The 72089-nt window shown below is 32.4% G+C and overlaps 3 protein-coding genes across 22 annotated transcripts; all 3 read left to right on the forward strand.

Moving 5' to 3' along the window:
* The first annotated feature begins 161 nt into the window (after positions 1-161).
* On the forward strand, positions 162-5570 carry LOC107948462 (phosphatidylinositol 4-kinase alpha 2). 18 transcript variants are annotated; one of them, XR_005912207.1, is made up of 6 exons: positions 162-384; positions 714-913; positions 1469-1526; positions 2184-2345; positions 2785-2874; positions 2951-3659. XR_005912207.1 is itself a non-coding variant. In XM_016883016.2 (5 exons), exons 1-5 carry the CDS (start codon positions 344-346, stop codon positions 3331-3333), a joined length of 408 nt encoding a protein of 135 aa, XP_016738505.1. In that variant the 5' UTR covers positions 197-343; the 3' UTR covers positions 3334-3659. The 18 variants fall into 18 exon arrangements, 3 of the variants coding, with proteins under 3 accessions (XP_016738505.1, XP_016738504.1, XP_040947438.1); XR_005912200.1 differs by lacking the exons at positions 714-913; positions 1469-1526 and adding an exon at positions 5258-5570 and having other exon boundaries at positions 197-384; positions 2772-2874; positions 2951-3019; positions 3301-3439; XR_005912201.1 differs by adding an exon at positions 5258-5540 and having other exon boundaries at positions 197-384; positions 2785-3439.
* Positions 5571-33184: 27614 nt separating this feature from the next.
* On the forward strand, positions 33185-34070 carry LOC107947861 (60S acidic ribosomal protein P2A-like). 3 transcript variants are annotated; one of them, XM_041091505.1, is made up of 4 exons: positions 33185-33284; positions 33399-33517; positions 33699-33887; positions 33966-34070. In XM_041091505.1, exons 3-4 carry the CDS (start codon positions 33699-33701, stop codon positions 33990-33992), a joined length of 216 nt encoding a protein of 71 aa, XP_040947439.1. In that variant the 5' UTR covers positions 33185-33284; positions 33399-33517; the 3' UTR covers positions 33993-34070. The 3 variants fall into 3 exon arrangements, 2 of the variants coding, with proteins under 2 accessions (XP_040947439.1, XP_040947440.1); XM_041091506.1 differs by having other exon boundaries at positions 33195-33304; XR_005912211.1 differs by lacking the exon at positions 33966-34070 and having other exon boundaries at positions 33705-33846.
* A 19203-nt stretch (positions 34071-53273) lies between these two features.
* Positions 53274-53882, forward strand: LOC107947860 (uncharacterized). The gene is made up of 2 exons (XM_016882367.1): positions 53274-53397; positions 53506-53882. Exons 1-2 carry the CDS (start codon positions 53274-53276, stop codon positions 53880-53882), a joined length of 501 nt encoding a protein of 166 aa, XP_016737856.1.
* The last annotated feature ends 18207 nt before the right edge of the window (positions 53883-72089 follow it).

The following is a 72089-nucleotide window of genomic DNA, read 5'->3' on the forward strand; positions in this document are numbered from 1 at the left end:
ACGATACAATAATTTAATATAAAAATTGTAAAAAATACAGCGGTAGCGGTGTTTTTGAAAAAACACTGTAAAATGTAAGAAATAACAAAAACGCCACAAAAAAGAGCAATAGTGGCGTTTTTTTTCAAACCAAATATATTTTTTATCCCAAAATTTCAAATGAAATATATTTTTCCCCCTTCTTTTTCCCAAAACCAATTCCCCCCATCCTCAGAAATCTCTTCTTTTTTCCCCATTTTATTTTTCCCAAACCATTTCTACCCTACCCCGATTCCCTTTATTTTCCCCCCCCCAATTTCCCCAAATTGGTAGCCCTCTGCATCTCCTCAAAGGGTACAGATTCATGGATACCCCACGCCACCACAATCTGCATCTCCTCAAACGGTACAGATTCATTTTCGACTATCTTTGCAAATATTTTTTGTTTGAACGAATAATATTCAGAAAATGGATTTTAACACGGAGGAGAAAGAGAAATTTGGATTCTCAAGAAACTAGTTCTTAGCAAAAGAAATGGGCAGTTCTGGGAAGAAATCTGCTCGTAAACTCAGTGATCAAAACCGACACCATTTCAAGAAAAGCAAAACGGCGCCGTACCAAATCTAAGGCAAACAACCCCCCTTATAACTAAAAAGCTGTCATTTTTTCAACCAAATCCAAACCCTAAACTGCGTCTCTCCCAATTTCTTTTTCACTTTGAGTTTTTCTTGCAGGAGTTTATAGAGAGGTGAGACCAAGTAATTTTAGGTTACAACATAGAAACCAAAGTAACAAAAAAGGTGGATATAGATGGGATCTTGGGTAACCGAGATTCGAAGCTAGGCAAATCAAGCATACCCAGGAGACGACAATGGGTTAAAAGAAGAGAAACAGGGCTGGTTATACTTGGTGTCATCCTCCATACCGTTTACATGTTAGTTATTTACTTATTTTAGCTTTATACTAAAAGGCTAAGTTTTTTAATGATTACTCATTTTTTTATGTTTAGTGTAATTACTAATTGCTACGTCTTGGTAAAACCATATCATTGCAATGGATGGTTTACGTGCTGATAAATTTTTCGAGCCAGATTTGGAAGGGAATTTCAGAGCACCCTTTGCGTTAAACTCTTCGTTAACCGTCTTTACTTTCCAATTTGATATATTTTTATGATTTTTTTTTCCTTATTAGCATGTAGCCTTTCATATTAAAAAGTAAATTTATAAAATCTTGTCTACTTTTTTTATGTGTAGTTTTCCCTCAATTGTTAAATTTAATCATGTGTTTACTTATATATATATATATGATTTTAACTAATATCCAACTTTTGATTGTATTTTCTTTTTAATTGGAAATTTAAAAAATATATAAAAAATATTAAAATCTTTTACTAATATGGTACACACTAGTACGAGCTTTATTTCCTAGAAGCTTAAGCAAATGTAAAAAAATCACTTCTCTTAACATACGTGTATTATGTTCTTTGCAGAAATTCATATGTTGGCAATCTTTCTCTTTTCTATGAAATAGAGTAGAAGCTTAAGCAGGTGGCTATGCTCAGTTTTCTTTTTCCTTTTACTTGATTCCTCTTTTTGACAAGTATGACTCTGCTAGTTCCTTAACCAGTGATCGGTAGAATAGTTAAATTAAATCATTTATACTCCAAAACATGATTATAGATGATTGTAAAAACCGACTAGGTCTTAATCTTTTACGAATCATTATACTTATGTTAATAACAACTGTGAACAATTATTGCACTAATGTCATAAACACATAAACATATTGGAGTGAATTAGGAACAAACCAGCCATAGTACCAAACCCTGTGTTGTCAGTTGATTTGCTTTTAGAAAACCTGAACCTGCGAAGAGGTAATCACTTAGGAATAGTTAAAAAAGACGCAAGTATTGAACTAGTGACTGGAACACATAGCCATATATGAATGAATTAGATTTTAAATCGGTTTGATGCACATGATTTTTTAATTATATTTTTCATAATTCTAATTTGGCTTTTATTATTTTAAATCATACTAATTTTTAGATTATCTTAAGAGAACAATTAACATATTCTTCTAGATCTATTATTTATATAATCATATACATTTAAATTGTTAATTTTATGTGGCCATTTATTTTTTGGTAAACTTTATACCTTTATTTTTAATATAACTCAACCACTGTGATATGCATGTCAATGCAGTGTCGGGAGGCTTGTTCATATTGATTTTGGTTTCATCTTGGAAACATCACCTGGTGGAAATATGCGGTTCGAGAGTGCACATTTCAAGTTGAGCCATGAGATGACTCAATTACTAGACCCATTGGGAGTTATGAAAAGTGAAACCTGGGACAACTTTGTAAGGTGATTTCTTCTTTGCTCGATTTTATACTTCTATCATATCTGCATACCTTTCATTTTATCTTTATTGTCCAAGTCATTTGAGTTTTTTCTTTGTCAAATGCTTGCAGCTTGTGGTTTGAGTTTTTTCATTTTATCTGCATACCTTTCATCTCATCTTATTTATATATACAACGATGACATATTAAATGCTTATTAGTAAAAATCCACAAGATCATACATGCAGGCACTTGGATTTTGAAGCATAAACATTATTTTCTTATTAGATGCTTTCTCCTCATTCCCCTATCCCCTTTCCTTAAGAACTACCTGGTTTGTTTTATACATACATAGCAGTCAAACTCAGATTCTTTGAAACAAGTTGCTAGAAGAAAAAGATGTATAAACACAGGTTATATTGGTAGCGTATATAATTCAGACTTATTGTAGTGCTTGTGTTCAGTTGCTGAGGAAATTGCAAGGTCAGGAAGGGGATATAGTGGGAGAAGAAGCATCAATGACACCAAATAAAATTTTTCAGCTCTTCACTCAGGTTTCTTTTTTACTTGAACTTGTACACACGCACATATCACCTTATGCAAAAGACACTCTAATAGCCCTTCTTTCAGATCATTGAGTCCCTTTCAGCTGTTCCATCCCCTGAACTTGCATTAAGGTTGTACCTGCAATGTGCTGAGGTAATCTTGAGTCTTGACTTAAACCAACTCTGCATAACAGTCATTGGTTAAATAGTGAGTTGAACCCTGAAAATTATTTTAGATGATAACAAATTTTATTGAACTTCAAGAGATGCCATTTTTCTAATTGATAATTGGGAAAGGGCATACTGAGATAAATAATGTTGCTCACGAGAGTGCAAGGTTTCTGATGGAACAGGTGCTTACAAGAATAAATAGCTTTATTTGTGACATTCTTGGGCTGTTACCAATGTTCCATTAATTTATTATGTTGATTCCAGGCATTAGGGATCAATAATTTTATTTTAAGATGATGCGAAAGGGGTGCTATCATCATAAACCCTGATAGTGTGGCGGATGCTTTCCTTGCTAGCACCTTGCGTTACATTCAATTCCAAAAACAAAAAGGTGGTGTAGTGGGTGAGAATTTCAATTCCATTAAACTGTAAATTGTTGAGTCATGTAAAGAAGTAATGCATGGCAGTTAGAGATGTAAATAGGCATTTATTCTGGATTTGGGTTTCATATTTGCTTGATTATATCTTTTATTAAACTGCAAATTATTGAGTCATGTAAATTGTATTATACCTTTTATTACCAAGATTTACTTGATTAAGAAAATGCATTATATTTTTTATTACCTTGCAATGTGTATAATCATAGGCTTGTTCAACTAGTCATAACTTGAGTTTTAACTTTTGGATTTTAATTGTGTTATTAATTTATTATTTTAAATTATAAAACTAAATTCATTAATTTTTATATTTGATTTTAAAGTTAAAATTTTCATAGAAAATTTAATTTAAATAATATTTTTTATCCTTAAAAGTATATTTAAAGTTCAAATTTAAAAAATAAAATAAAATATTTATCATAAAAATAAATATTATTCGATTAAAATATATTTTTTCAAGGTTATGTTTTTAGCAGCGTTTTTGCAAGAAGCGTGATAAAATTGCGGCTAAAGATTATGGTCTTTAACGGCGTTTGTGGGAAAAGTGTCGTTAAAGGTCATGGTCTTTAGCGGCGTTAGTGGGAAAGCGCCGCTAAAGGTCATAGTTTTTAAAGGTCATAATCTTTAGCGGCGTTAAGGTCATGGTCTTTAGCAGCGAAAAGCACCGTTAAAGTTCATGTTCTTTAGCGGCGTTTGTGGGAAAAACGCCGCTAAAGGTCATGGCTTTAGCGGCGTTTGTGGTAAAAGCGCCACTAAAGGTTATGATCTTTAGCGGCGTTTTTTCCTGCGCTTTTCAAAGCGCCACAAATACTTTTAGCGGCATTAAAAAGCACCGATACAGGTCTAAAAAAGCGCCGCTAAAAGCCTATTTTGGTGTAGTGCTACTACGTGTATCGAATGATAATGTAACATGGGTAGTACTGTGTGAAAAACCCCAAATTTTGTTGTTATACCGGCATGTTCAATGAGATATGAGTATATGATTGGAACGTGATAAGTTGCGAAAGAGTGATTGAAGTGATGAAGTCTTGTATTGTGTTATAAAATAAATGGTTATAGTGCTATGTGAATGAGGAATGTTGGAATAGAATAGATTTGGACAGTGACAATGATGTTAGTTTGAAAAATCACCAAATATTTTAGAAATTGAGTTAGTGGTTGAATAATACATGAAATTAAAGTTTAATGAGTCTATTTTCACATAAAATAGAAAGAATTGCCAAAGGAGTTATATATTTTGAGATATTGGAATTTTAGTGAGACAAGGTCTGAAAAATTTCGAAATCCTCTAATCTGAATTTGGAAAATCACTAAAAATTGTAAAAAAATAATTATGTTTTGAAATTTACATTCTTAAATTTCTTATTGAATATATTTTCAAAAAAAATAAGTGGGAACATCATTTGAACTCTGTATTAAGAGATAACTGACTTTTAGTGAAGAGAGGTCAGAAGTGTCAAGCAGTGAAATAGGGGAATCTTTAGAGAATAAACTGTACTAATTGGCTGAACCAAAAATTATGAAAATTTTATGCTAAGAAGTTATATGAGTCTAGTTTTAGGGAAAATTTATGGATCTTAATTTGGAGTTTCGTAGCTCTGGATAAAAATAATTTAGTGACTGTGAAGCAGAGAAATAGTTTGCTGGAAATTGAATAGATAATAGATTTATGTGTGATAAAAATTATATTATATATAGTATCATGCTAGAAATTTATTTATCAATTACATACATACTTACTAAGCTATAAGCTTACTATTCTTTATTTTTCCCTTGTTTTATAGTGATATTAATCAGCTCGGGAATTGGACGGGGTCAGAACATAATCCACACTATCATCATCATCTTTTCGGTATTTTGCAACCAATACTTTAAAAAATGGCATGTATAGATGACTTAATGTAATGTGGTATAAATTTATATATATGTATAAAATATTTTGGTTTAAAATGCTGGTGTATATTAATTGATAAATTGTTTCCTTAAGCTATTAACAAAGTAATTAGAATGTTGTGGATAGATAAATTGTGTCTGAACATATAATTGTATTTGGTTGAAATATTGAAGTTTTTTGAAATTGTGTTTCGAGAATTTGCAGGAGGAATTGAATGTTTATGAAATGGAATTATGTCAAAATTTTTGTAAAAAAAAATATATTTTAGATCGTTTGATAACACTTCTTCCTTTGTTTCGATGATGAATACGGGTAAGAGTGTTACATTTTTGTGGTACTAGAGCTATAATTAGCCGGTTCTCGAATTAGTATAATGTGTGTAAAAGTCTATCTAGACATGTCATAAATATATTGTGATAGTGTGATAATTTCTGACAATTTAAAATTTTGTTTTATATAGTAAATAGATCCTAACCGAAGTGTAGCAGATGATGTTGAGAGTAACGCGCCGGTTCCCGCGGAAGGGACCGCGCTTGAAGAAAGTAGACATGAGACGCATAGTCAGGATGTGGCTCGGGAAGCCTTCCTTCATATGATGAATAATTGGTATACAGAATTTGTTCGTGCAAATCCGAATGTTCAACCTCCTCCACCCCTTCGTATTCCTCAATCGGTTCTCGTAGCTCCACAAAATGTTGACTTGGTAAGATCAAGTAAACCTCCCGTTGACAAAATCCGAAAGCATGGGCTGAAGATTTCAGGGCTAATATAGATGATGATCTGCAGAAGGCAGAGTTTTGGCTCGAAAATTCCATTTGGGTATTGATGAATTATCTTGCACTCCCGAAGAATGTTTAAAGTGTGCAATATCTTTGTTAAAAGACTCAGCGTATCGTTGGTGGAAAACATTAGTATCTGTGGTTCTGAAAGAAAGGGTTACATGGGACTTCTTTCAGGATGAATTCAGAAAAAAATACATAAGCCAACGATTCATCGATAAAAAATGCAAGGAATTTCTCGAGTTGAAGCAGGGTCGAATGTCTGTGGCAGAGTATGAAAGAGAGTTTGTTAGATTGAGTAAATATGTCCAAGAATGTGTACCCACAGAAGCTTCTATGTGTAAAAGTTTTGAAGATGGTTTAAATGAAGACATTAGGATATTTGTTGGAATGTTGGAACTGAAGGAATTTGTGGTATTGGTTGATCAAGCTTGTAAGGTTGATGAATTGAATAAAGAAAAGAGAAAAGCTGCGATGAAGGCTCAAGATACAAAAAAGCGGCCCATGAGTAAACCATTTCAAACTCAGTCAAAGAAGTCTAAAGAGATGAATCGTCGAGTGACTGTTTCAACTGGATATCCACGTCGAGACCGGGGAAAATTGTATTTGGGTCTTGAAGCTCAAGCTACGTCGGCATCAAGTGTGGGTAGTGTGAAGCCTAGTAAACCAGAGTGTCAGCATTGTGGTAGGCAACATCCTGGTGAATGCTGGTTAATTAGCCGAGCTTGTTTCAAGTGTGGTTCTCGAAAACATTATATTAAAGATTGCCCTGAGAAAATTGAAGAAGAAAAATTTTAGAATGTTAGATCGAGTGATATTGTTAGCAAAGGTAGACCACCGAGAAACACCGGAACTAGCGATAGTGGTAAAAGTGTAATGAAGGGTACAGTTGCTCCTGTATTATTTGTGAAGAAGAAAGATGGCTCTATGAGACTTTGTATTGAGTATCGTCAGCTCAACAAAGTGACTATAAAGAACAAGTATCTCTTGCCTAGAATTGATGATTTGTTTGACCAACTAAAAGGAGCAACAGTGTTTTCAAAGATTGATCTGAGATCCAGTTACTATCAGTTGAGATTTAGGGAGTCAGATGTGCCAAAGACTGCTTTCAGAACGAGATATGGACACTACGAATTTCTGGTAATGCCTTTTGGTTTAACTAATGCTCCGGCTATTTTTATGGATTTGATGAATCGAATTTTTCGACCGTATTTGGATAAGTTCGTGGTGGTGTTCATAAATGATATTTTAATTTATTCTCGGGATGAATCCGAGAATGTCGAACATTTGAGAATTGTGTTGCAGGTTCTGAGAGAGAAGAAATTTTATGCTAAATTCAGCAAAAGTGAGTTTTGGTTTTGTGAGGTCGGATTCTTTGGACATATAGTTTCAAGTGAGGGTATTCGAGTTGATCCAAGCAAAATCTCAGCAATTGTTGATTGGGAACCACCAAAGAGTGTGTCTGAAGTTAGAAGCTTTCTGGGCTTAGCCGGGTATTACAGACGTTTTGTCAAGGGATTCTCGATGATTGCTTCGCCTATGACTAAGTTACTGCAAAAGAATGTCAAGTTTGAATGGACCGATAAATGTCAACAAAGTTTTGAGAAACTAAAGGCATTATTGACTGAGGTGCCAGTGTTGGTACAACCTGAGTCAGGGAAAGAGTTTATAATTTACAGTGATACATCGTTGAATGGTTTGGGGTGTGTGTTAACGCAAGAGGGCAAAGTAATAGCTTATGCTTCGAGACAGCTGAAACCGCATGAGAAAAATTATTCGACGCATGATTTAGAATTGGCTGCCATTGTTTTTGCTTTACAAATTGGCGTCATTATTTGTATGGTGGAAATGCCAAATCTTCACTGATCATAAAAGCTAATGTGGTTGCTGATGCCTTGAGCATAAATTCTTTATTTGCTTTGAGAGCTATGAGTACGAGATTAACTTTATCTGATGATGGTTCAATTTTGGCTGAATTGAGGGCTAGACCGTTATTCCTTCAGCAAATTTGGAAAGTCCAAAAGAATGACAGTGTATTACAAGCCAGGAGAGATCAGTGTGAATCAGGTGTTAATCAGATTTTCGAATTAGATCAGATGATTGTCTGATGTTCCGAGATAGAATATGTGTACCAAAAAATGATGAGTTGTTTCAGACCATTTTATGTGAGGCAAACAGTGGTGATTTATCAGTTCATCCAGGTAGTGTGAAAATGCATAATGATTTGAAGAAATTGTATTAGTGGTCGGGCAGGAAAAAGGATATCTCAGAATTTGTATCAAAGTGTTTAATTTGCAAACAAGTGAAAGCTGAGAATCAAGTACCATCGGGTTTACTTCAACCAGTAATGATTCCAGAATGGAAATGGGACAGTATCACGATGGACTTTGTGACGGGATTGACTTTGACTCCAAGGAAGAAGGATGCTATTTGGGTAATCGTTGATAGATTGACAAAGTCGGCTCATTTTATACCGGTACACATTGATTACTCACTTGACAAGTTGGCGGAGTTATATGTTGCTGAAATTGTAGATTGCACGGGGTGCCTGAGTTCATTATATCGGATAGAGATCCGAGGTTCACTTCGAGGTTTTGGATAAAGTTGCAAGAGGCCCTGGGTACAAAATTGAACTTTAGTACTGCGTTCTATCCGCAAACTGACGGGCAATCTGAAAGAGTGATTCAAGTTCTTGAAGACATGCTCCGGTCTTGTATTTTAGAATTTGAAGGCAGTTGGGAGAAATATCTACTATTAGTTGAATTCGCTTACAACAATAGCTATCAGTCGAGTACACGAATGGCACCGTACGAAGCATTATATGGACGTAAGTGTAGAACACTTTTGTATTGGACTGAGCTCAGTGAGAACTAGATTCACGGAGTTAACTTGGTGAAAGAAACTGAAGAAAAGGTGAAAGCAATTCATGACTGTTTAAAGGCTGCTTCAGATCGACAAAAGTCTTATGCAGATTTAAAGAGAAAAGAAATTGAATTTCAAGTGGGTGATAAAGTGTTTTTAAAAGTATCTCCATGGAAGAAGATTTTGAGATTTGGCCGTAAAGGCAAATTGAGTCCACGTTTTATTGGACCGTGTGAAGTTATTGAAAGGATTGGACCCGTAGCTTATCTGTTAGCCTTGCCAGCAGAGTTGGAAAGAATACATAATGTATTTCATGTATCAATGTTGCGACACTATCATTCGGATCCTTCACATATAGTTTCTCCTACAGAGATTGAAATTCGACCAGATATGACTTATGAGGAGGAATCGGTAAAGATTTTGGCTCGAGAGGTCAAACAATTAAGGAATAAGAGTGTAGCCTTAGTAAAAGTGTTGTAGCAAAAACATGGAATGGAAGAAGCTACGTGGGAACAGGAGGAAGTTATGAGGAAACAATACCCAAACCTCTTTTCCGATAAGATTTTCGAGGACAAAAATCCCTAAGGGGAGAGAATTGTAACAGCCCGATTCTAGGCCTAGTCGGAACAGTGGTTTCGAGACCACAAATCTGACGAGGGAAAATATAATTATTATTATATTTTTATGGTCTACAATTTCACGGAAAAATTTCGTGAAAATTTTGTTCGAAAATTTCGACGTTTGGGCACTCAATTTAGTCAAAAGGACTAAATTGTAAAAAGTGCAAAAGTTGGATTCTATATGTTAGAGGTGTCCAATTGCTATGAAACATTAAATTGGAGGTCCTTATGTGTTAATTAGACCATTAGTTAATTGATGGACAAAAATGGGTATAGAATTAGTGAAATAGATTTTTTTTAAGTAAGGGCATTTTAGTCATTTGGTAATAAAAAGAAATAAAATGCTAAAAAGATGGAAAAATGGTGTCATCTTCTCCATAGTTTCTTCCGAATTTTAAGGGACACCATAGCTAGGGTTTCTTTGCTTTTTCAAGTTCATAGTAAGTGCATCCTAGCACCGTTTTTAATGTTCTTCGCATTTTTGAGATCCTCGTAGCTTGGTTTAGCTTATTCTACCATTAATTCATGTTAGGGTTCATATTTGGAAAAAAACCCATAGGTGAAATGTGTTTATTTTTTTGTTTTATGGTAGAATATGAAGCTAGGAATTATGTTAAACAACTTTTGCTAAGCGATTTTAAGTGAAAACGGGTAAATCGACATAATCGGTAAAAATATTTAATGTTCATAAGTACATGTTAGAGTGAGAATTTGATATTGTCATAGAAGGAAAAAGTGTTCAGCATGCTGTAAAACATAAGAATAAGGAGTGAAATTTAATTTTCGAGCTTGGGGACAATTAATGTAATTATGCAAAAGTTTAGGGACAAAATCGTAATTTTGACAAAATTTGAGTCGAAGCTTGTTTTAGTAAATGTGAATGTTAAACAAGCTCAATTTTTTTTGTTATAGATCAAGAAATACGAGAAGTCAACCTTAATTGGGGAAAAGAGAAGATTGGGGATTAAATTCCAAAATCTTTACATTTTGTATCGAGGTAAGTTATGTGTAATTAATACATTGTTATAATTATTTTTTTTTATATTTCGTGACAATATATGCGAAAGGGTTGGATATGAAATAGTTATATTAAAGTTAGAAATTTGAAATTGATAGTTGATTTGTTTAAAATCAGCTTGGTTTATGGATATACCAACTGCAAGTAATGGTTGAAGTGATTTAAATCGAATTATTAAATTGGTTACGGAGTTGAGTGTAAAGATTGATATTATAATGGGCTATGGAGAAATTGTAAATTATTGGAAAGTAAGAATCTTTGTGGAACTATCGGAATGGTAAAGATTTGAATAAGGTATCGATGAACACTTGTGTAGTACTGTGTGAAGGCTACAATGTGTACCGAGAAGCTTTGGTCACGTGTGTAGTACTGTGTGAAGGCTACTACGTGAATCGGTAAATGATGGTCACATGTGTAGTACTAAGTGAAGGCTACTATGTGTACCGAAAAGCTTTGGTCACGTATGTAGTACTATGTGAAGGCTACTACGTGAACCGTAAAACTTGATCACATATGTAGTATTATGTGAAGGCTACTACGTGAATCGTAAAACTTGATCATGTGTGTAGTGCTATATGAAGGCTACTACGTGTATCGAATGATAAAAGTAACATGGGTAGTACTGTGTGAAAAACCCCAAATATTTGTTGTTACACCGACATGTTCAATGAGATATGAGTATGTGATTAGAACGTGATAAGTTGCGAAAGAGTGACTGAAGTGATGAAGTCTTGTATTGTGTTATGAAATAAATGGTTATAGTGCTATGTGAATGAGGAATGTTGGAATAGAATAGATTTGGATAGTGAAAATGATGTTAGTTTGAAAAATCACCAAATATTTTAGAAATTGTGTTAGTGGTTGAATAAGACATGAAATTAAATCTTAATGAGTCTATTTTCACATAAAATAGAAAGAATGGCCAAAGGAGTTATATATTTTGAGATATTGGAATTTTAGTGAGACAATGTCTGAATTATTTCGAAATCGTCTATTCTGAATTTGGAAAATCACTAAAAATTGTACAAAAATAATTATGTTTTGCAATTTGCATTCTTAAATTTCTTATTGAATCTATTTTCAAAAGAAATAAGTGGTAACATCATTTGAACTCTGTATTAAGAGATAATTGACATTTAGTGAAGAGAGGTCAGAAGTGTCAAGCAGTGAAACAGGGGAATCTTTAGAGAATAAACTGTACTAATTAGCTAAATCAAAAATTATGAAAACTTTATGGCAAGAAGGTATATGAGTTTAGTTTCATAAAAAAATTTACAGATCTTAATTTGGAGTTTTGTAGCTCCGGATAAAAATAATTTAGTGACTGTGACACAGAGAAACAGTTTGTTGGAAATTGAATAGATAATAGATTTATGAGTGATAAAAATTATATTATATATGGTATCATGCTAGAAATTTATTTATCAATTACATACATACTTACTAAGCTATAAGCTTACTCTTCTTTATTTTTCCCTTGTTTTATAGTGATATTAATCAGCTCGGGAATTGGACGGGGTCAGAACATTATCCACACTATCATCATCATCTTTTCGGTATTTTGCAACCAATACTATGAAAAATGGCATGTATAGATGACTTAATGTAATGTGGTATAAATTTATATATATGTATAAAATATTTTGGTTTAAAATGCTGGTGTATATTAATTGATAAATTGTTTCCTTAAGCTATTAACAAAGTAATTAGAATATTGTGGATAGATAAATTGCGTCTGAACATATAATTGTATTTGGTTGAAATAATGAAGTTGTTTGAAATTGTGTTTCGAGAATTTGCAGCAGGAATTGAATGTTTATGAAAAGGAATTATGTCAAAATTTTTGTAAAAAAAATATTTCAGATCGTTTGATAACATTTCTTACTTTGTTTCGATGATGAATACGGGTAAGAGGTGTTACATTTAGGGTCTACGAAATTCATCATACAGTCTTTCCATACAATATGACACAAGGGTTTTTCGTAAGATTAGCCACAAAGGCTTTTCATAAGAATAGCCACAAAAGCTTTCTAGACAATACGCCACAAAGGCTTTCCATAAGATTAGTCACAAAGGCTTTCCAGAGAATACACTACAAAGACTTTCCAAACAATACGCCACAAAGTCTTTTCATAAGATTAGCCATAAAAGCTTTCTAGATAATTCGTTTTTATTGTCCTGACGAACCATCTTTGTGGATGCCATTGAGCTTTCTCCCACTTGGTCTTATACCTTCACACCCTCTTGGTGTATTATCATATGATGCCATAACCATAGACTTTTCACAAATTTATTCAGTCATCTGTCAGTCCGGTTAGTGTTATAGCTACCCTACCGAAGGCTACACAATAAATTTTTACTTTCACAATTATCTGCCTATCCGGTCAGCAATATACTTACCCTACTGGAGGCTACACAAACGAATCTCTTTCTCACCTTTTTACATAACCCAGATTTTTCTGGTACTAAAATCATATGACGAAAGTATTAGGCAATGACCACACACAGCCAGCAACAACATCTTATATCACACAACATCATATTATGTTGCACATTGTTCACCTCATTTACATATTTGTAGATACCTCTCATAAAATACACATACACATAATTACATGACATACAGGAGTTAGGTTTAGAGACTCACCTTTACCTCGGCTCAAAACACTTGTTTCAATCATCATTCTCGATCCAACAACAGAAATTGCTTAAAAGATCATAAAACTTCCATTAAAACCCTATTACTGATAGGTTACTAATATTTCATCTATACACGACCCTCATGTAGGGTCTTTTACTCAAAACATATCATTCTCACATCTTTACGCATCTCTACTCCTTACTGTCATAACATGCAGAGCTATCAAACTCACCAGAAGGTTGAATCATCCCTTTATTAAATGAGATCTTAGTTTGATCTTAAAGAAGAAGAATAGAATGTTGAAGTTAAAAGAAGAATCTGATCATTAAACAGAAAGAAAAACCATATGAAATGTTTCCCTTCCTATAAATATACTCATGATCCCCTTGATTTCCCTACCAAATCCAGGGTAGGTAAAAGAAAATTCGGTGAAGGTTTACCATACTTTTAACCAGTCATGGGAGGGTCAAATCAATCTAATTGGCTTTGTTGAGAAATGGTCAACCATTTTGCTTGTGGTGATTTGTTTAGTTGACTTGTTTTAGTGTACAAGCAATATTTCACACATCTTGCTACTCTGCTCTTTACTCTAATTTCAGCTTTTGTTGCCGCAGAATCCCAACAACTCTCAACTAAACCCAATACATAATCCAATTGGACAATATTCATGCAAATCGGGCATATCATATCTTGGCGGTGACTCACGTTTGGTGTGACTCACATCAGTATGCGCCAACACTTTAACTTGCCATCAGGCCAACAAAATGGTTATGTTACCACTGCGGGCCCAACATTTTACATACCTACCTTACTCATCTTTTCGGATCCACTGATTATTTTCAAGGTGTGACATGAAGATCAATGATTTATGCTAAACTTAATGAGAATATTGCCAATGCTCCTTTAGTTGCTAATTTGATGGGGAGATTGGTTGCTATTAGTCTAGTATGTTAGCAACTCGAAAATGTATATATTAAGAAAGCTTGCCTAGGTTTTGTACTAAGGTTTTATCACTTAATCAGTTCACGAGGGATTCATTATTGTGAGTATATATTGTAAATAAACAAGTGAGTCGCTTGGTTTACATACTAAGTTTTCAAGGGAAAACTTAGAGTAGTGTGATCTAGATCTTAGGTGCAAAAGTGTGGTTACTATACCAGGGTGCAATAGAACTTAAATCACTGTTTGTGAAGGTTAAGAGATAGTGAATTATCTCTTTTGGTAAGGTTTGTAGACGTAAGAAAATTCAATTACGTAAACAAATCCATTGTGTTCATTGTTGTTCTCTTGCAATACCACTACTCTTATACTACCAACTCTGTTCTTTCATAAATTAAAATGAATTTATATGTATCTATTTTTAAATTTTCTTTATAAATTAGAACTGTTCAATTTATTCATTGGCGGATCCTAGGACTAAATTTTTTTAGGTAATATAATTTTTTTTAAAAAATAGGAGTTTAATGAGAATTTTTAAAAATAAATTAGGTGTCTAATTAAAATTTGTGAAAGATTAATAAAAATTTTTAAAATTTTGAAGGGCTTAAATAATTTTTTTTTCCAAAACTTCAAGATAAAAACAAAATTTTCCAAAAACTTTAAGAAATAAAAGAAAAATCAAAATTTTTGAAATCCGCGTCCTTATTGATGATAAAAGAGTATAAAAGATTGAATGTAGAATTAAAATAGTGCCGAAATATACTGATGGATTGATAAAAAAAGAAATATAGAAACGGAATACTAGCATAGCATTTTCAAACTTTAACACGATGAAAATCTCATCCTTAGACGTCAAATAAAATGTTAGATTGTCACATTCACAGTTTACATCATAGAAACGGAATACTAGCACATTGCTCTTGTAGTTGAAAGTTGAAAAAAGTGGTAGAAAAAATATAATTTGTTAATATGTAGTGTTTTTTATTGTTGTCAAAAATTGTAATGAGGAATTAAAATGTTTATTTTAAACATAATTTTGAAAAAAATTAAATTAAATTACTTGTTAAATATAATAAATTTATATTCCAAGAATAATCCTATTTTTTTTATTGCAAAACTAAATTTCTCAACTAAATTTGGTGGGAATATTGTATCTTACAATTTTAAATATTTTGTACTTAAAGTAAATTAAAAAAAGAAAATACTTGAATATTGAATATAAACATTACAGTTTTGGTAACCTCCGTTTGGGCAAATAAGCACTTTTATACAATAATTTATTTACAAACACATCTTGTGGTGCAAGGGAAACGAAGGACGGGCCTTAAAGCGACCCCATTCACTTATTATGTGCATGAATAACATTTTGTTACCGTATTTGATTTCTTTCATTTTCTTGCTCTCTCGTCACTAATATATATAATCTGATGAGGGGTCAATATTTATTTTTAAGTCTGTAGCAGTTAATCTTGTAATTTTTAAATTGCATCGGGCTTAAGTAAAAAAGTTCATTTTTTAAGTCAAGCTGGACTCAAACTTGAAAAATTAATTTAGATACCTTATATAGACTCAACATGAACCTAACTCAGCTTATGAGTACCTCTAAATATAGTCCATCTATATTCTAAAGTATATTTCAATTAACTTGGGTCAAAAAGATAACTCCAAAAATATTGGAATAGATAGATTGGTCCATTTAGAAAGTAATAAAAAGTGTGTTTTTTTAAAACCACTAACATCATTATTGTTACAATACTATTTTACGTTACATGTTGCATACAAAAAATAATTATATTTATTTAATATAAAAGTTAATATATTTATTTCTTTAAATATGTAAAATTGAATTAAAATGAAAATACTATGTATACATTTGAATTACAATCGAAATTTCATGTGTATAATTACACCAAATCAAAATTAATATATCAAATTACACATTAAATTAAAATTCTTATTACTAGGTGGATAGAGAATATGAAAAAAATATATTTTAATCTTTTAAATTAAATAGTTTTAAACTCGTACAATGCTTGGATACATGAATACAATTAATAAATTTTATGTATATTATTTTTATTTAAAAAACACATTTAACGTAATTATACTCTATTTTTAAATTAATTATCTATCTTAAAAAGCTTTGGTTTCTAGCTGTTCCAACTTAGTATTTAAACTCACTATAGCAAAACAGGTTTTTAGCAGCCTTTTTCTGGCTTCTAGCTGTTCCAACTTAGTATTTAAACTCACTATAGCAAAACAGGTTTTTAGCAGCCTTTTTCTGGCCCTATAGCGGTGCTTATAAGCGTCGCAAAAGATCATATTCTTTAACGGCATTTGTAGTGAAAGCGCCGCTAAAGATCATGTTCTATAGCGGCATTTGTGGGAAAATGCCACTAACATTAACAAATTTTACCAAACTATTTAATTTCATATAGAACCCAAAATTTTCAACATATTTTCCCGTAACTTCAAATCCAACAATAAACTTCAAATCTAAATGATACTATCACGATGGAAATATGTATATGATCTAAATTAATAACTGAAATAACAAAATATATTCAAAAGTTATATTGTTAAGATATTCTCACAATAAGAAAACAAAATTTTAAGATGGTGGATTCTACGATTGATTCTGCTGAAACATCTTCATCATATTTTGAAGCTATAGTTGGAGTTTGTCATATTTTCTTGTTGTCTTTACTGCCCTTGCTGCTGCCTCTGTTTCCCTCGCTGTTGCCTCCACTTTAAGTTGTAGTTGGAGTTCATCATATTTTCTTTTAGCCTCTGCTTCTCTCGATGCTACCTCCTCTTTAAGTTGAGCAATTTGCTCAACTGTGCTCGCTTGCATCTGAGCCATCTGGTCTCTTAACCTCTGAACTTTAGATTGAGCCTGATTCACCGAAGGCATGTACTGTTGTAAGCTGGATCCAAAATATTGGGTTGGGCTAACGAAAGATCATTAAAATCAAACCCGACCATACTTTTCAAGACCCAAAACTTTAGTAATAACTCGATTATCAATGTCGTCCAGATTAACAGAACTATCACTTGAAGCTGTAGCTTCATACTCCACCCTTTTATCCTTTAGTTTCTCTTAATAAATCAATTAAAGAGTTAGAAACTAAATATATAATCAAGCAAATGCAACATAACTTGGCATTATTTGCATTACAAGTGACGAATTAAACCATTATAATTAAACATGATAAATATTTAAATAATTTAAATTTTATTAAGTAAATATACCATAATTTCTGCAGCTTCAGTAGTCATAGGAGATATATCTTTCTTTTTATGTGTAATGTCAAAAAGCTAAAGGCGTCTAACTTTTTGACCAGACGACAATTCCTACAATATAGTACGAAAAATATTATTCAGTAGAAAGTAATTAATATTTGACACAATTAATAAATTCAAAATACCTCGTCATCAGCTACACAAGCAAAACTTTTTGACCCAGTTGTGCGTGAATGTAACACCATTAACCCATATCCGTCACCAAAATAGGGTTACGAAGCATTACCAGAGTTTATAGATTTACAAATAGTTTACATATATCATTTACTATTCATAACCAAAATCAAACATATTCAATCATAATGTCCCTAGAATGGGTCATCGAGACCCAATTTATGCTTTAGAAATAAGTCGGGACTAAATTGAGAACTCAAAGAATTTTTCGCAAAATCTCAAATTTTTTCTTAAGTACAGGGGACACACCTCAGTGTCCCAGGCCATGTGGGCATTCGATGTGAGGCACACGACGTGTCTATGCTCGTGTAACTCTCAGACTTGGGTCACACGGCCAGCCACATGCCCGTGTGCTAGGCCGTGTGGACAATTTAATTTTTGAAAATTTGGTGCAGGGGTCACATGGCCAAGTCACACACCCATGTGCTAGGTCATGTGACACACACGGCTGAGACACAATCCCGTGTCTCTACCCGTATGAGCAATTTGAAGCATTCTGTTTCTCAAATTGTTAAGTTGCAGGGGACAGATGGTCAAACCACACACCTGTGCGCATGGCCATGTGTCACACACGGCTGAGACACATGCCCGTGTCTCTACCTATGTCTCTGCCCATGTGGACAATATAAGGCCATTTCCAAGCCTTATTTCTCACCCAAATTTGGTTTGCACCTAGATTAACTTTTTAACACATTCTCAAACCAATTCAAAACATTTAAATCAAGCCAAAAGCAATTCTTATGCATGACATATCATCACATGTTTTCAAGTGACCAACTTACCAAATTGGTCAATTATTCATTTAGGCATATTTATACCTAATATGTATATCAATTCAAGCACACAAAACATATCAACATAATATGGTCTCATACACATATACATCAAAACATACCATCACTAGTCATTCCAATGGCTAATTAAAACCAAATATTAATATACCATCATTTCATTAATTTAACCTATACATGCCATTATACCAAGGAAAATTTTACTAATTATACCAAAATAAGCTAAAGGATAATGTGATCTTTTTCTGACCCGCTTCTAACCTTTACGACCTTTTGAGCACTATAAAACAGAGTAAGCATATTATGCTTAGTAAGTTCGTATAACGGAAAATCTACTTACCATTCATTTATATTTAAGATAAGCATACAAAATTTATCCAAAGAAATTTGACAATTTGCCTAAACAAATATAATCTCAAGAAACTTGTTAGTCAGATATTACATATAAACATCAAGAATCAAGAATGAGCTTATCATGTAAATAACTTTCATAAACATATGCTTTTCATATAATATTTCCATATAACATGTGCATTTCTATAACAAATCATCTTAAGTTTAGTTTAACCATGTCAGAACTTTACCCGTTGAATTTATTTGAAATATCAATGAATACACATGTAGTACACTCAAAGTGTACAAAACTGTAATCCATTAACTCATATTCAGGGGTACCCATTAGGGCACAAAATCAGGAAGCACTCTCTCGAGCTATATAACAGAATGCTCATGTGAGCCATATAACATGAAGCTTATCCGAGCAATAATAGGAAACTCATAAGAGTTTAAAACAAGACGTTCATTGAGCTTAACAGGTAACTCCCAAAAGTTATTATCAGGGAGCTCTGGATAGCCATATAACATGAAGTTCAAGTGAGCCATATCAGGAAGCTCACAAAGAGCCTATATCAGGACACTCATAAAGAGCTGCAGTATGTCCGCATTATATGCAAGATCCATACTGATCATATAACAGGACGCTTATAAAGAGCAGCGGTATAACCACAACACATGTAAGGTCAATATCGATCGAGATGCTCGCAGGAACCATGTAACGGGAAGCTCGAGGGGGCTTATAACAGGATGCTCATAAGAGCTATGGTGTGTCCCAAACATATGCAGGACCACAACCAATACGGGAAATCCTGTATCCATCGAATTTCCTTTATTCAAACGGGATTTAACATTTATCGGGTATTATCGGATATGTGACTTATTTTCATACATAAGACATTTATACAATTCATATAAATACAACATTCAATTCAAATATATTAATATACATAATTTAGTTACACAAACTTACCTCGATAATTGTTCGTGTTCGTAGGCTACTAATCCGATACTTTTTGTTTTCCTCAATCCAATTTTGAACTAGGTTTATCCAGATCTATATGAGTAAATTTAACTCATTTTAATACAATTCACATTCAATTTCATCCAATTCACATCGTAGTCTTTTAATAAATGACGATTTCATCCCTAGACTCAAAAAATTAAATTCATGCAATTTAATCATTATTCCAAGCCTAATCGATTTTTCCATAAAATTTACATCTTTTCAATTTATTCCCTAAATTACAATTTCATGAAAATTTCCTTTATAAAAGTTGTTTATCTATCAACAACCTTTCATTTTCTACCATAAATTTCAAAATTTCAGCATACTCATCCATGGAAAAAAATTTATACTTTGATAACTTTGCAAATTGATCCCCAAAATATATAGATTAGGTTATTACGATCTCGAAAATATAAAAATTACTAAAAACGGGACAAGAATTCATACCCAATTGAGCCAAAACAACTTTCTTGAACTCACTTTCTCTTAGCTAGGGTTTCCATGTATTTTAATTTGGGGAAGATGATGAAATAAGATGATATTAGCTTATTTTCATCTTTAATTAATTCAATTTCCAATTTAGTCCTTTTTTTCTAATTTCTCATGGATGAATCATCATAAATATCTACTAACTCCATTTAACGGTCTAATTACCATATAAAGACCTCAAATTTTGAATTCCATAGCTATTTGATCCTTCTAGCTACTAGAATTCAACTTTTGCATTTCATGCAATTTGGTCCTTTCTATAATTAAACATGAAATCAATAAAGTTTTCTTATTGAAATTTTCATACATCATTCCTATCATAATGCAGACCATACAATAATATTAAAATAAATTTTCTTTCTAACTCAGATTTGTGGTTCCGAAACCACTATTTCGATTTCACTGAAAACGGGCTGTTACAATAAATTTTTGTTTTTACCTACTTGTAGTTCCAACTCACTCAAGATCCTACATTATGAAATTATTATTACGTATATAGTAAATACTATAAATCAAAATAATTATAAGAGTTTGGAAGTACGTAATACCTCTCCTTTTTTTGAATTCTAAAATCTAACTGCATCTTCCCATTAGTACCTTAGCATTCCCAGCGGGACATTTCACAATTTCTCTTTGAGACTTATATTTTTCTTAAAATATTCTTTTTTAAAATACTTTTGTTTTCTCTCAATTTCTTTGCTAATACTTTCTTCACATAATTATCCGAGTCCTCTAAAGCAAATCTCTCCTGCAAATAACACAAGTTTAGAAAGTAAATATAAATGAAAATTAAACCAAAGTATTATAAATTACATTCACGTTATCATCTTAATATTATCCAGAGCATGATTTTTATTACTATCAGGCATATGATGCCATGACTCGTAGTTGATTGGCAACAGATTGACATTTTGTGCTATAATGCACAAGTATCCTGCTAAAACTCGAGCTACGGATCCAATAAGCTGACCATGACTTTTTCGAGATACTTTGACATGCTCCACAGAATTTAAATTGTATAAATCCTTTAATAGCGTACGTCTTTAAGTTGTGCGCCTCCCACCATTTTCAGCTAAAAAAATTGAATATGATAATATAAGAATTTGAAATAAAAATCAATTATAAAAGTCAACATGCATGTAAAATAAAGTTAACATTACTTTGAATTTCTACAGGTTCGTCAACTATATTCGGAACATTCAAAGATCCAATAGTAGTTTGTTGATCACTATTTGTTTCTTCTGAATTGGGAGGAATTTGAATCATATTTAGATTTTGCAATCTTCTTCTAGGCATATTATTTGCAATACGCATAAAATAGTTGAAATATTAGTAACTAATTACAACAATAATAGTAATGGATATATTTAACAAGATTAAGATTTAAATTATAATATTACATATAATTACAAAAACGTAAAATCTTACTACTTCATGATTCGTAAATATCTTCATCCACATCCTGGCAAATCCATTGAAATTGTTTACTGGTACTAGGGATAGTTTCATTTAAGTTTTGTTCTGGAAAAGGAAAAGTTTCTGATCTTTCGTTGATGTCATCTCTACTTCCATTGCCCATGTCAAACAAGTCTCTAGGGGTGTTACGGAGTACAACGTACCAACCCTCATCAGTTGGATCTTTCGAGTAAAATTTTTTTTTGACTTGAAAAGAAAATACATATGGCTCGTCTATCAATTGTTGACCAGTGTGAATTAATTGAGAGAAGTTCACCATTGTAAAACCAAATTGATCTTTTTTAATTTCGCGAGCAGTATTAACATCAGCCCAATCACATCAAAATAAGACAACCTTCCGTTTGTCATAGTAATCCAACTCTATAATTTCCGTAAGAAGTCTGTAATACTCTACATTTCCCTCAACAGGATTACTATCCCTAGCACTAGCATAACTTGTAATTGAAGAATTAACAATAATTCCACAATTTTGAGTCCTCCTCAATCTTTCACGAGATTTTGTATGAAACATGAATCCATTAATGAGGAAGGCATTATATATTTTTACTACTCTATTCGAACCTTGGGAAAGCCATTTAACTTCTTCCAAACCTATTAAATTGAAAGTAAATTCATTAATTATAATGTTATATGAAAACATTATTATTTGTCATTGAAAGCTTCAATTGCATACCGTCTGCCCTAACCATTCATGAAAAGATTCTGTGAATAACTTATGAATCTCTCAATGTTGTAATCTTCGGGAGCGTGAACGAGATCTCAAGACTTGTTTAAACTCACTACGTTAAAAAGTGGATTACTTGGTTAAAAAATAAAAAATTTAAAAAATGAATATTTATCAAATTCTAAAACCTACTTGCGTAACGATTCAATTGAATTATGGTGAAAAAGAACATATCGATGTGCTTGTACCCAAGATCTATCATCTAAGTGTGCAATTTCAACTTTGCCGATTGGTTCTCCATAACTTAGAAATAGATAAGTTTCAGCTAAGTTATGATTAATGGGCCCGACATTTCTACTTGGTCTATTCAATCTTGTTTCAACATCTTCTAAATATCTAGAGCAGAAAGTCATACACTACTCTGCTAAGTAACCTTCAGCAATTGATCCTTCTAGATAACGTTTATTATGACAATAAGACTTTAATTTGCATAATAACATAAACATGATATACAACATTATCAAAAGTTGTAATTAAAGTTATATTCATGAATGAATGAAAACTTTACAAATAAATTAGCACCTCTCTATAAGATACATCCACGGATGGAAAACTAGTCCACCAAGTTTTGCTTCATAAGGGAGATAGATTAGTACACCATAATTGTGAAGAACGAAGGTGGAAAGATCTTCTCCAAGTTGCATAAAGTCAAGGCGACTCGACCTTGTACGTTATCAAGTTCTTCAACAATCAAAACTTTGCCACAAATAGCTTTCATTATATTGGATAGTTCAATTATACAAGACGTCACCTTTTTGACATACAATAGCGTAAAGCAACTGGCAATAAATCTTGCATCAAGATGTGATAATCATGTGATTTTAGGGAATATAGTCTTCGATCTTTAAAACTTACACATCGAAATATATTTGATGCATACGCATTTGGGACCTTTATATAATTTAACACCGTATAGAATACTTCTTTTTTTTTCTTTGACATTGCAAAAATAAAAGGTGCAACCAAGATTTTCCATTCAGAAGTAATTGGGGATGAAGATCACTCTGAATTCCCATGTCAACTAGATCAAGTCGACTCTTAAGATTGCCTTTCGATTTTCTATCGAAATTGAGAATTGTTCCAATGCTATTCTCGCAAACATTTTTTTTCAATATGCATGACATCAAGATTGTGTCGCAAAATGTGATGTTCCTAATAAGGCAACTAAAAAAAATACTTCTTTTTTTTCACAAGTCCGCCTCAATAGGATCATCCTCTTTATCAGATTCATCGTCACTTTGCCGATCAACATCGCCAACATACGCCTCCATGGGTCTTTTCTTTGTTTGCATGTTGGATGGTTAATTCGTCTTCCCATAACTAAAATTGATATATTTTAACATGAACAAGATTTCAGATCCAATAGTCTGCTCATAAGCTTCTCTGAACTCTTTAGTCCATCAAATAGAGTTCTCTGAAATCTAAATCTATTATTTCCATCTAACCACCGACGATGCCCCATATAAGAGAACTTCTTCCCATTATATAACCACTTTGAACATGTTTCCACAGCACAACAAGGACAAGCTTAACGTCCTTTGGTACTCCAACTAGATAAATTGGCATAAGCTATGAAATCATTAATAGTCTACAACAAAGCTGCACGTAAATAAAAGTTCTCCTTTCTCAACACATCATATGTTTTAACACCCGCCCATAATTGTTTCAACTCTTTAATAAGTGGCTGCATATAAATGTCAATATCATTCCTGGGACTTTTCTCTCCAGGGATAATCATAGATAAGATAAAAGAAGATTGTTTAATGCAAATCCATGGAGGTAAATTGTAAGGAACAAGCACTACAGACCAAGTACTGTACGAAGTACGCATGATTTAAAAGGATTAACTCCATCATATGTTAGCCCAAGCTTCACATTTCGAGGATCACTTGCAAAGCTTGGAAATTTCCTGTCAAATGATTTCCAAGCTAAAGAATCCGTAGGATGCCTTAATAATCCGTCACCGGTTCGTTCATCATAATGTCACCTCATAGACTCGGATGTCTTTGACGACTTGAAAAGTCTTTAAAGCCTTGGTATTACTGGAAAATATTGTAAAATCTTTACTGGCTTCTTTCTTGACTATGCCTCACTTTCATCCTCATTCATATCTTCTGCATTCCTATTCATCCAATGAGATTTACCGCAAACATGATAAGATTGTTGGTTTTTTCGATCATCCCAATACAATATGTAATCATTTAGGCAACTATGAATTTTTTCGTACCCAATGTATAAATCTTTTATCAATTTCTTCATATCTTTGCATGAATGAATGATTTTTGCAAATGAAAACTTATCTCTCAAAAACTCTAATAGTAGCATAAAAGAGTTTCCGGTCTACCCTCTCAAACATTTTAAGTGAAAAACATGAATATAGAATGACAGTTTTGAAAATTTTGATCCCTCATAAAGTTCTTCATTCATTTCATTAAGTAACTTGTAGAACTTCATCGCTTCTCCATTTGACTCTTGATCAGCACACTTCTTCCTGTTTTGGTAAAAGCATTTCCACCAATATCACAATCATCGGATACAATAATTTCAGGTGAAAACAATTGCAAACCATGACTGTGCATCCCGCAACATACCTTCCATGTCATCTTCTCTAACAGACTGATGGTGAGCATTATGAGGATAAGCCAGATTAATCGTTGAAGAGGTTCTACGAGGTGTACACTCTCCACAAAAAATCCATTTTCTATACCATCGAATAAAGCCATCAACAATTAGATGTTCGTAGACAACTTCACGAATATGCTAATTGATGTTGCCACACTTCTTACACAGGTAAAGAATCATATTCTCTTGGCTTGCATTTTGAAATGCAAAATTTAGAAAAATTTGTACTCCATTTCGATAGTTGTTGCTTACCCTTGACAAATTCATCCAACTCTTATCCATTTCGTAGTTCTTGAAGTCTAAAGTTGACAATAAATTACGGTTACTTAAGTATTCTAAATAGATTTAAATCATGTCTTTGTACTAAAATAGATCATATATATCAAGTATCTAATTCGGTTATTTTCTAATTGTCTATTTCTAATTAAAACATATAAGTAATAAATTTACCACAACTAAATCAAATAAACAAGCAATTTAAAATTTTAATTCAATTAAATTAAAACATGTAAGTAATAAGAGGTACTTACAAATGCAGCTAAGGAGAAATTAAAATGGAGTTGTTTGATTAGGCAATTCAAATGAGCCTATCGAAAACTTCTTTTGTAGGGATCCAATTCACTGTTTCAATAAAAAACATAATAAATAAATGGAGTTATTTTTAAGTCTTTGCCTCTGCGTCTCTTTCCCAAATACATACATAATCTTTATATGAAACTAAGACAGACTAAAAACACTAATAAAGATCCTTATTATAGGTTGAAAATGCATGTTTAATTGAGGGGAATCTCATCCGAAATTCATGGAAGCTTTGCTAATCAAATAAAAACTCTCACAAAGGAAATGCTAATTATGATTAAATAACAAATAAAATAAAATCAGCAAATCACAGTCCAAATCTCAAACATAAATTATAAAGTAAATCACCACATAAAATGCCAACTAACCAGGTTATGTTTGCGCCTAAAAGATCTAACATAAACAGTCATACAACAAAACAACAGTATACACTAACGCCAAAATAACAAAGAAAACAACTACTAACAAATGCTAAAGCAGCAGCACAACCGACTCCAAACAACACTAAAACAATGACCCAAAAACATGAAAAATAGCTGCTAAACCGACGTCCAGCATAGTAGAACACCAAAGATACATGGAGATTGCAATATTTTTCAATTAAATTATAGAGTTAAAATTCAAAGGTGTTAAAAGAACTGACCTAATTTGTTGAAACTCGAACGGATCGAGCAGCGATGGACAGAGTAGAAGATTGTCAAGCTTCGAAACAAGAGTCAGATGAGCAGAGGATTGTCAAGCAACGATGGACGGAGCAGCGTTGACGAAAGAGACGGAGATCGATGGAAAATGCACTGTCGACGGTGATGCAGCATATGGATCATCGGGTAGACGACTAGCAGCAGACGGATGGGAAGGAAAAAACTAAGTTAGGGATTTGGGGAAAAAACTAAGTTAAGGATTTAGGGAAAACGATTTTAAGGAATAAGGGTTGCGGGGTCTGCTACCAAAACAGCGCCGCGTCAATAAAATTTAAAAAATATTCGCGGTGTTTATAGGCGAAACGCCGCTATTGCTTTACCTTTAGTGGCATTTGTGAGAAAAACGCCGCTATCGTTTTTAACCTTTTTCAGCGTTTATGCAAAAATGCTGCTATTGCTTTACCTTTTGTGGCATTTATGGGAAAAACACCGCTATTGTTGTTATACCTTTAGCGACGTTTTCTTTACCTTTCGCGGCGTTTATTGGAAAACGCTACCAACGTTGCTCCCATTCAGTGCACCTTTGCGGCGCGTAGCATAAAACATTGTTAAATATGTACTATTTACTGTGTTATTTCCACAAGCACCACTATAGAACGACTTCTTGCGGCGTTTTTCGATTAGCGCCACTAATGATATATATTTATGGCATTTTTCAATACAATCGCCGTTAAAAGTTCAACCTTTACAGCATTTTCAATCCAAACACCACTAAAAATGTCACTAAAAACTTAATTTGCTGTAGTGATTGCTATTGGAATAGATGTTGGAACTTCGAGTTGCAACAAAAAGTATAAAATAATATAAGAAAAAGATTAAGGTGAAGAGAGAATAAAAAAAACAATATTTGTTAATGTAATTCAAATTTATGACAAATGCCTTGAAAGAATGCTTCAGCAATTTGATCTTCTCAAGATGCCTCCAAAACTAGTTTTTTCTTCTGTTGCATAAAACTGCTAAAAATTGGCAAAATTTTGTAAGTTAAGCATAAAAATAATTATATAAATTTGTCTCTAATTTGTCCAATTTAGATATTTTTTAGTAAAATTACAAAAATATACTAAAAAGAGCTCGAAATTTGCAAAAACTGTTAGTTAGAAAGTGCTAAAAAAGTCTATAAATTTTTAAGTTTCCACACCCAAGCTTAATTCATTGCTCATCCTAAGTAATGCTAACTTACAAAAGAATTTAATTTTTAAGAGATTCATTTCGAAAAATTAATTTATTCCATAGTTATGCATTTAATGAATTTATGCCCAAAAATAGAAGTTTTGCTACTATGCACCTTAAGTATATATATCATTCAATTATTTTCAGTTATTAACAAGCTAATAGAAATATGAACTAATGGTTTGTTTGATTGACGGAATTAATTTTTCGGAAAATCATTTCCAACTTTTTCAGCGTTTGATTGGAGGAAAACATTTTCCATTTGGAAAATGAACTCCAAAACAAGGGAAAATGGGTTACATTTTAGGGAAAATGTCTTACCCTTTCAATTTCCGTAAGACATTTTTCGTGCTCTCCTCTCTATCGCCTCCTTCATTCCTTCCTTCATTTCTGGTAGAAAACTGCTTCTGTTTATCGATTTTCCAGTAACTTGTTTTTTTAATTATTCAATACTTGTTTTTTTAACACAATTACAAATAATTTATTTGATATTAGTTTTTTTTCAATTTATAACAATTAATATTGTAACTTAATAATTGAGTATTATTATAAATAAATCATTGCAATATATGTAAAAATAATTTAACATATAAAAATTTATTAATATATATTAATATATGTAAAAACAACTTTTCCGAAAAATATTTTCAAAAAATCTGCCAAGCAGCAGAAAATATTTTACACAGATTCAATCAAACACCAGAAAATATTTTCCAGTAAATCATTTTACAGAAAAGTAAAACATTTTCCAGAAATCATTTTACGGAAAATATTTTACTGGCAATCAAACAGACCCTAAATGTCTTCTCCTAATTTAATGTGCATTTTATATTTTTCAATCAATTTATCTCCCTTAAATAAGCTAAGTAATAATCTCTAAGTCTAAATGATGCCTTACTATGTTGAATTCAACAATTTCTCTTCACTAATGTAGCAAACATAGCAATTCAAATCAATAGGCCTTTTGAAAAGTTGTAATGGGGCTAGGTTTTAAGGTAGGTAAAAGAGATAACAATTTAAAGCTAAATACCCTTAAACTCAGCTTACCCTAGGCCTTCAAAACTACACAATCATCTCTTTCATTACCCAATTCCTTGCTTCTCAGTTTTATGAACCATATGCTTATTTTGCCTATTTTCACAACAACATAGAGTTTTTTTTTAACACACAATAAGGGCACTTTTTTTAGCATAACATCTCCTTTTGCATTTTAGATTCCCAATACTCCTTTTAAACTTCCCCAAACTTAAAGACAGAAAATATCCTAAAATAAGCTAATCCTAAAGTTCGATGAGAAAAATCAAAATGAGTAATTTCAAATAAAGGATGGTCTGTTTTAATGTAAGGACTAAAAGGAAAAGGTCATTCGGCTCAAAAGTGAATTTTAAGGGATAAACTGTAATAGGGTAGGCTCGAAAGGCTTAAATGATCTAAACAAAAATTTGCCTAAATCATTTTTAAACTGTTATGTCTCCAAGAATTTTGCCTCAAGAAAGTTATTGAATCAATTCTAAAGGCTTGAACCTTCATGCATATCTAATTTTTATTAATGGAATAAAATTTCATGGTTTGATTTATACACATTTATTAAGATAAACATCTTTGTCAAAATTAAACTAACACAAAATTAATTGAAATAATGAAAATTTTTTATATACAAAAGCTAACATAATTAGATAAAAGATTAAATATTTGAGCAAAGTTTACTTAATCATAACTTGATGGAAAAAAATTAATTTTTGTAAAAATCTTAGAAAAATTTTGCAATTTTAGCGATCCCATAAAAATAAGAAAATTTAATTTCTAGTCCCCTTACTTAGGAAAAACAATGTCCCCATTGTTAAAAATGAAATATAGAAGGAACGAAAATAAATAAGTGAATGGATACTATACACTAGGTAGGATCCCAGGAAAGGGAGGTGAGTTAAATTTGATAACTTAAATATCAAGTCTTTCTTAAACAGATTCAATCCTAAACATATATATATATCCATTACCACACTTCTTATTTTTCAAGAATTTTAACAAATAAAGTGTAGTTTGCTCAATTTTATTAATGATTCCAACTTAATGTTTATTATGCGAGAAATAAAAATAAAATTAAAAATAACCTATAAAGAAATTAAAACTTAAAATATCTTAAAATAAAAAGTAAAGTAAAGATCCCCCATTTTATTTATTTGCAGACCCTTCAGTAACCGACCCATCTTTTGCTTCATCATTCTTGTCCTTGCTCAAGCCATTTTGTTCCTTCCTCAACAGTGGAGTCCATGGCTCAAATATAAAGTCCTCTCTCGGTCAAGAATCGATTTAGTAGGCTCCGCCAAGTCGGGAATTTCAACCAGTTGTACTGGTTCTGGTTTTGCAAGAGTTTCCCCCTTTTTTAACTTCATCAGTTGGTTCAAGCTGCTTTTGAAAGATAGCTCCTGCTACTCTGACAAGGTCTCAATTAGTAATTGTTCCTAGGGGTGTGCATAATTCGGGTAAAACTGAAAAAATTCAGTTAACCGACCGAATTCGGTTAATCGGTCGGTTAACCGAATTTTTTCGGTCGGGGGTCGGTTAATTTTTTATGATTTTTCGGTTAACGGTTAATTCGGTTCGAAACCGGTCGGTTAACCGAAAATTTTCGGTTAACCGAAAAAATTAATAAATAAAATTATCCAACCCAACCCAAACTCAATTACCCAACCCAATAAAACTAAAACTAAAGTTTACCCAATTACCCAATCCAATAAAACTAAAACTAAAAGACAACCCAATTTACTAAAGTCTAAAACCCAATTTACTTTAATAATTTATAAATTTTTTAAATTTTAAAAATAAAAAATAAAAAAAATTCGGGTATTTTTCGGTAATTCGGTTAATTCGGTTAATTCGGGTAATTTGGGTAATTTTTAACCAAAAATAAAAAATACATAATTTTCAGTTAATTCGGTTAACCGACCTTATTAACCGAAAAAATTTCGGTTCGGTTAAATTTTTTTTAAAAAAAATCGGTTCGGTTAACGTTAAAATTTTTGGAAGGTCGGTTAATTCGATTATAGTAATTTCGGGTCGGTTAACCGGTCGGTTAACCGAATGAACACCCCTAATTGTTCCTTGATTAGACCTTGCCACCTATGCAACTAGACGAATACGAGCTTTCAAACATAGTATTGTTCTCATAGAAGCGAAATAAGCTGTACCAGAACGTCTCGTAGCACAATCTCAAATTTCTTTCAGAATGATTTTTCCCACGTTAATAGTCTTTTTTTGTCATAATTGAGTAAAACAAAACCATCCGTTCCAAATAAATTGTGGTACTATGTGAGACAGGCATTAAACTTCTGTTGCATTAGTTGAGGTTAGGTTTGCCTAAAATTCTCGAACTAACTCAAGATTTGGGGTCAATCTTTCATTACAAAACACTTCCAATTTAATACTTTAGCTATTTTCCGAACGTTTGCCATGAAGTCAGTGTGATTACTTTCTCTCAAATTAAATCCTTTTTCCAGAAGCATTTGTTGTTTCTTGAAAATAGATTCATATCTCGCCTTTGATTCTTCGGAATGAAACTTGTTTTGTGATTCTTCAAGTCAAACAGTGGATCGTGTTCTTTCCAAGACATGTTGACAACCTAAAACTTGACATAATATGACAAGAAGTAATAATTTCCCAAAATCTAGTCGTAAATAATCCAGCATTAACAATTCATGCATAAAAGAGATAAGCAAATTAAATCTAATTAATTTTTTTGGGAAAACAAAATTCTTACCACCTTTGTTAGTAATAGACGAAAACACAAAAGAGCAACTTTGGGATGCGGCAAGGTGGTGGTGTCGGGTTGGGGTTGTCGGGTGATCTACAGCAACTTGGGTGATGGGATGGTTGATGCGACGGTTGGCCTTAGGTGATGGCGTATGTGCAACGGCTGGTGGCTTTGGGGAGTTGAGGGTTGCGGCTTTAGGTGCGTTGGGGGTGCAACAATTTTGGGGTTCAAGGTGCGATAGCTTGTATTGGTGGATAAGGGGTAGCATGCTTCCTTTAGGGGTTAAGGGTGTTGTGCGATGATTTTTGGGGGTTAAAGAAGAGTGGCTGGTGGTTTTGGGCTTTAGGAGAATGGTGCAAATTGTGGTGGTGGAGGGGTGGTGATGTGGGGTGCAACGATGTAGGAAGTTTGCTAAGGTGGCCGATGGCTTTAGTAGGTGAAGGGAGTGTGATGTGCGATAATGGAGGGTTGAGATAGGGCCAACGGTGGAAAAAGAAGAGGGATGAAAAACTGCTAGGGTTTAGGGTGTTGTAATTAAATGTTTATTTGCAAAAAAAATTATAGTACTTAGTACAAAAAAATGAATATTATTAAACCTAAATCTACCGAAATTTTAATAATAAACAATATATATAATTACATATAAAATATTTTTTTATATATTTTTTATTTTTGTTGGCTGCTGAAAAATATTTTCAAGAACACAACCTTTATTTAAAACAAATAAGTAATGTAACTACATGTGAAAATTAAATAACAGAGAAATTGGGTCAGAACTAACCCCTTATTCAGCAAAATCAATGTTTTATTAAAACACTTAGAAACTATTTTCTCAAAAATTTATATAAAAATCAATTTTCAAGAAAGATTGGAGGGGTCATAAGTGGTCTTGCTTAAAATCTAACTTTCTAGACAGAATTTCTTTGAATATAATAGTCAAGAAAACAGTGTCTAGGTCGGTTATTTGAAATCAAAGTAAAAAGTTTAGGGATCCAACAAAGTGAGCGATTTTTATTTCGCTCAGCTTTATCACCCCAATAATATTTAAGGCGTTGACCATTGACTTTAAACTTACCTCTCTTTTCATCATGTAGTTTAATGACCCTATATGGAAAGACTTGACAAATGGTGAATGGACTGGACCAACGAGATTTTAACTTACCGAGAAAGAACTTTAATCTGGAATTGAATAACAAGACCTGTTGAGCTGCTTCAAACTCGTGGATTCAAATTTATTTGTCATGCTATCTTTTCAGTCTCTCTTTACATAACTTGACATTTTCATAGGAAAACATTTGAAGTTCATCTAATTCATTGAGTTGAAGCATTCGTTTCTCTCTAGTAAGCTTGAGATCCATATTAAGCTGCTTGAGAGCCCAGTAAGCTCTATGTTCTAACTCCAAAGGCAAGTGACAGACTTCCCCAAAAGCTAACCGATAGGAAGACATCCCTAAGGGTGTTATGTAAGCTGTTCGATAGGCCTGCAAAGCATCATCCAATCTCTTGGCCTAATCTTGTCGATTTGGACGGACTACTTTCTCGAATATACATTTTTTCTCCTGCATTGGCAACAATGTCTACACCAATCAAACTAAGATTCAATTGGCATTATATTGATTAATTTTAATTATTGTTGGTAATTGCAAATTGTAATTTTACCTTGAAAAGAAGCAGCCAACTTCAGATTCTGGCTAAAGTGTGACCGAGTCATAACCTAATGCTAGGTGGAGGTTGTTCCTTAAACGTAGGAAAATTTGGTGGGCTTGACGCAAGTGCTATTTTTCTTTAACCATTTATAGAAAATAAAATTTACATACAGTTATACAGAAATTGCATGAAAAATAAGTAAAAATCCTAGTTTTGCATACCAAAAAAAGCTGCCATTCACCTGTTGTCATTTTTCTATTTGCATTCAATGCTCCTTCCATCAACGCCGGTGATTGATTCTATACACTCGTTGGCGTCTCCTCTTTCCCACTCTTTCTTCCCTTTCTCAACTTGAAGTTGTCTTCTCTTTTGGGTGTTTTGGTTAAACTTTTGTTTGTCTCAGTTTGCAGTGAAGAAGAAAAGAGAAGAGGATAATGAAGGTTGTTGCTGCATATTTGTTAGCTGTACCGGGAAGCAAAACCAACCCTTCAGCTGCTGATATTAAAAAAATCCTTGCTTCCGGTACCTTTAACCCAAACCTTTACCTTTTTTCTTGCTTTTATTTCCTTTTATCTGTTTTCAGTATCTGCACTTGGTAATGCATTAGTTTGTAAGTTGTAAATCTTGTTCACATATATATATATATATGTAAAGAGTTGGAGCTAAAGCTGATGATGACAAGATTCAACTTCTATTGTATGAGATGAAGGGAAAAGATGTGACGGAACTTATTGCATCTGGGAGGGAAAAGCTTGCCTCAGTTCCCTGTGGTGGAGGTGGTGGCGTAGTAGCCGCCGCACCTGGGGCAGGTGCTGCTGCTGCCGCCACTCCAGCTGCAGCTGAGGCTAAGAAAGAAGAGAAAGTGGAGGAGAAAGCGGAATCCTCGGACGATGTAGTAACTCCAACCCATATTGTTTTCCCTTATTTGTTGCAATATATTCGCATCTAACTTATCTCAATTTTGATGCAGGATATGGGCTTCAGTCTCTTCGATTGAAATTGGTTTTTGCGTAAATTTTCTCGGCTGCCTTAGATTCTAAGATTTTTTTAATCTATTGTCCGGGATTCATACAAACCTGATGCTGCAATCGAATTTTTAGAGTCGATTCATGCCAATTAATGCTGAAGAATTGAACAAATGACAATTCAATATTTCTGCCAATATTCCGTGGAATAATTGGTAGATACGATAATGTAACACAAATACATGGATATATGACCGAGTAACATGTAAAAATTTTAATTAATTAATTAATTACACTTTAGACATATACATATAAAAACGAATTCAGAGTGTATACACAAACACAAATATATGCAAAATAAAATGCACAATTTCTTTACTTTATCTCACCGTAATCGTCACCCTTAGAATCTTTAACTACCTAATTCTTTTATTAAGTTTAAAAAAAAGATTTTCCGTATGGGGTGGCATAACTGGCACTCAAAGGCGTTTCCCAAGTCCAACCCATAACCATATTGAAATACGAAAAACGCTGTTGTTTTTTGAATCAGCACTAGGCCTGTACTCAATTTTCTTTTTTATCAAATTGGAAAAGAATTCCATTACATTTAATGATATCGTTAGAAATTTTAGTAGATATTTATGTGATAGTTTGAATCACAGTTTATATATATTATTTTATTTTATACACGATGTGAGTAAATAATTTAAAAAAATTAAAAAAGTAGGTAAATTTTTTAAAATATTATAAAAGTTCAAAATAATTAGCGGGTTTCAGGGTTTTTTACTAAATTATTATAAAAAATTAAAAAATTTCAAAATATTATATTTTTTATTTATCAAAATATACCAAAAAATAAAAAAAAATAGAGAAAAAAGCTGCGTCGATTTGACAGGACCCTGGTGGAGGGTTTCTGATTGGCTGCACTAAAGGTGTCATACTGATTGGCGGCACCGATGGTGCCAATGAGGTTGGTGGCACAGCCCTTATATTAGGGCCCATCGGTGGGGGGGAGAGAAGAGAGGGAAAGAAGAAGAAAGAAAGAAAAGGAAAGGAGAGGAAAGAAAAAGAAGAAAAGGAAAGGAAAGGAAAGGAGAAGAAGAAGAAGAAGAAAAATGAAAGAAAAAGAAGGAAAGAAAAGGAAAGGAGAAGAAAAAGAAGAAAAAAGAAAGAAAAAGAAGGAAAGAAAAAGAAAGGAGAAGAGAAAAAAAAAGGAAAGGAGAAGAGAAAAAAAAAAGGGAAGGAAGGAAAAAAAAGAAAAAAATAATTTTAATTAATAAATTAAATTTTTTGTAATATTTGTGTGTTAAAAGTTTATGTTATGTACATTATACGTGCTTTATTATTTTATTTAGCATATATATTTTATGAAATATATTTAGCATGAAAAAATTCATGGTATGTACATTGTATGTTGATTAGGAAATTTTTTTTATGAAATTTACTTAGGATGTTGAAATTAGTTTTTTTAGGAAAAATAGCATTAAAAGTAAAATGATAAAAAAATATATTTAAGAAAGCATAAAATACGAAAAGAAGAAACAAAAATTGTACATTCACCGAAAGTAATAAAATGCGAAAAAAAATTGTATATTTAATAAATTTCAAACATAATGCACTGAAGTAATGTAAAATGATAAAATTAAAAATTACGATATTTTTTAAAATAATAAAATGCGGATAAAAAAATACGAACAAATGGCCGAAGTAAGAGTGTATTACTAACTTTTTTAAAAATTCAGAAATAATTAATACAAATATTTCAAACAAAATGCACTGAAATAATATAAAATAAGAAAATAAAATATTTTTATTGAAAGAAATAAAAATCGGGAAAATAATACGAGCAAAGGGCAGGGATAAGGGTTTTTTTCTTACACCAAATTAATTTAAAAAACACACTAAATTAATAAATTTCAAACATTATGCACTGAAATAATGTAAAATTATAAAATTAAAAATTATAATATTTTATAAAATAATAAAATGCGGAGAAAAAATACGAACAAATGGCTGAAGTAAGAGTGTATTACAAACTTTTTTAAAAATTCAGAAATAATAAATACAAATATTTCAAACAAAATGCACTGGAATAATATAAAATAATAAAATACGAAAATAAAATATTTTTATTGAAAGTAATAAAAATCGAGAAAATAATACGAGCAAAGGGCAGGGATAAGGGTTTTTTTCTTACACCAAATTAATTTAAAAAACACACTAAATTAATAAATTTCAAACATTATGCACTAAAATAATGTAAAATTATAAAATTAAAAATTATAATATTTTCTAAAATAATAAAATGCGGAGAAAAAAATACGAACAAATGGCCGAAGTAAGAGTGTATTACAAACTTTTTTTCAACTTGCAGGCATCGCAATGACTTCATTGATCTGATGCGGCTAATAACACGGTATGATTTATTATTTGTTAATCACGGGTTCTATTTATTTAAAAAGGATATACGTAGTATATACAAAAAATTCATGTTATCGTAATATTTTTCTGTAATTTAACACTATCAGGACTCGTACTGATTATTAAGGGGTCGTACTAGTGTTTTAAAGAAAGCTCCGGATGTACGATTGATGCCGTACTTGGAGCAAGCCAGATTTGGGTCAGCAGCACTGATCCGGTCCTCCGACTTGCGCTATGATTTGTTATCTGCGCTAGTGGAGCGGTGGCGCCCGGAGACCCACACTTTTTCATTTTCCGTGCGGGGAGTGCACGGTGACCTTGGAGGATGTTGCAATGCAGCTTGGGCTCCCAATTGACGGGAGTCCCATAACGGGAGTATCTTCATTTACCGATCCGGCTGCACTTTGTTATGAGCTCCTAGGGGACTCGCCAGGGGACGGTGAGACAAATTTTACGGGCTTACAAATTACATGGCTGAAAGCCAAATTTGGACAATTATCAGCGACTGCCACTGAAGGTGAGTTGATGTGCGCTGCTTGAGCGTACATCATGCATATCGTAAGGGGAGTACTCATGCCTGATGCAAACAACGACAAGGTGCATTTGATGTACTTGGCCTTGTTAGCTGATTTGTCCACTGTTAGCTCGTATAGCTAGGGCCCCCCGTTCTAGCAGTGTTGTACCAGGAGCTTTGTCAGGTGACAAACCCGGATGTTGTAGACATGGGCGGATGCCTCCCACTGCTGTAGTCTTGGGCGCTCTATCGGATGCCTCCCACTGCTATTCTAATATTCATGACATCTTACTTTCTATATCTTACTCACACGTTATGGCTCTAACTCGTTACAATGTTATTAATCATGCAATTTATATGGATGACATACCGTAGGCCGAAAATTACAGATGTGGTACCCTCGTCCGCATACGTTGATTCCCACATATGGTGCACTAACGCACCAATTATCAATTTCAACATGGTCGAGTGGTATCATGGAGATCGGGTGCTACGACAGTTTGGCTGCATCCAACCTATCCCGCATCTACCGTGCGATGTGGGGGAAGTTCACGGCATGAATAAGAGAGGAAATCGATGTTGGATTGGGGAATTAAGCACCGAAAATTTATGGCGCTGTGGAACGATCGATTGCGTTGAAGACCTCAGATGGTTATGGCTACCGACCTGCAACCATCATTAGAGTATATACAATGGTACTATAGTTACGAGAAGCCATATATACTTGGAGGCCAGTCGACTGTAGTCCCCCCGCACGTGCAGCAACTTGGGGGATTGGAAGCAACGGGCCCGACGAATCTGGATCCTGTGGCATATTATTCTCCGCAACCACCAGAGCCCGAGCAAGAGCCCCAGCCAGATCCGAAACAATCACAGTCACATGGCTATCGTCCAAATTTGGCGGGCAGTGATTATTTTTCGAGCTTCGCAGCGGGCGAATACGCCTACGAGTTTGAACTCTTTGGATCTTACCCACCGCAGTACGGTATGCTCGGCCCGTCCGACCCGTATCCTCAGCATCATGGGACTCATCCTGGTTCAAGTTTGTCGGTGCAGAACGAGCCACAGGATTTTTCCTCTATGTTTGCCACACCCCCACCTGCGCTGAATGATGATGTTGGTCGTCGCCCAGAACATGATCGTCGACCTCCGAATAGGTATACCCCTAGACAACACCATCGAACCATTAATTTTATGGGTTTAATGCACTTTTTGTATAAATTTAATATTTCTAATTTAATCTTTGCTTACTTCTGAACTTTTTTGTATAAATTTAATTATTCTATTTTTTCATTATATTAAAGCTGAATCCAATTATAAATGCCTCCATTTTTGATATAATTTTAATAATTCCAAATGCGCACATGGCATTTTATAACTTAGTTTGGATACAATTTAAGCATAAGCATAAGCTGAATAATAAAAATTATTTCAAATGAATTATACTTTTTATAATACTATACATAAAAATTTTACAGCATCAGGTCAATTCCGACCCGATCCGGACGACTGTCCAACATGAAAGTTTCGGTTAGGGCATTTATTCCGACTATGACCACTTAACCTGCATATTCCACAACGCTTTCCGTCAAATTTCTCCCTAATGTCCATCTCATTACGGATTCTGCTTGACTGCGGACGACCCCTTGGATTCCTCCGTAGCCCTCTGTCTGGGAGAAGCTCGAAAGTCACCGGCGACACCTCCCACGTAGATAGGTCAGGCAGGATGGGGAACTCATTCTCCCAGACACGCAATGTGCGCTCCAGCGTGTACATATCATCGACATATTGTTCAACATCAAGGTTGACTTTAGCACAAGCTGCCACGACATGCGCACAGGGATAATGAACTGTTTCGAACCTCTTGCACCCGCACCGTCTGTTCCGGAGATCAACTCCGTAGGACCTAGTTGGTATACCAGGTCGAGGACTGATGGTCTCAGTAACTCGAAACGTTTCCAGTCGTCGTGAATATATTTCTACATTCATTGACCTCGCCAACCGAAGATTTGCGACCATTGCATCCCTGACATGTTCGACAAACACATGTCTCGCCTGAATCTGGTCGACTTGCTGCTGACCCATTCTTGGCATGAAAGTAGTCAGCCTGTAGAAAGTAGCAGAAAATACATATGCAATCAGAAGATAACATGTTTTCAACAAGCCAGCGTTGATCCCCTCGACTAAGTTTGAGGTCATTTGGCCATAACGAAAGTCCTCGTCAAAACTTTGAGCCCACTGCCACGGCTCCATTGTGCCCAACTATTGTCGAAAAGATGTGTTTGTCTGCCCCTCCATGTCACTCTCAAGTCGGATCATTCTTTGCCGGAAAATATGTGGCTCTAACTCGTACGCTGCATACGTATTAAGAAAAAATAAGTTCTAGTAAGTCGATAACATAAAACATTACAACTTATATTAAAAATATAAGGTTATCATTTACTCATTGCCACGACTTGTCTCTTCCAATCTGCATTCTTATAATCTTTTTGGAAGTTAGCCGCAATGTGACGGATGTAGTAAACGGATCTCCACGGCACACCGAAATGCCCAATAGCTGTAATTAAACCCTTCTCTCTATCGGAGATGATGCAAATGTTATCGTTGCTAATAACATACCTCCGCAGATTTGTGAGGAAGAATTCCCAAGACTCTATGCTCTCTTTATCTACGATAGCAAATGCTATCGAGAGCACGTTTCTATTACCGTCTTGAGCAACTGCAAGAAGTAGGATCTGTGTATATTTTCCATACAGCCAGGTCTTATCAACTTGCACAAGTGGCTTGCAGTGGGGAAATGCCCGTACACATGGATCAAACGTCCAGAACATCCGATGGAAAATTTTTTTTGCCGACTGTAACTGGTCGTCTGGGCCGTAATATGGCTTTGTCTGTAACTCAATCACAGTCTCCGGTACGTACTCCCGCATAGCAGCTATCCAACCTTGAAGCTCGTTATACGACGAATCGTAATCCCCATATAGTTGCTTCATCGCCATCTGTTTAGCTATCCATGCCTTTTGATATGAGACTCGATACTGGAATCGTGCTTGCATTTCAGAAATCAGTACCGAAACTTTAATGGTCGGCATGTCCTTCACCATTGGCATGATACACGTACAGATAGTTTTCAAATCAAGTTTTCCATGATCTTCTGTCATACGTGTTGATGTGCATGTATGAGGACCAACAAATTTTCGTATCTCCCACATCTGAGAACTTCTAATGAATGCAGCTCGTACCCGCCAATTACAGCCTTCAGCTGCCTTCCAACACTCCCCAACATATATTGTCGGAGTAGACACTGCGACTTTATAATCCACCGATATGTTCATGCTGTACCGTTTAATGGCATATACGCAGTCTTCTTTACAGTTAAATTTCTGGCCTATGAATAACTCCTCATCATCAGATGTTACGGCCAGCCCGTGAGGATGAACTATTTCAGGGTACTCCGAGAACTCAGCTACATACGCTGCATCGGGATCTATGAGCGACATGTGTGGCCCAGGATTATTGTGTATCAAAATACGCTGCATCTGCTCCCCGACCGAAGAAGCGTTAATGCCTTCATCGTTGCTGACATCTTCATCGTCAATATCATCAAGTACATCGTCCACATCGGGATCACCGTCACTATCGACCTCTTCATCCCAATGATCGCCACCACCTTCTTCTTCACCACCAACCATATCAAAATTGGGTGTAATATTCAGGTCGATTCACTATCAACGTATGATATTGGAGCCACCATCCACGGTTCTTGAGCTCCGTGTTCTTCATCAGATGCATTGACATCTTCATTTTGCTCCATACCGGCTAACTCAGCAAATAAGTGAATCGGTGCATTCTTGTCACTCCCATTCCCACAGTAGAGATCGGCCATTGTCTCCACGTCTTCGTCGTCTACAAGTTCCATTTCGACGAATTTGACCGGATTTGTCGAAATTGGAAACTTGTAGAAAATTTTTGATATCCTTCTCCCACAACGTCTAAGAATTTTTGCATTAATCCTTGCCTTCATTTCATCGAACAAGACATTTCTATTAAACCTCATTGCTATTTGTTGCCGACATTCAAATACACATCCCAACACTTGTTGTCAAGATGACTCCATCGAAATAAATGCATACAAAAAACTTAGCATCCATCTTCAATATTTAATCTGTCAAAAAATAAATAAAATCTCATAAAAAATCTTGAACGGTAAATAAATTACTTAAAAAAAATTAATGTTTCAATATGCAATTTTGTACATGAAAACCGTTTAACCACTAATCCTAATAACTAACACAATAATAATATTAATAATTTTATACTCAAAATAATACTAACTAAAATTATTAATTAGGGTTTTACTAAAAATAATAACTAACTAACTATAATAATAATACTAGTTTTTTACTAACTAGTTTATTTTGGTAAATAAAAATAATAACTAACCATAATAATAATACTAGTTTTTTACTAACAATAATACTAAGTAACATCTTAATACCTTAATAACATCTTAATACTAAGAACAACAACAACAACAACAACAACAACAACAACAACAACAACAACAACAACAACAACAATAATAATAATAATAATAATAATACTAGCTAAAACTATCAATTTGAGTTTTATTAATCTTAATAACTAAACTAAAACAAAAAATAATACAAATTATACAAAACAATAACAACAAGATAATCAATTATTTTTAAAAAAATACCTTTTTTTTCTCTTCTCTTTCTCTCTTTTTCTCTTTTTTTCCGCAGCACCTCTTCTTCCTCTTCTTTTTCTTCTTATTTTTCTCTCTTCAGCTGGACAGAGCTCGTGTTTATAACACGAGTAGTCCTGCCAATCAGTATGGAACCATTGGTGCTGCCAACCTCATTGGCACCATCGGTGCCGCCAATCAGTATGGCACCTTTGGTGCCGCCAATCAGAAACCCTCCACCAGGGTCCTGTCAAATCGACGCAACTTTTTTTTCTGTTTTTTGTTTTTTTTGTACATTTTGGTAAATAAAAAATATATATAATATTTTGGAATTTTTTAATTTTTTTATAATAATTTAGTAAAAAAAACCCTGGGTTTCAATTATCTTCAATATCACTTCTTTTGCTTTATAATTGTTTCTCATAAAAATCCTCTATATCAAGTAACCCTTTAGTCCGCGAATTTTAAGCACATCTTCCTCCAAACGTATACAATATCATTAACATGCTATGGGAATATTTTTGATAAACTATTACCAAAATTTACATTTTGGTCATTTAACTTTAAAAAATTACAAAATCATCATTAAATTATTCAAAAATTTTCAAGTAAGTCTTTGGGATATTGTAACACCCCAATGCCATCAATAATAATGTTTAAATAATAATAGAATTTATGAGAAAGTAAGAGTTATTGATAAATTAATAAAAGTATAGCTAAAGTAGATATTGAGAAAAGAAAGACTGAGTAGTGAAATTTTAGTAAGGATTAAATTAAGACTTTGTGAAAGTTTGAGGACTAAAAATGTAAAATTCCCATATGAAGAAACGTGTGATTGAATAGCTATCTTTTTATGAATGCGACAAAGAAATATATTGTTACGTGGAACTAGAAAATCGAGCTGTGGACTAAATTGTAATTTTACCAATTTATGGGGAGAGATTTAATTTTCAATTTTATCATGATTAGATATTATCAAGGGACATAATGCTAAGTTTTTACACCTAAAGATGCTATAGGTCTTAGGTTTCCATGGTGAAAATGAGTAGTGATTAGAATGGAATTTGTTGAATTTTGATTTGTTGATAAAATAAATGAATGAAATTGAAAGAAAAAGAAAATTGTAGATTATTCTGCAAGGGGGAAAGGTTGAACGACAGCAAGTGAATGAACAAAATATTTTTCCTTATGTTTAAAATTTAAAAATAGTTAAAAGTGCATTTTGGTCTTTTTGCCATCAAAGATTGTTTTGAATATTTAATTAAAATAAAATAGGTACTTTGATGGGAGAAATATGAGTCATTAGATTAAAGTTTAAATATTAATTCATAACCATTAGGTTAATTAATTAAATGAAAAATGAAAAATAAATAATTAAGTAGATTAAAAAAATAAAAGAAAATCTAGAAGATAGAAGAAAAATGGTTCTCTTCCATATAGGTATATAGAAAGGAGAGAAAAGTTTCATTTTGTTCAATTTGGTCATTTATTATTCAAAAATATTTTCTAACCCATTTATCATTGGAAATCAACTAAGGAAGCTTGGAAGTGGGAAAAAGACATTAGTATCCGAAGAAATTAAAGGAGAAATGAAGGTGAGTTGTTTAAATTATTATCATGTAACAAGTCAAGTGTATAATTTGATGTATATTTATAAACATTAAATACGTGGATTTAATTTGTATGTTATTATTGATGAGTGTGGAAAAATGATAGATGGTTTTATTATTGATTTGATGTTAGAAATTCAAAATAAGCATGGTTGATAAATTTATTTGAGTTGTAAATTAATTTATATCGGTGAATGATTATATTATTTATGTGTTAAAATGATAGATAAATTATTATTGTATGAAAAAAATATATGATGATTATTTGAAATAAAGAAAATTTAAGTTTAAAAGAAAGCGAGAAATATTGAGTGATGAATTTAAATTGGATATTTAGTAAATCAAGTAAAGGGTGATTTGAAGCTTGATTAATTATATTAAATAGATTAGAAATTATTGATGTGTGTATAGAATTAAAAATTTTATGAATAAAGTGTTCAATTTTGCAAAAACTGAAATAGAAACAAAATCGTAAAGATTTCAAAACTTGAGTTTGAGGATTGAATCGTAAAATAAGAAAATTTGATTTTTAGGGACTGAATTATAAAATCGTGTAAATTTAGGATTTTAGGGACTAAATTATAAAAATTGAAAATTTGAATTTCAAGGACTATGTTTTCAAAAAAATGTAAAATCTTAAGTATGGAGATTTTTTTTTGTCAATTTTGAAACATTTAAGTATAAATATGGGCATAATAATTCATGAAATATTTAATAAATAATTATGCATGAAATTAAATAATAGAAATTTGAAATTGATAAGTAATGGTTATGATTTATATATGATTTGGAATATATGTTTGAGTTGTGTATATGAATTTGTGATGAATTAGGAAGAATAATTCAAATTAAATCTTAATACTATGAAATAAGCTTGAATGGTGGATATATGTATATATTTTGATATCAAAGACAAACTTGAATTTCAAAGGTTGAAATTGAGTTCAATAATAGTAAATCAAGTGTCTAAATGTTATGAAAATTTTTGAAAATTTTTAATGTGACATTTTTTGTAACATCCCTTACCCATATTCAATACTGGAATAGGGTACGAGGCATTACCAAAACACATGCACTTGTAAACGTATTTAATCGAGTTATAAAATTTCAACTAAATTAAAACTTTCAAAATAATTAACATGCTTCTATAACTTTTCACATTATATCCTCAAAATGTTATAATCATAATAATTAGGGCTTACGAGACCCGATACATACTCATGCAATTCAATGCTTCATTTCCATTTCCTTCAATTTGCAATTTCTCATGCTCATGATTTAGATCATATCACTAGCAATTTCCATTTAATTCACGTACAATTCAATGACATCAAGTTCAACACTAATACGTATTTACCATTTAACTCAATGTTTATTGATTATACCATTCAATAACACATTTATGAAATTCTCAATTTTGCAATGAAAATATCATTTTAGCTTGAATAACAACATCGTCCTGATATAAATATACTACCACTTAACCATTTACTTTAATTCTTTTGGGCCCATTTGTCACTTACCATCCTTAATCAAATTAGGGAACGGTTACGGAAAATTGAGTACTTCACTTTCACCTTGCCATAGTATAACTATGGTCTTACATATGATCACTTATCACTTGTCCCTGATCAGATAAGTGTAGCTAGGCTACCACTTATCACTTTCTCACTTGATCAGATAAGTGTAGCTAAGGCTAACACTTATCACTTTGTCACTTGATCAGATAAGTATAGCACTTATCACTTTTTCACTTGATCAGATAAGTGTAGCTAAAGCTACCACTTATCACTTTGTCTCTTGATCAGATAAGTATAGCCGAAGCTATCACTTATCACTTTTCACTTGTCACTTGATCAGATAAGTGTAGCCGAAGCTATCACTTATCACTTTCCACTTGTCACTTGATCAGATAAGTGTAGCTGAAGCTATCACTTATCACTTTGTCACTTGATCAGATAAGTATAGCCGAAGCTATTACTTATCACTTTCCACTTGTCACTTGATCAGATAAGTGTAGCTAAAGCTACCACTTATCGCTTTGTCACTTGATCAGAAGTACTCAAATCCGGCGTTCCGCTCAATTTGATCATTTATTCATATATCAGGCTTAGCAACATGTGTTAATTCATAAACCATTCATGATATTATTTCATGCCAAATCATATACTGAATATACCATACACACATACTATGAAACTTTATTTTCACACATGCCATGACCAATAATGCACAAATATAAGTATAATTCATATTTCATCTTTTATCAATTAAAATCAAGCATATGACCAATTATACACAAATCATTCATATATTTCCCAATTTTCCTCCTCCTCCTCTCCATTCCACATCCTTAATGTGTATAACACACTTAAACAACATTAGCTATAATTTCACTATTCACTCACATGTATATTCAAAACTGTTTATCCGAGTCAGAGTCACTAAATTATTTTTATCCGGAGCTACATAGCTCCAAATTAAGATCCGTTAATTTTCCCTGAAACTAGACTCACATATATTCATACCATAAAATTTTCAGAATTTTTGGTTCAGCCAAATAGTACATTTTATTCTTTAAAGTTTCCCCTGTTTCGCTGTCTGACAGTTCCGACCACTCTTCACTAAAAATTAATTATCTCATTGTACAAAATTCGAATGATGTTTTCGTTTGTTTATTCTAAAAATAGACTCATTAAGGATTCTAACCATATAAATTATAACTCATAATAATTTTTTTACGATTTTTAATGATTTTACAAAGTCAGAACAGGGGAACCCGAATTCATTCTGACCTTGTCTCACAAAATCTATTATATCTCATGATTTACAATTCCATTGCTCACACCATTTCTTTCATAAGAAACTAGACTCAATAAGCTTTAGTTTAATATTTTATTCATCCTCTAATTCAATCTCTAAAATTTTTGGTGATTTTTCAAAGTTACACTACTACTGCTGTCTAAAACTGCTTTAGTGCAAAATGTTGATTTCCATTTTGCCCCAAATTTCAGAGTTTATACAATTCGGTCCTTTCTCAATTAACCCCTCAATTAATCTAATTTTCTCAATTAATACTTTACCTAGACATTATAAGTTGTTACTCAACTATTGAAATTCAGAATTTCCACATATAACTCTAACTTCAAACTCTTTTACTATTAGGTCCCAAACATTCACTTTCTATTCAATTCTTTCAATAAAATCAGCATATGAACAATTTAAAGCTCTAATTTCATGATAAATCATCATATAATTCCAGCACATTTTCATATCAACTTTTAACTTCTTTCATAAAATCAAAAACTAATGAATTTAACAAGTGGGCCTAGTTGTAAAAGTCATAAAAATACAAAAATTTTAAGAAATAGTCAAGAATTGAACTTGTAATAAAAATATGAAGAACCAGCTTGAAGAAGCCCTTCCATGGTGTTTTAGCTGATGAGAATTCAGAAAAATGAAGAGAAATCTAGATAATTCCACTTGGGTCCTAACTTTATTAAGCAAATTTTGCAATATTCCAATTTTGCCCTTAATTATTCTCACTTTCTTGCTGATTTCATGCCTTTGCCGTCCAGCCCAAATAGACCTTGGGTCTATTTGCCTTTTAAGCCCTCTTCCTTTTATCATTTAAGCTATTTAATCATTTCTCAAAATTTTGCATTTGTTACAATTTAGTCCTTTTTGTTCAATTAATTATCGGAACTTTAAAATTTCTTAACGAAACTTTAATACTAACTTTTTAACACTCCATAAATATTTATAAAAATATTTATGGCTCGGTTTAAAGTCCCCGAGGTCTTGATACCTCATTTCGATTCTAATTATTTTAATATTTATTTCTAGTGCACTATTCACTATTTCAAAAAGTTACCTAACTTCACATTTAACTCTTACTTACTAAATTAATAATATTTTCTACCCATTTGTCGAATTTAGTTATCTCGAATCACCGTTCCGACACCTCTGAAAATTCAGGCCATTACATTTTTTTTCTCGTCGGATTTGTGGTCCCGAAACCACTGTTCCGACTAGGCCTAAAATCGAGCTATTACATTTTTTATCCAGATATATTATTGGATCGGGTAAGGGGTGTTACAAATATTAAGTGTTTTTTTTAAGTTCGACTAACGAGTTCTAAATGACGATTCGACAATTGGTATAGTGGACCAGTACCCATTGACGAGTAGAAGAACTTATCTTAGATCCAAATCAATCTGACGTCAATGTTGGAGATCGGAGAAGAAAGCTGTTTGGATTTTGGTTCACGGATTTGTGACAGTCAAAGTTGTTTCCTAAAAAAAACTGACCTATAAAAAAGAAGGGGAATGAGAGCTTTTGATTGGTGCATGCGGTGTGAAAGAGGAGGTCATACAACAACGATTTTAACAACCTAATAATTTAAATGAAAACTTTTGAATAGTTCAGTGACCATTTTGTTACCTTTTGAAGTTGATTGACCAAAACATAAACTTACTAATACTTTAGTCGTAATGACCCAGTTTCCAGTGGTGTCAAAAAATGCGATTTTGGGACATTGTTTCCGTAAATATTAAATAGGGATATTTACGGAGTTACTACATTAATGAATTAAAATTTGGTTAAGAAATTTAGTCGAAAATGAGGTTAATTAAGGCTCAAGACTAAATTGTAAAAGTTTAATCTCTATAGATTTTTAATTAGGAAAAGGATTAGAGACTTAAATAAAAATTATCCAAAGGAACAAAATAGAATATGGACCAGTTTGAGATAGATGTTAGTGGGATGTGATGTTAATTATCATTAGATTAAGTTAATTAAAGATTTAAGCCTAATTATCATAATTAAGTTAATTAAAATTAACCCTAGTATATAAGTGAAATAAGTGGGAAAAGATGAAAAAAAGTCATCATCTTCACCAAAGTCACCATCCACCATGGAAGAAAAGCTTGGAAACCTAGTTTGAACTTTCAACCATCTTCACAAGTCTTTAGCCCTTTTTTTTATAGATTTTTTTATTTTGGGAGCTTGATTAAGCTAATCCATGGATCAATTTGATTAATTGGTGAGATTCTGGTAAGTTGTCATTGTTGAGAATTGAATATTTAGATGTGAATTTGTTAGAAATTAAACTTAGATTAAGAAAATGACTAAATTATAAAGGTTAAATGTTAGTTTTGTACATTATGGACCAAATTGATTAAAATGTAATTTTTTTATGAAATTTTGGTAGGAATAGAAAGTAGAGTGTCCCTGATGAATATGCGTGAAATCGGAATTTAATCTAAAGCTTTAAATTGAAAGTTATATTTGTCCTAGTTTTAAGGACTAAATTGAATAAATTAAAAAAGATATAAAAATTGATATTTGGTTATGAATAATGTTTTAAATGTTAACTTTGTAACCACAGTAAACGGTAGAATGATATTTTTATAATAACTCGAAATCTATAATGGCTTCTTTATAAGTTTCAAAAAGTTGATGACAAAAAATAATAATAAACAAAGTTGAGGGACATCTGACATAGTTTACCCTAAAAAAACGCTTTCTCTCGTAATGTAAGGCAAAAGAGAAACGCAAACCATCATTTTTAAGTGAGGTGGGAAACCATGTGAGACTTATGGTTCTACTTCTTAATTTATTTAATTTTTTAATAAACTTAACTTTTTTTTATAAAAAAAAAAATCATAACTTATATTTCTTTTATCCTTTTGGATCATATACTAGTGATAGTAGTAGTAGAGAGACGAAGGAGCCAAAGAACTAAAACTAAATTATCTTTCTATTTTTTCCTTATAAGTAGGTAATTTCCTTTACAGAGGTTGGAATCAAATTAAAATTTTGAAAAGAAATTATCATTATATTATATTATAATTTTATTAAAACAATTTATATGCAATATGAGAGATCAAAGCTTTTACCTACATCTTGGTATCTTCCCTGCTATTAGTTTAAATAAATTTAAAGAAAGATTATTATTATTTTGCTTTTTAGATTGTAATTAATGATTGGTAAGGCACATTATCCTTAAAGGAGAAAATAAGGATGACAGAAACACTTAGAAATCAATGGATTCTGAACTAATTTGACCCAATAGGCTCGGTTTTTTTTTTTTTTTTAAATCAGGTTTCAAATTGATGTTGAGTTTAGTGTGAAATTACCCCGCTTTAAAATATTTATAAAATTTCCCTCTTATATATTTAACATTAATTAAGTTAAAAAAGCTTTACAATTTATTACTATTAACATCATTTATCACAATTATTCACATTTCGTACTACTTTCTTTCCCTCTATTTTTAATTTATATTTCCAAGTCTACATCTCATTTTTGTTTTTTTTTTATATATATATATTACTTGATCATCCCAATCATCCCAAGCATGGTCTTTGTTGTAAATCATAATAGTTCAAATAATAAACCTCAATGTGAAAAAAAGAAAAAGCAGAATACATCAAATTCAATTAGAAGTGACGCCAATTTTTTAAAAATTAATTAATCAAAATTTTTTTAAAAAAAGTTTGAATTTGAGTCGTATCAAGATGGAATATAAAATTAATTTTCGAGTCTAGGGTGGATTAATTCTTTTAAGATTGGGGTTGGGGCATGACGGTAGAGTATTAGGTCGAAATCGTGAAAATAAAAAATCCGTCCTACTCTGCTCTGTTGCTATCATTAGGAGAGAATTTAAGTTTAAATCTTAAAGATGATATTATTGAGAGAAACAATTACAACTCTCAAAAGAATTAATATTTATAAACCTAAAACGGATATAAAAAATACTCTAATCACACACAAAATAAGCATGAAAATTTTCTTAACTTCGTTTATGGGCTTTTGAATATTTTACTTTTAGAATGAAGTGAATTTCATTTGGTGATGGATGTGTAGACTTTTTTTTTCTATTTAAAGATATACTTAATAAAAAAAAACAAAATCAAACTTGATTTTTTAAATAAAAGGATTTATTTGGTTTCTCTCAATTTTGATATTAATAAATTGGTCCTCTAAAAATGAAACAATTTAATTTTTGTCAATTTTAAAGGTGAGCAACGAAGGATAATTAGTCGCGACGTTAATGTTTTTTTGTCAGTTGTACATATTGATATAATGACAAATTTAACACTTAAATTTTACACATTTTATCAATTTGATCTTGATTTAACAAATTTAGCTCGCAATATTTACACGTTCTATCAATTTGGCCCCTATTTAACAAATTTAACCAACAACATTTAAATATTTTATCAACATTTGCATAGAATATATAAACATTGAGGGCTAAATATGTTATTATACCAATCAAAGTTATATATAATTTACAAAAAAAAATATTGTCGTTGAATAATTATCCTTAGTTGCTCACTTTTGAAATTAGCAAGACTAATTTACTACAAATTATTTAAGAGTGACTAATTTACTTAATATCATATAATTAATAATTTTTATATATCAATTAACTAATAATAGTTCAAAATTTATTAGAAAGTCCACACGTTTATAATTCATTGTAATAAGTTGTGATTTAAAACCAACATATTAAAATATATTTAAAAATAATAATATGTAATAGATGAAATATTTGATGAAATGCTACTGGAATTTCAAGAATTCTTGAAATATTGCTTGGTTGACTATAACTTCAAATTAAAATGGAAAAAGAATATGATTAATATTATAAATAATGGAAGGTATCACTGGAATAGGATCTAAATCGAGGAGATTTGTATAAAACAAAAAACAAAAAATAGGTGAAGTCAGGGCATCATTTCAGAAATATCATTTTTAAAAAATTAAATAAAATAAAAAAAAAACTCCAGTTTGCTTTGGATTTTTAATTTCTAATCTTGGGGGATGGCTGGATAACGTGGGTATCATATGTTTTTTTTTTAGCAATCAATCTATATTTTCAACAGTAATAAATTAAATATAATATTCTTACTTTTTGTTTAATTTTTATGATGCTGAAGCAAGAAGAGCCAAATAAATGAGTTTTCACTACAGTAGACAGCGTCAAATCCTGCCACTGCCACCTCTGACATTGTTTTCCTTTTTTAATTTTTTCACCAATTATTGAAGGGTAATTATTTTTAATCATACAACTTTACTCCTGATTTTTCAAATATTTTATTTGCAAAAATATTAACAGAAATTAATATAGTTTTTAATTATGCATAAATCATCTCAAACTTACTCTAATTAATTAAATCAATTAAGTAAAATTGGAGGATTTTTTTTAAATACAATTGTGATTTAAATCTTAAATTATATTTAGAAAAGATGAAAGCTTGGGAAATAAATTACGCTTTAGATTCTACTTAAATGAGAGGATATTTACACACTTAATCACCTTTTTTATCTTATAAAAATTAAACATATACATTAAATATATATTTTATATTTTGACTCATTTAGATATAGGTTAAAGCATGTTCCACCTCTCTATACTCTTTGTATTTGGAATTTTGTCCCTTTAGTTTTTTAATTTGGAAAATTTCGGATGGTTAACAATGTTAAAATTATTTTCTTAAATTCACTCGTGTTAGATTTTAAAATAAAAAAAATACATACTTGTTATAAAAAATTAAAATAATATTAAAAGAGATAGATTTGCGTTTTGAAACCAAAAAATAAATTTGGAAAAATATAAGTTAATATTCAAATTTCTTCGAAAAGCATAAATCCTGCTTTGGCTTCAAAATTAATATTTTATGGAATGGGTAAATTCATAATTAAATCCCTGAGGTATGTAGCAAGTCTGAAAGTTAAGCCATTATAATGTGATATATAATAATATAGTAGCAACATTAGTGGAATAGTTAAATTATATTGTACGAGTGAGTTTCATATCCCACATGTGATAGTCTTTGAAAAGAATACTAATAGGTTAGTTGAGGGAGGGTGAAATCACTAATTCAACTTCTTCGAAAGAGTAGATCAATACGAGCAAAAGGCAACAAACCAAATATATGAATCATTGTCTTAAATTGCAATCAACTGTATATGTACTTGATGGGAAAATTAATAATATTTGATATAATAATTAAAAAATATTAAATATTGAATTTGTATTACCTAAATATCATATAACAACTTTAACTACAACTCCGTATTACCTTAATAAAATTCATTTTTCTTTAATTGCATTTTCTCTTAATAAAGTTTATACTATTGTGCTTCAATCATATTTCTTAATTATAATTTCTATGAGAAGTTACAATAATAATTAATAAAAATAAATGAATCTTGTGAGACTTAAATATAAAATCTCAAAATACTAATGTGTATATACATACATTTAAATATGTAAAGTAAACATATCATGATTTAGGAGTAGGGATTCAAATAAAACAATGGGTTTTAGTTTTTAAGTCTCCAAAAAAAAAAAAGTTATTGTAACTTAATAAATGGTGATTATGATTCATGATCCTTTTTCTCATTAATTAGCCTTGTTATTATTATTGTTCTTTTTGTTAATATAAAATGGTGGAAATAATTAATTTAAATAAATAATAAGGAAAAGATGTCTTTAAGATTATGAAAAATTGAAGGCACATGCATTTTGTACCACTACCAACTCTATTATTTTAATTTCAATTTTAATGCTTCATATTTAATTCTCTTTAACATCAACGCTATAAATGAAAATAGTTAATATTGTGGAAATATTATGTCACTATCTTATTATCATGAATATGGAACTTTAAGAATTAAGTTATGACTCTGTGTTTTTAGGTTTGAAAAAAAAATGTTAACGTCTCCAGGAGAGGGCATAAGACACTCACTCAAGAAGGTACAATGCCGGTAGACAAAGCCGCCAGATCTTGACAATCCCGCGGTGGATGACAAAGGCATGAAAGTGGATGCTATTAACACATCTTTTGTGACGTGGAAAGAAAAGTTAATGGGTACTACGGTTGGAACAATGAATCATTAGAAGGACGAAGACTTCGATCTACAATAAGGAGATGCTAAATTAGAAATAGTTGATGGATCTAAAAGAGTACATCAATTCATTGCAAAACCCAAGGCTCGGATAGTTATCGTGAAGTTATTGGGTAGAAGGATTTTTTATATCACAATGTGTGGGAAATTGAAAGCAATCTGGAAAACGAAGTTTCCATTGCAAATTATTGACTTGGAAAACAATTACTTTTCAGTCAAATTTCAAGAGGAGGAGGAGTACCTTAATGCTTTGTCCGGGGGTCCCTGGACGATCTTTGGACATTATCTCACTGTGCAATAGTGGATGCCAACCTTCTCGTCAGACCAATGTCATCCTAAACATTTAATGGTTTAGATTAGGTTACCAGGGCTACCGGAAGGAATGTGCACCAAAAGCCTTTTGAAGTTCATTGGGAGTATAACTGGTATAGTTGCAAAGATTGATTGGAATACTGACAATAGTTGTAAAGGGCAATTTGCGAGATTGACTGTGTATGTGGAGTTGGGGAAATCGCTTGTCTCAAAAATCATAATTGATGGGAAATTACAGAGGGTTGAATATGAATCCTTACCCATGGTTTGCCTCGATTGTGGAAGGTTTGGGCATTCCCAGGAAGAATGTCCACACAAGTCAAGCCAGGAAACAACACTAGAGGGGGGAGGAAAAATCACGAGGTGTGGAACTGAGACTATAGGGGCAAGTGTAGGAAGAATGCTTCGGTCATTGGATGATTGTCAAGCATAGATAGCGGCGGAAGGCTTATATGGTCAAGAAAACTAGCAGTGGTTTGGAGAATGGCGTGGTTGGAGGATTGAAGAGTGGTGCGACTAGTGGATCCAGATTTAGAATCCTTGGCGAGATATTTAGAAACAAAAATTTGGGAGTTTCTCGAGTTATCAACGACATTAAGGGGGGACAGGATTCAAGCCGATTGATTAGGAGTAGTGAGGAGGTGGCAAAGGAGGCTAGAAAAATTGTTGGACCGATAAAGAATTTTAGTACAAAGAATGGGCTTGAGAAGCATAAAAGGAAGGGAGTTTTAGTTATGAACGGTCTAAAGCCTAAGCCAAAGATACTCAAACCATCCAATAATTTCAGTGGGTCATTCTCTAGGTTTGCGACTAACCCCTTTGATGATGGGTCTAGGATAGGGTTGATTAATAAGGATAAATACTTGGGCCAAGTTCATTTTAAAGTGGTTGGGCCACCACTAAATAATAAAAAAAGAATATGGTGGTGAGATTTATGGGTAAGTCAGTGATTTCGTCTGCAATAGAAAATTGGTCCCTTTCACAGCTTGCAATTTGGAGGGAGGTTTTGTGCAGTGTCTGAATGGCATCATTAGTGAGAGCACTGGTCTGACACACGAGTTAGGAGCCAGATTTACCCACGACTAACACGACCCTATCTCTCCCAATTGCTTTAGTGGTTGAGGATGTTCTCCAATGGCTTAGTAAATAGGTCATGAACGCTATGGAGATGATTGATTTTGTGGATGGATAGCAAGATTCAGAGAATGTGACTTTGGTGGATGCCGAATCGGCTTGAATGTTTCGGTATTAAACTCTCTCTAATTTTTTTATGTTGATGATGAATTCTGATTTACAACTATTTTTCTAGAATTGTTAGGGGCGTGGTCACCCCTGGTTTCATAGTTTTCTAAAAGAATACAAAAGTGAGTTTTTTTTTCTCCAGATTTTGTCTCCCTTTTTGAAACTAGGATAAGTGGGGATAAAGCTGATGTTGTTATTGTGAAACTTGGTTTTGAGAACTCATTCAAAGTTGAAGCGTTGGGTTTCGTAAGTGGTCTTTCTTATTTTGGAATGATGATATCGAGTTGAAATTCTCAAGGCTCATCTGCAATTTGTTCATTTTCGTATTAGCCATGTTGTTAGTCGTTGCACTTTTCTTTGTACTGTCATTTATGCAAGTCTAGAGTGAGGAGTGAAGGCCCATCTATGGAACAATTTAGATGATATTGCTATTGATGTTGATGATCCTTGGATATTAGCAGGGGATTTTAACACCATTTTAGATACTGAAGAAAGGAAAGCTGGTTTTGGAACAAGGTAAGCAAGTTGTAGTCACTTCAGAAATTTTGTTTTCTAGAATGGTCTTCATGATTTGGGGTTTCAAGGATTATTGTTCACATGGAATGGAGGTAATCTCTTTAAGAGACTTGCCCGGTATTTGTGTAATGATCGTTGGCAATCTTTTGTACCTAACACAATAGTTCATCATTTGCATAAGCTGAAGTTTGACCATCGACCTATTTTGGTCTCGATAAATCCAGATAGGTTTGAGAGAGGTGAGAGACCTTTCTGTTTCTTAGTAGTTTAGTTATCACATCCAAAGTTTAGGGACGTGGTTAAATAGTCTTAGAATCCTGACTCTAATGTTGCAACTAACTTGGATAAGTTTTCTTGAGTTGTTCAAGCGCGGAACAAAACTATCTTTGGAAATATGTTTGCTCGAAAAAGGAGGACCATGCGAGAGCTAGAGCGTGTTCAAAAGGCGTTAGAACAATGCAACTCTATGAGACTCGGATCGAGGGAAGCTGAGTTAAGGCTTGAAGTTGAGACTATTCTAAGTCAAGAGAAATTATTGTGGTTCCAAAAGTCGAGAAGTCAATGGCTTTCTAGTGGGGACATGAATACGAGGTTTTTCCATAGTTGAACCTTGAAGCCACGAAAGCAAAACAAAATTGCGGCACTGAGAATAGATGATTCTTAATAGTTTTATGATGAGGAAACCCTTAAGAAACACGACACAGAGTATTTCACAAAGTTGTATATGGTAGAGGCTTAGTCGATTGGAAATTACTCGGTCAAGGGGCGGTTTCCAAAATCATAAGACCCTCAATTTGCTAGTCTAGATGCAGAGGTTACAATATATGAGGTCCGTCATTCAACTTTTAGCATGGCACCCTTTAAGGCTTTGGAAGTAGACGGTTTTCATGCCAAGTTCTACCAAGTGAACTGAGATATTGTGGGAGCAGTGTCTTTGACCTGGTCCAACAAGCTTTTATAGGAGGACAGATCGATCCATTTCATATCTGATAGTTATCGTGAGATCCATTTCATGGGGTAAATTCATAATTAAATCTTAGAGGTTGGTTAATTTTGTAGATCTAGCAACTTTGAAAGTTAAGCAATTGTAACACCTTATACCCAAACCAGTTGTCGAGCCCGAATATTAGGATGTCACACCACCGTCACACATCATACACAATATAGATGATCTCATTATTAAGCAAACATCTTCCATTTTAGCATTTGTAGAAATTTTAAGTCATAAATATTCTTATCACCATTAAAACATGCTAAACATTCATCAAGCGAACCCAAAACAAGAGCCAAACATGCTTTTAAACCATTAAACAAAAATTTTTGAGTTATTCACGTAGGTATTGATACTCATTCAATGGTATCGATAATTTCCTTAGATGGTACCGATACCGCTTGAAAAATCGACACTAAAACAACATTCTATTTTTCACTTAAAAATTAAAACCCTAAAAAATATCAATACGGTTTAAAAGGTATCAATTTTATTACCTAGAGTATCGATACTCGTGATATGGTATTGATACAAATTTACTCTACTGACTTCCTACACATTCGAAAATCATTGAGGTACCGATTTTAAAACCCAAATATCGATACCCTTGCTCCATACAACAAAAATATAACAGTTTAAGCCATATAATCCATTCTAACTAATAACTATTCAACATGCAACTTTTACCTCATCAAACAATTGTCAAAACGACAATAGTTGTAACGACCCGTTTTCAGTGAAATCAGAACAGTGGTTTTGGGACCACAAATTCGAGGTCAAAAAATTTATTTTAATATTATTTTAATATCTACAGCATGTTAGAATTATGGTGTAAAATTTCGTTAAGAAATTTTACCGTTTGTATGCTCAATTTGTGAAAATAGACTAAATCGCATAAAGTGTGAAAGTTGGGTTCTATTAGCAAAAGGTGTTAAATAGCTATAGAACTTTAAAGCGGAGGTCCTTATTTGGTAATTAGACCACTAATTGAGATAGTGGATGTGTATGGCATGGTATTTTTGAAAATTTTAAAGTTAGGTAAAGGTAATTAGGTAATTAGTTAATTAAAGATAAAAATAAAATAAAACAAAACACTCATCTTCCTCACACATATACCAACCGAAAATTTTAGCATAGAGGAGCCTTGGAAGCTTGAAATTTTTGCTTAAGAAAATTCATTGCATGTAAGTGATTTTGGTGTTCATTTTTTTTATTTTTATATTTTTGGAATCGTTGTTGCTTAACCTAGCTAAGTAGAGGATTAATTTGCAAAATGGTTGAAATTCTAGGGTTTTTCCATGAGAGAATTCTAGTTTTTTTTGAAGTTTAATGGAAAAATATGAGTCTTTGTTGTTAATTAAACAACTTTTGTTAAATGGATTTTTAATGAAATTGCCAATTAGGGGTTGAATTGAGAAAGGTAAAAATTGTGTTAAATGTGTGAAATTGTGAAATGTATGGGCTGGTATGGATGTATATGAAATTCAGCTAGGCTTGGTTAGGGGGAAAATTGCATAAAATTTATTTTACGAGCCTAAGGACTAAATTGTAAAGAAGTTAAAAGTATAGGGGAAAAATAATAATTTTACCATAACATGAATTTTGGATTAAATTGAATGGATTGAGAATTAAATTAGTTAAATTTGATTATTTAGATCAAGAAAAGCCACGTTTGGAATTAGATTGAGGCAAAGATAAAGTAGTGGATTGAACAGTCGATTTTTTTGTACTAATTTGAGGTAAGTTCGTATGTTAATAAGCATTAAATTATGTGTGTTTTAAATCCTTTATTATTATAATTGTAATGATATGACTCTGCAGAAATACTCGATGAAGATTCGATGACTTATAGATTGGATCTCGGTTGAACCTTAGGAATAGATAGGATACAAATGACATGTCATTAGGGGTTACCGTGTTTTAAGTATTGGTCTCGTACGCCCTACCGATGGTTGAGTTTTTGGCATGTGTTGCGGTTACTTTACAGCTTGTGTAAGCAGCGCCATGTAGCTATGACCTATTTTTGTCCACACGAGCAGAGACACGGTCGTGTGTCTCAGCCGTATGTGACACACGGCCAGGTGACACGGCCGTGTGTCCCCTAATACTTATATAGAAATCAAGTCAGTAGCTTCACACGGCCTAGCACATGGTCATGTAAGGCCATTTCGAAGGGTACACGGCCTGGCACATGGGCCTGTAAGGCCATTTCGAAGGGTACACATCCTGGCACACGAGCGTGTGGTTGGCCGTGTGACCCAAGTCAATGAGTTACATAGGGTCAGACACGGGCTAGGACACGATCGTGTGTCCCCATTTCAAATATCCATATGGCTTGAGAAACAGGCGTGTCTCTTGGCCGTGTGAGACACACGGCCTTACCACATGGGTGTGTGTCCCCTGCATTGTGAAAAAATAATAATATTTTTTTAAAAATTTCTTGAGTACTCGATTTAGTCCCGAACCACTTTTAATGTCTATTTGGGGCCTTTAGGTCTCGTATTAGGGACTGTATGAACGTATTTGAATGATTTTTTATTTGAATGATAATTGATTATGAAATGTATGATTGTTTAAGTTGTAAGCTCGGTAATGCTCCGTAACCCTATTTCGGCGTCGGATACGAGTCCATAAATCTACCATATTACCTCATAATAGTTCAATCATCAAAAACATGTCCGAGCAGGTAATCAATATACCAACATTCGAGTCCATAAATCCTAAGAGCAAATAAGCTATGAAAACATCCAAAATGATGCGATCATGGTCAAGGACAAAACCAAAACAACTTGTGATCCAATTGAACTGCCAATGGGGCCAATCACTCATGCTCGAGCCAAGAGGTTTAAGGAAGCTATTTCAGGCCTCATTGATCGAGTTTGGGGAGAAGCTATTGCGAGATTCATTAATCAAGCTTGCTCATGCACTCCATGCGTCCCATGCAATTTGTTCCAAGCTAAACTTTAATTTTTCAACTTGTTGAATTCGGTTGCTGAAATAAAGATTTAAATTCGATTTTAGTTAATTTAGTTTGATTATTTAATTATGTCATAATTTGAACATCATTAATATGAGTTTTAATTATGTCATAATCTAAATATCATTAATAAGAGTATTTAATTATGTCATAGTTTGGACATCTTTAATACATGTTTTTAAGTGTGTTTAAATTCTGACATCTTTAATGTTTGTTTAATTTCCTACAAATTACAAGTGTGTCAAACTTTGTTTAATATGGCATTTAACCGTTTCTTTAATGTGTAATAGGTTGTTCACATTGGCAACTGCTAGGAAGCTTCCTTCAAGCTGCTCGTATGGCACAATTTAGGAGCTGAACACAATCTCCCAAGAGCCATTTCGTGTTCAGCAAAGCATCAAGTGCTTTCACACTTGATTAACCGATTGGCTTCCATGTTCACACCTGAGGGACTGTTCAATTTTTGTTGTTCACATTTGAAGACTCTTCATGCACCACAAGCAGCCATAAAGAGCTACATGTCCATTCGGGTTTCCAAAGTAGCATCTATACATGTTCACACCATTTTGACCAATCAGCTCCATGCACATTCAGTTCATTTCTAAAGTCAAATGAATTAGCTGATTGAGATTGCAAATAGACATGGCTGTTGGCGTCTTCCACATCTAGAAGTCTTCAAAGGATGAGTTGGACAATTCAATAGGCATTTAGCTTATTAAATCTGATTGTAATCCATGCCTATTCGACTGGTATTTTGTGAGCCTATAAATACCAGGCTTGAAACATGTAGAAAGAACTTTTGATGAATTTTATAACTATTGTGAGTGTTTAAATCTCTTTGTTCTTTCTTGACTCAAATTGACTTATCAAGTACCTCATGTGGCGTCAATCTGATTCTCTTTGAACTTATCACTTTTTCGAAGTATGGCGTTCACCCTATTCCAATTGGTTCCTATCTCATTATAGATAGTGGGTCACAGTCAAGTTATCTTTGCCCTATCCATCTTAAGTGTTGTTATAAGAAAAGGGTCAATATTGTCCTATAATATTGGTTCTTTCTTCAACCTTAAACCGAACTTATCCTATTCATTTTCCTACCAACAAAACATTCATTTGTTTCAACCAACTATCTCTGTTTTTTTTTCCTTACCTAGAACTTGACTCAATACTTCTTAATTTTCAATCGAGAACATTTGCAACTCATAATCAACCACGGATACGAGATCACATCACAAAACATCATAGCAAACATGTCATCATGCATTGTCGAAACAACCATATAGCACAATTACAACATTTCAAACTTTAGTGTCATATTACTTATTCATGCATTATTCATTGATTCATTTAAATAGTAATCACATACTCATTTAAGAATATATCACTTTACACATATTCATATTTTATGATAATTTGGCACTTAAGCTATGAAACATAAAAGTGGACTCTATCACCATTCATCAGATACAAGGATCTCCAATACAACAAATGACTTGTAGATATGCCAAAAGTGTAGCATATAGCTAACACTCTCTAACATACCAAACATGTCCCAGTGAATGGAGCTTAGCTCACATTCCCTTATCTCTCCAAATCTATCCCGGGCCTTAAAAAAACAACACAAAGGTGAGTACTCACAATCCTATGGCATGCCAACTATACCCAACGGTTTTAAAGATCACAAGGACAAAATATTCGTTATTAAACATACATATTACTTATCATTTTTTGCACTTTTTGACTACAAATTCACATTATAAGCATAACATAATCACTGTCATTTGGCACGTATAACATGCCCACAATCAACTTTTTCACAATAGCCATCATAAGCATATTTCACATGTCATGGTATCACATTTTAATCCACAATTTCACAACACACAATCACATATTAAATTAAGAGTATGAGAAAGCTTACACTCAAAATTTAGAGTAGGGGTTTAGGCTACTTCTAAATTCCCAATTAACACAATGAATCGTGTCTACAAGCACTGATTCCAAACACTCACCGCTCACACTTTTGCTTAGATGCTGAAAGCTCAAACTAGCTTTTCTTTAACTCGTAAGAGGTTTTAAAGATTCCAAAGCTTCATCAAGTAAATCACATAACAAGCACAATAAACACATAGTCAAAGATTCTCTTAAATTAAGCAAAAACACAAGTCTAAGCTAGATTCTCTTGAAACCGAAACCTTCAACATAGCAAACTTGAAACTCAATTATTTCGGTCTATACTTAATGTTTTTGCCTAAAGCTGATTCTATTCATCTAATTATTCATCTACGATAGATTCCCAACCTTTAAACTACACAAAACTACCCAATTCATGGTATCAAAAATTTCAACATGTTATGACAAGTTTCACGAAAATTCATTAAATCTCAAGAAATCTTTAATGAAACTTTAAACTTAGTTTAGAAATCTTCTATTCATATAAAAATAATTAAAAATACTTTGAAACCACGTTTTTACTCAAAATCTCGAAATCCACCATTAACGATCCAATTTTCAGCTTTTATTCAAAACATGTGATTTAATGGCTAAAAACTCAGTTTAAAAGACTAGATAACATCTAAAACTAATAAGAAAATAATTTATTACCTTAGTTGACGAAGAATCGAGTGTTTGATAAAAAAAATTGAAAAACTCAAAAGTTAAACAATGGAGAAATCTATGGTGTTTTTAGGTGTTTTTCTTAAAATTCTATGGAGGTTTATTGATTGGATGATAATAGAAATCAAAGGAATTAAGGTTTGAAAAATAAAATCGAATGGGAGATGCTTCGAAGAGCAAGGGACGACAAAACAAAGCAATGGGGAAAACTATCGTGAAACCTGTAGGTGGGGGAAAGATATTAGGTTGATTTTAAAATTTAGTTCAATTGCCTTATAAACACTCAAAATTTAGCCCCTTTTACAAACTAGTCCTCATTTCAAAATTGAAAGTCTTTTCAGCAATATTTTTAAAATTTGATTTGATTTTCAAAAAGCCATAGACGAAAAGCATTTACGGTTTACCACGTTACGAAATTCCCAAGCCCACTAGAATCAAAATTCTCATTTTACCCTCAAAATTTCTAGGCCCTATTTTAGAGTGTGACAGCAATTATAATGTGATTTATAATAATCTAATAACAACATTAATGGAAAAGTTAAATTTTATTATACGAGTGAGTTAAAAAAAATTCATGTTTTATTTTTAAAATATAGTTTAATAACATGTGGCAGCGTTTTAAAAGGATACTAGTAAGTTAGTTGAGAGAGGGTGAAATCACTAATTCAATTTCTTCGGAAGTGTAGATCAATATGAGCAAAAAGCAACAAGCCAAATTAATGAATCATTGTCTTAAATTGCAATCAACTTGATATGTACTAGATGGTAAATTTAATAATTGATATAATAATTTAAAAAAACTATTTTAGTAATTTTTAAATAATAAAATATTTAGAGAAAATATTTGTATTACCTAAATATAATATAACAATTTTAACTGCAACTCCAAACAAATTTTGACATTACCTTAATAAAATTCATTTTTCTTTAATTGCATTTTCTCTTAATAAAGATTATACTATTGTGCTCCAACCATATTTCTTAATTATAATTTCCACGAGAAGTTACAATAATAATTAATAAAAATAAATTAATATTGTGAGACTTAAATATAAAATCTCAAAATACTAATGTGTTTATACATACATTTAAATATGTAAAGAAAAAAATATCATAATTTAGGAGGAGGGATTCAAGTGTAAAAAAAATAAAGTTATTGTAATTTAATAAATGGTGATAATGATTCATGGTCCTTTCTCTCATTAATTTGCCTTGTTATTATCATTTTTCTTTCTGCTAATATTGATTTTCGGATGGCAAAAAAAAAAAAAAAATTGGTGGAAATAATCACTTTAAATAAATAATGAGGAAAAGATGTCTTTTAAGGTTATGAAAAATTTAGTACCACTACCAACTCTATTATTTTAATTTCAATTTTAATGCTCAAAACCTAAATCGTCTTTAATACTCTTTAACATCAACGCTATAAATGGAAATAGTTAATATTGTGGAAATATTATGTCACTATTTTAATATCATGAATATGGAACTTATAACTTGTTTTAAAGAATATGGAACTTGTATGCATTGGTTATAATTTATTTAATCAATATTTTAAAATTATATATCTAATATTTTATTTTTATTAAACTAAAAGACAATGTATTAATTATATTTTTGTAAAATATCAGTTTAATCTACATTAGGCATGTTTAAGAATTCACCTAATATTTAAAAATTATTCATTTGCATTTAAAAAAAAATATTATCTATAAAAAAAATATTTAAGATATCTATTTTAAAAATAAATTTTATTTTGAATTAATATTTAAAATTTGGGAAATTTACCAAATCAAGGATGCTACTATTCATGGACATATAATAGAACAAGGCAAGAAGCCATTTGGGAGAAGTTGTATAGAGCATTGTGTAACCCAACCTAGCTGGAAAGATACTTGTGAACAAATAATACTATCCTCCCCATTTCGCATTCTGATCATGGTATCTTAATTGTTGACTCGAACAAAAGAAATAGGTTTAAACCATGCCTTTATAAATTTGAAGCTATGTGGTTAACAGACCAGACATGTAAGGATATAATCAAGAGATCATGGGAGATTAGGGTGGATGGATACCTAAGTTACAGATACATGTTGTAACACCCAGGTCTAGCAAGTCTAAGGTTTTGGCGTATAGTAGTAAAATAGTTTATCTGACGAAGTGTAATTTGTCAAATTTCTTATGGTGGCGTATATGTGAGAACGTATAGTAACTGCCACATAAGTAAGTAACGAATCCATTTCATGATATTCTGCTATATTAAGGAGAAGTTTGTGTTAAATGATAAAAAGTAAGTATGGTACTAGTTATCACTAAATGTATAGTATGCCTTTTCTGTCTAGAGTGCTGTGCTAGTTATATTATAAGTAAGCTGGTTAGAAAACAACTGGATAGCTTAACCTGATAATTGTAATGTAGGGTACTTATTTATGTTTCTCTCGGAAACTCTAGACCATAATGAAATCAAATTCTGAAACGTGTGACACTTGTTAATTTCCACTACGTAGGTTCGGTCACATATATATGTGTGAGATGGGTTTTGAAAGAGATTCTAAAAGATGCTCTTCCTCTTCCTTAAATGTTGTTTTCTGATTCTTCTTCATAAATCAAATGATCTCTTCCTCATTAAGCTAGAAGTTATAATTCTGGGTTTAATCAGTGGTTATTCCATCTTCGGGGAAGTATTTTAGCTCTGCATGTTAAGTTCTAAAAAAGTAAGATTGTAAGAGTTATTTGAATAGTAAGTTGTGAGAAAGGTTTTGCATGAGGTTTTCAACAAATGAAATGATAAGTAAAATTGTATATATAAGAATTGTAATAGTGAATTTATGTTTTTAAGCAGTTGTTGCTGCTAGTTCAGGAAGGATGTCTGAGTCTGTAGCTTAAAATTGTTGTAGGTTAGTGACAGAGGAGTCTCTATTCTGACTCGTTTATATGAATTTCTCAAGAAAGAAGCATATATATACAAACAACTAGATTGATGACGATGTCTATAGAAACGGGTAATTGTTGGTAAAGCGGGTTTGGAAAAATGGAGCGGAAAATAAATTTAGGGAAAACCAGAGTTTTAAATTTTTTTCTAAAACAAGATCTTGGTTGTAATGTCTAAAGTAATGATCACTTAATCAAAATTGTACATTTTCAATTCGTCTAGGATGAGCGCTTCGACTGAGTAGTCTTCTCCGCTTTCCTTAAGCTCACGTCTGTCAAGTGTGGGCTCGCTTCGAATTAGAAAATTTTTCACAAAATTACTAGTGGGGTAATTTTGTAATTTCTCTAAAATTTTGGGTCAAGTTAAAAATCAGAACAATATCTCTAGAATTTTTTGGGAATAATCTCTTCAGAGAATTTTCTGTCTATAACTTTGTCTTAAATTCCAGTGTGTGTAAATAATGACCAAATGCTTTCTTTATATAGAAAGAGCTTAAAGAGTTCAACTATGATTAAACTTAATCACTTTAATATTAAATTTAATATAATATTTATCTTATTAAATCTTATTAAAATAATAGAATGTTTATCTACAAGATAAACATTAAATTAAATTTAATATTAAGATAATCACTTTAATATTAAATTAATAAAATACTATTAAGATAAGTATTACATTAAATTTAATATTAAATTATTAAAATAATATTATTTTTGAAATAATTAATCTGAAATCAAATTCTCCAGTAGAATTCTAGTAGGAGTGCAACTCTTCCACTGACAACCAACCGTCCCCGGCCACTGGGATGCCACCACCGTAGCCACCGGCATCGCTGTGTTCGGTGATGCAGGTGCGACACCCTTACGGTATCCCAAGTCAGTTTGGCTATTATTGGTTCGATTCAGTGCAATGACAACTCAACCGGTGCGATTTAGTCACCGGTTGGATCGTAGGCCTGGTTTCACATACCGGGCCTAGTTTGACTAGCTTTTTGGGTCTTGATCTTAGTTTTGGGTTCCGGGCTCAATTTACGATCTCAGGTCCAATTTTCAAGTTCAATTACCCATTGGGCCAATTGTTTGACTTGAAAATTAACTTCCAAAAATATCATATTATTTTTAATTAATTTGATTAATTTAATCTTGGTTAAAATTAATTTTTCCAAAAATCACTTAGATTTTTTAAGAAAATTTTTTAATCAAATTCTTTGGTTGAATAATTCTTACGACCACCTAATTTAATTCCACATTGAATAAATCAACTCAATTAAATTATTCCCAAATTCTTAGAATTTTCTTTTGATTCAAATGTAGTTCGATCGAGCTTTTGTAGCTAGCAAAGGGATCAATCGGACATATACAATTAGGCTCTAATAATTGTAATTATATCCAGAAGCATTGTTCCAATAATTCGCAATTACTTAATCATAGAGTCAGTCCACAAGAAATACCATGATTGAAAGCTCCTTATTGTATACTCTTTATGAAAGTAATTCATCTAACTACTTTGTCCAATGACCTTATCATGTGTGTGTTACCCTCATATGATATCCTTGATTCCTTTGAGTTATATTCGTTCGCTCAATACAATCCTATTTTATCTTATTGTTAGCATTGTGTCTTTTTAATGATTAATATGACCACTGTCAACAAATGACTGTGATAAATTGTTCGTTCGAGAACAAGCAACTCGTGGCCACGTTCCATATTTATCAATCCACACAATGCCAATAAGAGGATATCATTAACTCTTTAATTGAGTTATGAATTCCACTATTTCTAGTAAAACCATGCCATACACAAGTCATGTACCCAACATACCAGCTATGGGCTCGATCATCTTTAGAGCATAAGCCTCCACTTATATCAAAGCACATGAGTTGCATACGTATGGTCAGTGACTAACTTAGGATTTAGGTAAATCACACCATAAATGTCACAAGTGAATTAATTCACAAACGAATTCAAAATTAATTCATTTTGGGTCTAGTCCAATGTATCATTCTACCAATGAATACATCTATGTCTCTACTCGTGAAATCAACTGCTCCTTTAGCTAAGACTAGCCATTTCCCTAATTAGAATTGTAGACAACATAATAATCCTTCTCAGTATTTGAATTAAATGCTCACTTTGATTCTTTTACGAGATTACAGACTCATTTAGATTATCTACTGAAGTAAGTCATCTTTCTCATAATGTAAACGTTATTTACAATGTCACTTATATTTAGTTTGAACTTTAGACAATCAATAAGCTAATATTTGTTTGTCACAATTTTGCTGTGCATGCAAAATATAAAAGACATAAATACAAAAGACATAATAGTGAAATGTGAAATTAACTTTATTTATTTATTCATCTTTCAAATAAATAGAAAATAATTACATGTTTACTACAATATGGACACATTTCCCAATAGTAAAAGTATAAGTAGTGTAAATATGTGAAATGTTCTACGATGATTTGTATGAAGTTCTATTAAATAGAATGATTTTTGGTAAGCATGTAGGAAAGGTATGATATACGAGATGTATGGGCAATAAAAATGTGATCATCTAGGTAAGTGAATGTCAAGAAAAAGTTCCTTTATAATGCCTCTGGTAGGGTAGTTATAACGCTAACTAGATTGATAGATCACGTTATGAAACAAGTGTAAGACCATGAGGTAAAATCACATGAAATCTTAATATGATTTGGAAACGCTCATGTGTAGCCTCTAGTAAGATGAAGACTGGATTAAGAGAAAGGGTATTCACCATGATAAAGTGATAGTTTGGGGGTTTAAGCGTGTTTGTAGATATGAATGAGATAAGTATCAATTAGTCTAAGTTTGTTTGTAACATGTATAGTTGAATCTAAATTGTATTATGTCTTTTTCTAAAATTATTCAAAATTTGAGTTGGTGTTATCTTGAGTTTTGGAGTTTTAAAATAAAGTGATGTAGAATTCATTTGAATAATCTATGTAGTACATTACCAATATGGGTTTGTGTGGTATTGAACCAAGTTATGTTTTGAGTGTGAGTTTGATGGTATTCAGTTATACGTAAGTATTTGCCAAATATGTATGTATCCGCCTGTGATTAATGTCTTAGAACAACTATTTGAGAATAGAATAATTGTTAAGGTATGGTCTATATGATGTGGGTTTTTAGGGTATGTTTTGTTGAAAAGTACATATGTAAGAATAAGATTTATAAAATGTCTGGAAGGATATTTAGTTAGTTAGGTAAGGATGATATTGGTATGATAAAAGTATGATAGTTGGTATGTAAGTGTATACAAAAACTGTAGTGGTATCCACTCGAGGTAGAAGAAAGTGGTCTAAAAAGGATAATTGGGGCACAGATGTTCATTAATCATAATCAATATTAGCCAAGGTATATTTTGGATTAAAGCTCATTAAGTTCTCCTGAACTTACAAAAAAATTATATTTATGTTTCAAGTAAAGTGGGATGTATTGCGTCGGGTGGCATGTAACTGTATACCAAAACTGTAGTGGTATCTGCCCGAGGTAGAAGAAAGTGGTCGAAAAATAATAGTTGGTGCACAGATGTTCATTAATCATAATCAATATCCGCCAAGGTATATTTTGGATTAAAGCTCATTAAGTTCTCTTGAACTTACAAAAATGTTATATTTATGTTTCAGGTAAGGTGAGATGTATTGCGTCAGGAGGGAGGATGCCAGGAGTACGACAAGGTTACCGCAAAAAGGGTTATTATGCCTACAGTAGAAATGTGGCGTAGTTTTAGAATAACCTTAGGAGTCTGTAGTTAACAAGCTTCTTTATTGTAGTGGTCTGTATCATGTCTGATTTAACAAGTTATATTAAATACTTCCTTTGTTTTTAGTTGTTAAGTCTTTCAATTAAAAATGATAAAGAAAATAATTAAAGAGAAGAGAAATTGTATACTATTTTGTTAAATTGTTAAGTATTGTGTGTAGTAACACCCGAGATCTAGACATGACGAATCGAGTTGGGTTGATGGCGTTACAAGTTAGTATTAGAACTCAGTTTGGCCGATCCTCTAGCGAATAAGTGAGTCATCCATGTATGCATAATACGTTGAGCCTAGCTTAGTCCTTTAGGTATGTGAAACTTATGTTTGTGTGAAGGATAACTGTTATGATATTGAGTAAAGTGTTGACAAGTAAGACAGGAGGAAATAAAGGACAAATTCATTAATGAAGTTTGAAAACTATTACATTGATATGGAAAAAGAAAGTAAAAGATTAAAAAATTTAGTTTCCTTCCTCAACCTAATGGTCAGTGGGTTCAATAGAGCTCTCTTCTATTTGTTCTAAGTCTTTTGGAGCCTTTTCTAAATCAAGTGAGTATTCTAAATTTTCTTCTTCATCCCCTACTTTAGGCATATTGGTGGCACAGAAACCAGTAGTTTGTTTCCATTTCTCTTGAAAATCCACCCAATCTTTTCTTTCAGGATGGTAGACATTAAACGTCAGGGACTCAGTAGGGATATCCTTAAGAAAATTGAAGTCTACTTGACTTAGATTCATGAGGGTAGCGGCCACTTGAGTGTGAAGAACCAAGTTGGAATTTAACTAACTTCTTGATATCCATCTTAGCCGTGTTGCGTAGCTCTTGAGCCTCAAGCTCCTCCTTTAGTGAGGAGTCACTCTCCTCTAGCATTGTGAATCTCCCTTCCAGCTGGGTGCATTTAGCTTGTATATCTTTAAACTATGTTTTCTAGGCCATGATACAAGAATCGAGTTGATTAATCTTGTCTTTGTAAGTCTGACCAATTCAACGTAGTTCAGCTATAGTTTGATCCCCAACTTTAACTGTCTCATTTAGGCTGGCAACTTTAGCATTATGAAAGTCATTGGCTTCATGGAGGAGACCACTCCAAAGTCCATATTCTACAGACGAGCTTGTGAGGACTTTGCGATTATTGAAAAAGAGGACATGCCGAGATTGGAAGAGAGATAAGCACAGAGAGATTCTTTCATTTGAAGTTGTATCAGGTTATTCTAACTCTGAAAGATGAAACTCAAAGAAACAAAAGATGGCCTTGATGTATATAGTTCGCACCATGAGAAAAGTTCATTTCTTTTTGTAAATGGGGTCTATTGAGGACGGAAACTGGTGGGAACTACTAGTTGTTCTAATGGTAATGTTTCTACTGGGACCTTAGCCAGTGGAGGGTTAGCATCATAAAATAGGAAGTCTGTTGAATAGACGGACTCCAAAAGAATTGCAAGAAGTGTTGGAATTGGTGAAAAAGAAATTTATGGTGTTGGTAGCCCCTTTCTAAGTCTACACTACGTTAGTTGAGGGTGTTATAAGTAGACCTCGAGTTCCCAGATATCTATGAACATCATCTTGAGTAGTACTGGACTCATATGAAGGAGTATTCACATACGGTGGAGTATCTCTAGGATTATGAGGTTCTAATGTGAAGGGATTTCTGGAAATTTCATTTTGGTTATTTCAGCCTCTTCCCCTACCTCGGTTAGTTGTTCTTACCATTTTTGTATGTGTAAAAGAGAAAGGATAGGAAATGAAGGAGAGAAAGATATTACCTTGAGGAAAGATTAAACAGAGAAGGATTTAGAGTTCTGATTGATTTAGTAAAAGTGTTTGAAAGGATGATTGAGTATATGATTTATAGAAACAAATGTGTCAAGAAGTTTATTTCATGAAAACTGTTCAGGTTCTCTAATAAAATTTTGATATCTGTCAAAAAGGACAAGTGTGTTACATTTAAATTTACATGAGTAACCACCAAATTCTAAATTCGTCCAATGAAGCAGACTGTTGGCATTCTTTTAGTAGGGATCTCTGAAGTGTACGTGTCTGAAAAAGTTGTTACGAGTAAAAAGGAAAGTTTGCCCAATTCATAGTATGCATCTGGCGTGATCAGTTAGTTTTCAGTTATATATTGTAAATTTCCAAAGTTAGAAATTTCAAGGACGAAATTTTGTTAAGGTGAGGAGAGTTGTAACACCCCATGTTTAGTGGGTCTAAGGTTTTGACGTATAGTAGTAAAATAGTCTATCTAGCGAAGTGTAATCTGCCAAATTTCATATGGTGGCGTATACATGAAGATGTATAGTAACCACCACATAAGTAAGTAAGGAATTAATTTCATGATATTCTGCTATATTAAGGAGAAGTTTTTGTCAAGCGATAAAACATAAGTACGGTTTGAGTTATCGCCAAAGGTATAGTACACCTTGTCTATCTGGAGTATTGTGCTAGTTAGATTATAAGTAATCTGGTTAGAAATCAACTAGATAGCTTAGCCTAATAATTATGATGCAGGGTACTTATTTATGTTTCTTTCAGACACTGTAGACCATATGAAGTCAAATTCTGAAATGTGTAACACTTGTTAAGTTCTACTAAGTAGGTTGGGTCACATATATATGTGTGAGATGGGTTCTGAAAGAGGTTCTTCTTCTTCCTTAAATGTTGTTCTTTGATTCTTCTTCTTAAATCAAATGGTATCTCTTCCTCATTAAGCTAGAAGCTATCATTTTGGGTTTAATTAGTGGTTATTCTATCTTCGGGTAAGTATTTCAACTTTGCATATTAAGTTTTAAAAAAGTAAGAATGTAAGAGTTATTTGAAAAGTAAGTTGTAAGAAAAAGGTTTTGCATGAGGTTTTCAGCGATTGAAATGACAAGTAAAATTGTGTATATAAGAATTGTAATAGTGAATTTATATTTTCTAAGTAGTTGTTGTTGCTGATTCGGGAATGATATTTGAGTCTAGAGCTTAGAACTGTTGTAGGTGAGTGACAGGTGAGTCTTTGTTTGGACTTGTTTATATGAGTTTTTCAAGCAAAAAAACATATATATACAAATAAATAGGATGACGATGATGTCTATAGAAATGGGTAAGAGTATAAGTAGTGTAAAGAAATGAGATGTACTACGATGATATGTAGGAAGTTTTGTTAAATAGAATGATGTTTGGTAAGTGATAACTCTTGAAAAGATTTATAATTCATATTTTTATACTAGCTCAATTGCTTGTACTTAGGTGAACTTAGTTGCATTTTAAGACATTATTTTAGTACTTTTAAAACATTACATAAAAAGCTTGGACGATGCTTAAATATTATTATTTGTTACTTTTAATCGCTTGTGGTGGATTTTTTTGTATGTTGGTTTGGCAGGTGCAAGTTGAGGAATGAGAAATAAAGGAGTGAAGGTTTGCCGGGATAAAAGATTGGACATTTTGTCAATACAAATTCCATAGCAATTCCAGGAAGACCGGGTCAACACTCAACGCATATCAGTTTTAGCCCAACTATACTTGAACCAGAAAAATCTACCTAAAAAATAGGAGAAGATAAATTTGGGATGTTGGTTTTTATCATATAAAAAAGAGT

This window comes from Gossypium hirsutum, chromosome D04 (assembly GCF_007990345.1).
Source record: "Gossypium hirsutum isolate 1008001.06 chromosome D04, Gossypium_hirsutum_v2.1, whole genome shotgun sequence".
Lineage (NCBI taxonomy): Eukaryota > Viridiplantae > Streptophyta > Magnoliopsida > Malvales > Malvaceae > Gossypium > Gossypium hirsutum.

Bases quoted from the DNA above. Each gene is read 5' to 3' on its own strand.
- LOC107947861 (XM_041091505.1), top strand. From the start codon at position 33,699: ATGAAGGGAAAAGATGTGACGGAACTTATTGCATCTGGGAGGGAAAAG. The intron at 33,888-33,965 runs GTAGTAACTCCA...ATTTTGATGCAG, and splicing joins AAGCGGAATCCTCGGACGAT to GATATGGGCTTCAGTCTCTT.
- LOC107947860 (XM_016882367.1), top strand. From the start codon at position 53,274: ATGTGTGGGAAATTGAAAGCAATCTGGAAAACGAAGTTTCCATTGCAA. The intron at 53,398-53,505 runs GTCCCTGGACGA...TTAGGTTACCAG, and splicing joins CCTTAATGCTTTGTCCGGGG to GGCTACCGGAAGGAATGTGC.
- LOC107948462 (XM_016883015.2), top strand. From the start codon at position 344: ATGGATACCCCACGCCACCACAATCTGCATCTCCTCAAACG. The intron at 385-2,183 runs GTACAGATTCAT...ATGTCAATGCAG, and splicing joins AATCTGCATCTCCTCAAACG to TGTCGGGAGGCTTGTTCATA. The intron at 2,346-2,771 runs GTGATTTCTTCT...GACTTATTGTAG, and splicing joins ACCTGGGACAACTTTGTAAG to TGCTTGTGTTCAGTTGCTGA.